The following is a 68,792-nucleotide window of genomic DNA, read 5'->3' as shown; positions in this document are numbered from 1 at the left end:
GAGTTGACCTCTGGCTGTTTATCCATTTCCCCTGCACCCCTGATTTCCACGGACAGTCCTTAGCCCTTTGCACATTATTTTCCTTAAACCATCACCCAGTGGTCTTATCTCCACGGCCAACGTCACGGGGTTCATGAAGCCACTTGCTCAGGGCCCGGCAACAGGGAGCGCCGGAGGCGGGTTCAGAACCAGCAGTCGCTGAGCCTCGCCTGCAGCCCCGCCCAGGACCGCCGCCCGCTGGCCACAAGGGGCGCTGTTCCCAACGCGCCCGAGTGCGCGCAAGCGCACAAAGAAAAGACCGCCAGGCCGCCGGAGCCCGAGGCGCAGGCGCACGAGGGGCGGATGCAGGCTGCCCAAGCGCTCTGCCTTCCTCGGCCATCGATGCCTCGGGGCTCGTGGCGTCGGGCCTGGCGGGCTCCCCGTTGGGCGGGGGCGGCGGTCCGAGCGGCTGCGGCGGTGGAAGCGGGTCCGGGTCGCGCAGGGCGGGGGCGCCGCAGCGGGCGGAGGCGGCCGTGGTGAGTGCGCCTGCGGCCCTCGGGGGTCCCGCCTCGTCGGCCCCGCCCGCCTTGGGCGAGTGCAGGAGCCCCGAGGCCGCCCGTGCGCGCGTCCCCGCCGTCCGTCCCGAGCCCGCCCGGCAGGGCTTCTCTAGGGCCGCAGGGCGGAGGCCACTGCCTGGTCGCCCCGAGCTTCCCCTCGGCGGAAGCTCGTCCTCGGACGGCGCCTGGTGTCCCCGTGCCTCGCGTGCGGCGGTCCGGGCCCCGGCGGGCTGAGGGGCGCCCGCTGCCGGCCGCAAGAGGCCGGGGGATGACGCGGCGGAGCGGGGCCGGCCCGGCCTGTCCGGAGCTGTCGGGTGGTTGGTTGGGCGGCGGTGCCCGGGCGTCCCCTGCAGACACCCAGCCCCGTGGAACTCCCGGCGGGACGGTTGGGGCTGGAGGAACAGGGCGCCCGCTCTCGGCCTCCCTTCCCGGGCCTAGGCTGAGGGCAGCCGTTGGTGGGTTTCAGGGCCGCCTGGGCAGAATGTCACGATGGACGAGGGCGGCACGCCCCTGCTCCCCGACAGCCTGGTCTTCCAGATCTTCCTGAGCCTGGGCCCGGCCGACGTGCTGGCCGCCGGGCTGGTGTGTCGCCAATGGCAGGCCGTGTCGCGGGACGAGTTCCTGTGGAGGGAGCAGTTCTACCGCTACTACCAGGTGGCCCGCGACGTGCCCCGACACCCAGGTCAGTGGCGTGTGGGGCCCCTACCCACGTTCTGCAGCCAGGGCCCCGGGCCCCTGCGCTTGGGGGTCACCCTGGCTGAGGGCCTGCCCCGCGGCCCCGAGTGTCCATCCTCACACCCTCACCCTGATGGAGGCCTGTCCGGACACAGCACAGGCCCCCCTCAGAGCATGGAGGCCAGAGGGTTCATTGGGTCACTTGGGGGGTGGGGGGTACAGGAGTCTCTGTGAGCTACAGGGTTGTATCCCCCAGCCGAGGGGTGTGCCATGACTAGTGGGTTCCAGGGGCACCACGGGGCCTGCCAGGACTGCTGGGGCCACACTCAGCTCATGGCCTTGACTGCGAGGAGGAAGGCCCGGGCCCAGGACTGACACTGCCCACCCGCAGCGGCCACGTCCTGGTACGAGGAGTTCCAGCGGCTGTATGACACAGTGCCCTGCGTGGAGGTGCAGACGCTACGGGAACACACAGATCAGGTCCTGCACCTCAGCTTCTCCCATTCGGGGTACCAGTTCGCGTCCTGCTCCAAGGACTGCACTGTGAAGGTGAGGATGGTCAGGTATCTTGCATACCCCACCCTGCTCTGTGGCAGCATGGAGGTCCCAGCACCCAGGCGTTCCAACCAGGTGGGAAGGGAGGGTCAGGCCAGAGGTGACACAGCAGCCTCCCTGCATCCAGCGGAGGGACCACAGAGGATCAGGAGCGGTGCAGGGTGGCCCTGAGTGCTGAGGAGAGGGTCCCACACAAAGCCGCCTGTTCCAGGGGCAGGCTCCTCCCCTCTATACCAGTGCCCCCAGAGTGGATGACAGTGGCTGGAAGGGGTCCCTGCCCCCTGGTCGCCTCTGAGCAGGGCTGGCAGAGCTGGGGCCTCATGGCCCTGTGGTAGCAGGCCCCTGCCCCGTGACCTGGCCAGGCGATCACCACAGCCACCCCTGCCCTGCAGATCTGGAGCAACGACCTGACCATCTCGCTGCTGCACAGCGCGGACATGCGGCCCTACAACTGGAGCTACACCCAGTTCTCCCAGTTCAACAAGGATGACTCGCTGCTGCTGGCCTCGGGGGTGTTCCTGGGGCCGCACAACTCTTCATCCGGCGAGATTGCTGTCATCAGCCTAGGTGAGCACGGGCGCCGGGTGGACCCTGCCCCTGCCCCACGCCGACAGCCTGTCCAGCCCCAGCCTCCCCACAGACTCCTTCGTGCTGCTGTCCCGCGTGCGGAACAAGCCCTACGACGTGTTTGGCTGTTGGCTCACCGAGACCAGCCTCATCTCGGGGAATCTGCACCGCATCGGAGACATCACCTCCTGCTCGGTGCTGTGGCTCAACAACGCCTTCCAGGTGCGTGCGGGGCTGGGGGCGGGGCGGGGCGGGGCGGGGCTGCCCTCCCCAGGGCCTGGCGCCCACCTGGCATGTACCCCCGCCCCCAGGATGTGGAGTCAGAGAACGTCAATGTGGTGAAGCGGCTGTTCAAGATCCAGAACCTCAACGCCAGCACCATCCGCACGGTGATGGTGGCCGACTGCAGCCGCTTTGACAGCCCTGACCTCCTGCTGGAAGCCGGCGACCCTGCCACGTCCCCCTGCCGCATCTTTGACTTGGGCAGCGACAATGAGGAGGAGGTGGCTGGCCCGGCCCCTACCCACGCCAAGGAGGGCTTGCGGCACTTTCTGGACCGCGTGCTGGAGGGGCGGGCGCAGCCACAGCTGTCGGAGCGCGTGCTAGAGACCAAGGTGGCCGAGCTGCTGGCCCAGGGCCACACCAAGCCCCCCGAGCGCAGTGCCACAGGCGCCAGGAGCAAGTACCTCATCTTCACCACTGGCTGCCTCACCTACTCCCCACACCAGATCGGTACACCCCTGCTGCCATGCTGCCCCCCTCAGTCCTAGGAGCTTGGGGGAGGCCGGGCAGGGGTCCTGGGGGGCAGACGGCAAGCAAGTCCACAGGCAAAGCTGGGATCATTCACTCGCCCCTGGGGTCACAAGCCCAGACCTGGGGCCTGTGGGATGAGCAGTGAAAACAAACACAGGCAAGGCCGCTGGCCAGCAAGCAGCCGATGGGCCTGATTCAGGTCTGGGGCCCCCGGAGCAGGCAGTGCCCACTGACCTCTGTGGTGCTTACAGCCGCAGAGACACCACTGGGGTAGGGAGCTGCCCTGGAGTGACGTCCCCGGGGCATTGGACAGGGAGCCTCACCGCAGCCCTCCCTGCAGGTATCAAGCAGATCTTGCCACACCAGATGACCACGGCGGGGCCCGTGCTGGGTGAGGGCCGGGGCTCCGACGCCTTCTTCGATGCGCTGGACCACGTCATAGACGTACATGGGCACATCATTGGCATGGGCCTGTCGCCCGACAACAGGTGGGCCTCTTGCCAGTGTCCCAGGCGGGGTGCCCGCAGGCGGCCCATACCTAGCACAGTGCCCCTCGCCCAGGTACCTGTACGTGAACAGCCGCGCCTGGCCCAGCGGTGCGGTGGTGGCCGACCCCATGCAGCCGCCACCCATCGCGGAGGAGATTGACCTGCTGGTGTTCGACCTCAAGACCATGCGGGAGGTGAGGCGGGCTCTGCGTGCGCACCGCGCCTACACGCCCAACGACGAGTGCTTCTTCATCTTCCTGGACGTCAGCAGGGACTTCGTGGCCAGGTGCAGGGCGCGGCGTGGTGCAGGGCGGGCGTGGGCAGCAGCAGGCGGGCGGCCAGCTCATCCAGGCACTGTTCTGCAGCGGGGCCGAGGACCGGCATGGCTACATCTGGGACCGCCACTACAACATCTGCCTGGCCAAGCTGCGGCACGAGGACGTGGTCAACTCAGTGGTCTTCAGTCCCCAGGAGCAGGAGCTGCTGCTCACGGCCAGCGACGACGCCACCATCAAAGCCTGGCGCTCCCCACGCACCGTGCGCATCCTCCAGGCACCTCGCCCACGGCCTCGCGCCTTCTTCTCCTGGCTTGCCAGCCAGAGGCGCTGAGGGGTGCTGGGTGCACTGGAGCTACCGGGACCCCTTGAGGACATCGCCAGGCTCTGTGGCTTTTTCATGAGCGGGAGAGGTGGAGATGCTTGTAGCAGTTACGCCTTAGGAAGGGGACAACCAGGCCCCGCCACGCACTCACACGCAAACCTGCTCACGCAGCTGTGATGCTCGGCACAGGGTGGCCAGTGCAGATGGAGCCCAAGGCCCCCTTGGCCTCCTGGCCAGCTTGGGGTACACAGGATACTGGGGGTGCCGCTCCTCGCTCATCCCCAGGGTAGGGGTTCACGCGCCCCAGCTGGCCTTGGCCCGGGGCACCTTCGGCTGGTCCTGTGGGGCCCTGGACGGCGGCCCAGTGGTGGCAGGGGCTGCTCCTGGCTGTGGTTGTGCGCCCGGGGCTTGGGAGCGGCCGGTCACGCTGCTGTGGGCCCGAGTGTGTTGCATGTCCACGCACCGCCCATTCAGGGCCCTGAATAAACAGTTGGCAACAGCACATTGTTGTCCAGTCTCTGTCTGCAGGGAGGGAGACTGAGCACCACTGGCACAGTAGAGCGGACCTCGTGGTCACTGCTGACGGGTGACGTTGTTACCGCTGGCACAGTGGTCCTACTGGAGTGAATGTTGTGGTCACTGCTGACAGGTGACGTGCGTCTGAGGTCATGTGCTGGTGCCAGACTTTGTCACACTGCCCTGTCCTCCCTCTGTGACCTCCAGGGAGATGCCTGGCACATCTGCTGGGGCTGGCAACATGCAGGGCCTGCCATCTGGGTCCAGGGTCAGGCCACGTCACTCCCAGTGCCAGGGCGGCCCCCACAGTCAGTCCTGTCCTTAAGGGGGTTCCTCTCCAGGGTCGGCAGGCCGCGTCGCTCCCAGTGCCAGGGCGGTCTCCACAGTCAGTCCCATCCTTAAGGAAGTGCCTCGACTGCTGGAGGCAGGGAGGGTGTTGGGCAGAGCTCCTCGGAGTTCAGGCCGGTGAGGATGGGACCAGGGGCCCAGAAGTGGGAGCAGAGGTGCAGCTCCAGCTGGATCCCGCAGGCTTTGTCGGAACTGCAACGGGAGATCAAGGGACCCAGGGCAATGGTGGTGACAAGGAAGAAGGCAGGAGTAGAGCCTGGCACTCTGGTCAGCTGCTCATTATACGAAGCACATGGAGCTTGTGGCTCCAAACATGGCAGCAAGCAACCCCGTACAGAGAAAGGACGCAGAGGAGACGCGTGAGTGTAGAGGTGATGGTTCCCTTGAGCCACGTGGGCCGCAGGTAGAGACCCTGGGGCCAAGCTCGAGCACCCACGGGGTCAGGGACAGCACCACCAACAGAGGCTGCGCCACCCAGAGGGATGGAGCCTGGGGACTGCTGCAGTGGGTCCCCCAACTGGGCGAGAACAAGGAAAGGAAGGAAGACACACCAAAGACCCCCAGACAAGATGAGCTGCCCTGAGACTGAGACCCTCAGAAAGGAGCTGACAGATTCTGTAAACGCAAACATACCATGGGCAGGCTCCAAAGAATTGAGCAATTTCCTGAAAAGGATTTAGCTACGTTCACATTCAAGGAGACTAACAAAAACACCCCTATGCACCATAAAACAAAAGCGGGGACAGAAATCAAGAGGGCATGGACATTTCAAAATAAAAAGGGAGCCAATTAGACACTGTGGAAAATGACAGGGTGAGTGACTGCATCAAAAGCTTGATATGTAGGCCGGGCGCAGTGGCTCACGCCTGTAATCCCAGCACTTTGGGAGGCCGAGGCGGGTGGACCACGAGGTTAGGAGGAGATCGAGACCATCCTGGCTAACACGGTGAAACCCCATCTCTAGTAAAAATACAAAAAATTAGCCGGGCACGGTGGCGGACGCCTGTAGTCTCAGCTACTCGAGAGGCTGAGGCAGGAGAATGGCGTGAACCCGGCAGGCGGAGCTTGCAGTGAGCCGAGAGCGCCATTACAGTCCGGCCAGGGCGAAAGAGCGAGACTCCGTCTCAAAAAAAACAAAACAACAAAAAAAGCTTGATTCGTGAGGCCGGGTGAGGTGGCTCACGCCTGTAATCCCAGCACTTTGGGAGGCCAAGGCGGGTGGATCACGAGGTCAGGAGATCGAGACCATCCTGGCTAACACGGTGAAACCCCATCTCTACTAAAAATACAAAAAATTAGCCGGGCGTGGTGGCGGGCGCCTGTAGTCCCAGCTGAGGCAGGAGAATGGCGTGAACCTGGGAGGCGGAGCTTGCAGTGAGCCGAGGTTGCACTACTGCACTACAGCCTGGGCAACAGAGTGAGACTGTCTCAAAAAAGAAAAAAGAAAAAAAAAAAACGCTTGATATGTGGAAAGCACTGGACCAGACAGACTCGACGAGAGGACCAGGCAGCAGAAGATGGCACAGAGGAGATGAAAGAAACAGAGCCCTGGGAGGGGAACGGAGCGGCATGCATGCCCCCACCCCATCTACGGGGCGGGGGTGGAGACCCAGTGTTTAAAGAGAAAGTGACTGAATTACCAAAAGAACAGAAGTCCCCAGAAAACACATGCTGAGGTCAGGCCGGGCGCGGTGGTAATCCCAGCACTTTGGGAGGCCGAGGCGGGCAGATCACTTGAGGTCAGGAGATCAAGACCAGCCTGGCCAACATGGTGAAACCCCTTTTGTACTAAAAAAAAAAAAAAAAAAAAAAAAAGGAAAAATTAGCCAAGCATGGTGGCACACGCCTCTAATCCCAGCTACTCAGGGGACTGAGGCAGGAGAATTGATTGAACCCGAGAATGAGCTGAGATTACACCACTGCACTCCAGCCTGGGCGACAGGGTGAACTCTGTGAAACTGCAGCTATGAAACTTGTGCACGTGGCCCAGAGCAGCTGCCGGAGAGCTGGGTCAGGGAGCAGCAGCAAGATCCAAAGTTTTGCAGAACTGATACTTGACCTTACCTCCATGACCTGAACTCCACGCAGCTGGAACACTGGAGGTGAGTGCTGGGGCCAGGCAGAAAGCCCAGAGCAGCCCTAAGGGCCAGGGAAAGGAACTGACGCTGATGCGCAGGGTCAGTGAGGCAATGCCCTGGGTTTTCTCTTCTCCATTCTTTTGTGACCCTGAAGGCAGTGGGAGTGGTGGCTACAGGAACCCATCAGAGCCAAACTTGGAGGCCAGAAAGTCCCTCACAGATCGGTGCGGCTGTATTGAGGGTGAGATCAGCCCCGTTAGCTTTCCTCCCCGGCCCTCCTGCCACATAGACTCCAACACGGCCCAGTCAAGGGCACGTCACTGTCTGAATGGACAGTGAGTGAGCCCAGCAACCAAACCCAGTGTGGGGAGCTTGGCAAGCACCCACATGGGTCTAATGATCACACCACGGACTTGGGGAACTGTGGACCAGCCTCGGGTCCTAGACCAAAGACCAGCAGCTCTGAAGACAGGAGTCCGCGCAGGCGGGAACAATGTGGGTCCGACCCTCCTAGGACCAAGTGCCTGCTAACCAAAGACACCCACGCAGGCGGGAGCAGTGTGGGTCCAAACCTCACAGGACCAAGTGCCTGCTAACCAAAGACACCCACGCGGGAGCAGTGTGGGTCCAAACCTCACAGGACCAAGTGCCTGCTAACCAAAGACACCCACGCGGGAGCAGTGTGGGCCCAAACCTCACAGGACCAAGTGCCTGCTAACCAAAGACACCCACGCAGGCGGGAGCAGTGTGGGCCCAACCCTCACAGGACCAAGTGCCTGCTAACCAGACTTCGACATTTCCCACAGGATTCAAACATGACCCAGATCTCATAAAGTCATATTCAAAATGTCTAGAATATAGCCCCAAATTACTTGACACATGAAGAACCACAACATTTCAACTTGCAGCTGGGCACAGCAGCTCACACCTGTAACCCTAGTCCCCTGGGAGGCCACGGCTGCACAGTGCAATGACTGGGCCGCTGCACTCCAGCCTGGGTGACGGAGACCCTGTTTCTAAAAAAAATAAAAGATTCAATGTGCAAAGGTAAAGAACCATACATTCTATTTCCCAAAAACAATCAGTAGCTTTTTTAAAAAACCACACAATAAATTTTTATTATTTTTTAATTTTTGTAGAAATGAGGTCTCACTATGTTGCCCAGGCTGCTCTCAAACTCCTGGGCTCAAGTGATCTTCCAGCCTTAGCCTCCCGAAGTGCTGGGATTACAGGCATGAGCCACTGCGCCGGCCAACACAATTCTTAAAAGGTACTGGGATTCCTCTGCTTCGAGATCATTGCTAGGCTAGAAAAATAAAGCTTGTTCTACCAGAAATCACAAGTAAGAACTGAGTGTTCTCCAAGGCAGAAATCGTAGAGTCTAAGCTCTGAACCCCAACATCCACAGCTGCCTATCAGAACAGTTAAACCAGCTCGGAACAGAGCAGCAAAATTCGGCTTCATCATACGAGGCCATTGTGCTCTTCTAAGATGCTAATAACCCCAAACAGGAGGTGCTGAAACCAAAATGAAAGACAGTCTTTGAGGCTGTCACACCAATTGTTAGTTCCTTGTTATGTCCCCCTTCTATAACATTAATAAAGGAAATATTTTACTGCAAGGAGTATTTTATATGCCACCAGCCATGAATTTTTGTCATTAGTTACTACATAAATGCCGCCTAGTGCCTGCCATTATCCACATGGCACAACCATTTTATGTCTACAATTCACTTCTGTATTACAAACAATCTTTGTGATTTCCATAAGTACATTAGCAAAGGTTTAACATCGAGATGCAATCTAACATCCGTAAACTCCAGTGTTTTGCAGACAGCAATGTAGGAGAGATAGATTTTTTTTTTTTTTTTTTGAGACAGAGTCTCGCTCTGTTGCCCAGGCTGGAGTGCAGTGGCGCGATCTCGGCTCACTGCAAGCTCCACCTTGTGGGTTTGCACCATTCTCCTGCCTCAGCCTCCTGAGTAGCTGGGACTACAGGCGCCCACCACCACGCCCGGCTAATTTTTTGTATTTTTAGTAGAGACAGGGTTTCACCATGGTCTCGATCTCCTGACCTCGTGATCTGCCCGCCTCGGCCTCCCAAAGTGCTGGGATTACAAGCGTGAGCCACCGCGCCCAGCCACGCCTGACTAATTTTTTTGTATTTTTTAGTAAAGACGGAGTTTCACCATGTTATCCAGGATGGTCTCAATCTCCTGACCTAGTGATCCACCCGCCTCGGCCTCCCAAAGTGCTGGGATTACAGGCGTGAGCCACTGCACCCGGCTGAGAGATATTTTTAATCGCCTGTCATTTAACTGACCTTATGTAATACATACACCAATAATTTAGCAGTTCTAAGTCTCCAAATGGCTCTGGTGAGATCTGTAAGAAGCATCTTCCACGTACGCATCCTGCTGATGCTGCTGTTTCCTCCTCCCGACGCTTTCCTTTGCCCGCGAGAGGGGCTCGAATAAGATGGATGCTTTGCTTGACTTCTTTGATGTCCTGAAGTTTCGGTAGCGCTTTTTCTTGTATCGGTTCATTATAAATTTGACTTGACATTTCTGTTTGATCTTCAACGCTCTTCGTTGCATCAGTGATTTTATTCCATGGCTCTCGCTGGCATTTGACAGGTTCGTTTCTACATTTTTCAAACTCAAATGATCCGCTGTGAGCACTTTACCAGCTGCTTTCAGGAATGCTTTAGTCCACCTGACCTTTGAGGATTGTGTGTTTGTTTGTTTGTTTGTTTTTAAGACAGAGTTTCGCTCTGTCACCCAGGCTGGAAGGCAGTGGCACCATCTCGGCTCACTGCAAGCTTCGCCTCCCGGGTTCACGCCATTCTCCTGCCTCAGCCTCCCAAGTAGCCAGGAATATAGGCACCCGCCACCACGCCCAGCTACTTTTTTTTTTTTTTGTATTTTTAGTAGAGACAGGGTTTTGTTTTTTTTTTTCTTTTTTAAGATGGAGTCTCGCTCTGTCACCCAGGCTGGAGTGCAGTGGCGCAATCTCGGCTCACTGCAAGCTCCGCCTACCAGGTTCATGCCATTCTCCTGCCTCAGTCTCCCGAGTAGCTGGGACTAAAGGCAGCTGCCACCACGCCCAGCTAATTTTTTTGTATTATTTTAGTAGAGATGGGGTTTCACTGTGTTAGCCAGGATGGTCTCGATCTCCTGACCTCATGATCTGCCCACCTTGGCCTCCTAAAGTGCTGGGATTCCAGGCGTGAGCCACCACGTCCGGCTGAGGATTGTGCTCTTTAAAACAGTTTTATGACATTTGGATTTACAAAATCTGAACACTTTACAATCATTGCAGATGAACCTTATGCCATGGCCCCGGGTAGACGGACCCTGAACAAAAACTAACACTTCTCGATATGCAAGTGGAACCTGCATGGTACTCACCAACCAGACACCAGGCTTCGGAAGAAGTGACACAGACACAGATGTTGAAATTATCTGACAAGGACTTTAAAGCAGCTACTATAAATATGCCAGAGCAAGCAATCACAAACATTTTGCAATGGATGTAAAAACATGAAAGTCTCAGCAAAAAAACGGAAGATGTAAAAAGGACCATTCAAACCAAGATTAGGTATCTATAAAAAGAGAAGGAAAAAGGCTGGGCATGGTGGCTCACGCCTGTAACCCTAACATTTTGGGAGGCCGAGGTTGGTGGATCACCCGAGGTCAGGAGTTCAAGACCAGCCTGGCCAACATGGTAAAATCCGGTCTCTACTAAAAATAAAAAAAAAAATTAGCCGGGCAGGGCCGGGCGTGGTGGCTCACGCCTGTAATTCCAGCACTTTGGGAGGCCGAGGTGGGCGGATCACAATGTCAGGAGATCGAGACCATCCTGGCTAACACGGTGAAACCCCGTCTCTACTAAAAATACAAAAATTAGACGGGCGTGATGGTGGGCGCCTGTAGTCCCAGCTACTCGGGAGGCTGAGGCAGGAGAACGGCGTGAACCCAGGAGGCGGAGCTTGCAGTGAGCTGAGATTGCGCCACTGCACTCCAGCCTGGGCGACAGAGCAAGACTCCATCTCAAAAAATAAAAAATAAAAAATAAAGACAGTTTCTCACTCCGTTGCCCAGGCTTGAGTCACTGGTACAGTCATGACTTACTGCAGCCTCGACCTTCAGGCTCAAGTGATCCTCCCACCTCAGCCTCTCAAGTAGCTGGGACAACACGCATGTGCCACCACACCCAGCTAATTTTTATATTTTTTGTAGAGAGGGGGTTTTGCCATGTTGTCCAAGCTGGTTTTGAATTCCTAGGCTGAAGTGATCTGCCTGCCTCGGCCTCTGTAAGTGCTGGGCTTACAGGCATGAGCCACCTTACCGGGCTGGAGCCTCTTTTTAAGGGTACTAATCCCATCCACAAGTGTTGCACCCTCATGATCTGATCAACTCCCAAAGTCCCGCCTCCAAGTACCATCACATTGGGGATTATGTTTCAATACAGGAAATTGGGTGGGGGGGAGCACAAACATTGTCTTCTCTTAGTCTGTTTTTGCTGCTATAACAGAATACCTGAGACCAGATAATTTATAAGGAATAGAAATTTATTGGCTCACAGTTCTGGGGGCTGGGAAGTACCCGAGTAAGGTGCCAGTGTCCGGTGTGATCCTTCTTGTTGTGTCACTGTGGAAGGTGGAAGGGCAAGAGAGGGCCAAGCTCACCTTATTATACCAGCAGCAATTCCAGCCTATCCTCCCTCTGACCTCATCACCCTTTAAGGATCCCACCTCTTAACACTGTTACAATGACAATTAAATATTAACATGAGTTTGGGAGATACAAACATTCAAACCATAGCATTCCATCCCTGCCCCTACACCAATTCATGTTCTTTTCACATACAAAATATACTAATTCCATCCCAATGGCCCTATTCAAAAGTCCAAAGCCCAGAGTCTCATCTAAATCAAACCTGGGTGAGACTCAAGGCACGATTCATCCTGAGCCAACTTTCCCTCCACTGTGAGCCTGTGACATTAAACAAGTTACATGCTTCCAAAATACAATGGCAGGGCAGGAATAGAACAGACATTCCATTCCAAAGGGATACACTGTAAAGAGGAAAGGAATAACAGGCCCCGAGCATGTCCAAAGTCCAACAGGGAGAGAACACTACTAAATCCTAAGGCTTGAGAATCATCTTTGACTCCAAATCCTGCCTTCTGCACGCCGTGGGGTGCGTCTGGGTCCTCAGGCTCTTGGGAACCTCACCCTTATAGCTTTGCTGGGCTCAGCCCTCACACAGCTCTTAGGTTGGAGTCTCATGCCTTCAGCTCTCCCAGGCTGGCAATGAACACGAGGCTCTCCAGTTCTGGGGTCTCAGAGGTGGCCCTATCCCCAAGGCTCTACCACATAGTGTCCTAGTGTGGGCTCTGCCATGGCTCTGGCCTGGAGACTTGTGACATCCTGTGACACCCAGCAAGGCTGCAGAATCAGCACCACATGGACACCACCAAGGCTTATGACTTGTACCTTCCCTGGGTCCACTTGAGACAGGCTGGAGTGGCTTAGGGGGTCTGCACTGGAATGTAGACAGCAGACTTGGGGTGGCCCTGGCCAGCAGGCTCTAAGGTCCACAACCTACACCTCTCTTTTGACATATTTCCTTCCCAAACCTTGGCACTCTGGGCCTGTGGTGGGAGGGGCAGCACCAGGAATCTGAAATGCCTCTGGGGCCATTTTCCCACTGTCCTGATGAGCAGCCTCTGGCTTCATTCTGTCCATACTAAGTTGCTTGGCCACACACTTGGTCTGTTCTCCTAAAGACACCTTATTACTCCCTAAATGGCCAGGCTGAAAATCCTTACGATCCCAATCTTTCCTTGTTAATTATAAATTCCATCTTTAATTCACTTTTTTTTTTTTTTTTTTTTTTTGAGACGGAGTCTCGCTCTGTCGCCCAGGCTGGAGTGCAGTGGCGCAATCTCGGCTCACTGCAAGCTCCGCCTCCCGGGTTCACGCCATTCTCCTGCCTCAGCCTCCCAAGTAGCTGGGACTACAGGCGCCCGCCACCACGCCCGGCTAATTTTTTGTATTTTTAGTAGAGATGGGGTTTCACTGTGTTAGCCAGGATGGTCTCGATCTCCTGACCTCGTGATCCTCCCGCCTCTGCCTCCCAAAGTGCTGGGATTACAGGCGTGAACCACCGCGCCCGGCAATTCACTTCTCTTCTCACATCTTACTCTCTGCAGTGAGAAGAAGACATGCCACACCCTGAGTATTTCTCCAGCCAGACATCCCAGTTCCTTCCACAAAGGAAGGACTGGGCATGGACACCCTTCAGCCGCGTTCTCTGCCACCTTATAACTAGGATGGTCACTCCTCCAGTTTCTGACACCTTGTTCTTTATTTCTGTCTGAGATCTTATCAGAATGGGCTTCACTGTCCAGATTTCTACCAACATTCTGACCATGACCACTTAAGTATTCTCAAAGAAGCTTCAGACTTTCCCTACAGTTCTCTTCTGAGCCCTCAACAAAATCACCCTTTACACTCCACGAATGGCATCTAGGCTTTTTCTCGCTCCTCCAAACTCTTCTGGCCTCTGCCTACTACCTAGTTCCAAAGCTGCTTCCACATTTTTCGAGCATTTGTGATGACAACAAACCCACTGCTGGTCTTGATTTTCTGCCCACAGCACCCTGATACCAAAACCAGACAAAGACAATACAAAAGACAATTATAGACAAATGTCCCTCATGAACAGAGATGCAAAATCCTCAAAAAAATTTAAACCAAATCCAGCAATATATAAAAGTGATAGTGCACCATAACCAGGTAGGGTTTATTCCAGGAATGCAAGGTTGGCCCATATTTGAAGAACCACGTAAGTCACCATATTAACTGTACAGGGGAAAAGCCATATGAATATATCACTTGGTATAGAAAAAGCATCTTTTTTTTTCTTTTTTTGAAGACAAAGTTTCCTTGTTGCCCAGGCTGGAGTGCAATGGCACGATCTCAGCTCACTGTCACCTCCATCTCCCAGGTTCAAGCGATTCTCCTGCCTCAGCCTCCCAAGTAGCTGGGATTACAGGAGCGCACCACCACGCCCAGCTAATTTTTGTTTTTAATAGAGATGGGTTTTCACCATATTGGCCAAGCTGGTCTCAAATTCCTGACCTAAGGTGATCCGCCTGCCTCGGCCTCCCAAAGTGCTGGGATTACAGGCATGAGCCACCAAACCCAGCCATTGAAAAAGCATCTTGATAAAATGTCTAGTCATGTTAAAAAAAAAACAAAACCCTCGAAGCAAACTAGAAGAAGGGAACTTGCTCAACCTGATAAAACAGCATCACCAAAAATCCCCGTGGGTAACATGATACATAATTGTGAAAGCAAGAAGGCCTTCCCCAAGAGTGGGAATGAGAAAAGGCTATAGACTCTTACCATTACTATTCAACCTTATAAACAGGAAGTCAGCCAATGGAACAAGGCAAGCAAAAGAAATAAAAGGCATAGAGATTGAATAAAAATAAATAACTGTCCTTATTCATGGATGACATGTTGTTTATGCATAAAAGCCCCCCAAATCTAGAAAACAAAGTCCCAATCTCCTACAACCAGTAAGTGAATTCATCAAGGTTACGAGGCATAAGAACACATAAAAATCAATTTTGTTTTTAAACACTGGAAATATACCGTCAGAATCCAAAATTCAAAAAACAACCTCTTACAACAGCTCAAGAAACAAAGTAAGCTGTGGGATAGGAAGCAATAAATAAATAAAAGAAACACTGAAGCATAAACCTACTAAAACATGTACAAGATATGTATACTGGCTGGGCATGGTGGCTTTTATGCCTATAATCCCAGCACTTTGGAAGGCAGAGGTGGGCGGATCACTTGAGTCCAGGACACCAGCCCAGGCAACATGGCAAAACCCCATCTCTACAAAGAATACAAAAATTAGCCGGGCATGGTGGCACACACTTGTAGTCCCAGCTACTTAGGAGGCTGAGGTGGGGAGATCCATTGAGCCCAGGAGGTCAAAGCCACAGTGAGCTGTGATCGTGCCACTGCATTCCAGCTAGTTCAACATACATATGAAATACTACAAAACGCTGATAAAGAATAGAGACAGACTTATGTTCATGGACTGTCTGACTGAACATAGATGTCAATTCTCCCCAAACTGATGTGTAGATTTAACGCAATTCCAATCAAAATCCTAGAATTTTTTTTTTTTTGTAGTTGACTGTAAAATATATATGTACTGTCAAACGAACAAAAATAGGGAAAACAATTCTGAAAAACAAGAATGGGCTAGGCGTGGTGGCTCATGCCTGTAATCCCAGCACTTTGGGAAGCTGAGGCAGGCGGATCACTTGAGCCCAGGAGTTTCAGGCCAGCCTGGACAACATAGAGAGACCCTGTCTCCAGCTGGGTGCAGTGGCTCATGCCTGTAATCCCAGCACTCAGGGAGGCCGAGGTAGGCAGATCACGAGGTCAGAAGATCGAGACCATACTGGCCAACATGGTGAAACCCCGACTCTACTAAAAATACAAAAAAATTACCTGGGTGTGGTGGCACGCACCTGTAATCCCAAATACTTGGAGGGCTGGGGCAGGAGAATCACTTGAACCAGGGAGTCAGAGGTTGCAGTGAGCCAAGATGGGTCACTGTACTCCAGTCTGGTGACAGAGCGAGACTCTGTCTCAAAAAAAAAAAAAACAAAAAACAAAGAGACTCTGTCTCTACTAAAACTTAAAAAATTAACCGAGTGTGGTGGTCTGCCTGTGGTCCCAGCTACTTGGGAGGCTTGAGGTGGGAAGACGTGCTTGAGCCTGAGGTCTCGAGGGTGCAGTGAGGTAGGATTTGTACCATTGCACTCCAGCCTAGGCAACAGAACAAGACTGTGACTGTCTTAAAAAAAAAAAAAGAGAGGGCAGGGCAGGGCAAAAGAAAAAGGAAAACAAAGAAAAAAAAAAGAAAAAAGTAAGGAGGGATGGAGGAAAAAGGAAAAAAAGAAAAAGAAAAGAATAAAGTTTGGCCAGGTACAGTGACACATGCCTATAATCCCAGCACTTTGGGAGTCCAAGACAGGACAGTGTGAGACCAGGAGTCTGAGACCACCCTGGGCAACACAGTGAGATTCCGTCTCTCCAAAAATTAAAGAAAATAAGCTGAGCACGATGGTGTGAACCTGTAGTCCCAGCCACTTGGGAGGCCCAGGTGGGAGGATCACTGGAGCCCAGGGGTTTGAGGCTGCAGTGAGGTAGGGCTGCACCATTGCGCTCCAGCCTGGGTGACAGAGCAAGACCCTGTATCTTAAAAAGAAATAAAAAAAGAATGCTGACAACACAAAGTGCCCAAGAGGATGTGGAGCAGCGGGAACTGTGGCTCATGCTGGCGTTCCACAACAGGCTACAGCTATTCTGGAAAGTGCTTGGCAGCTTCTTTTGAATTTAAAAATACACTTACTGTGTGATCCAGCAGCCCCATTGCTAACTACCTTAATGAAATAAAACTTGCTCAACAACCTGTACACAAATGTTTATAGCAGCTCTATTCAGACCTGCAAAACATTAGAAACAACCCAAATACCCTTCAACAGGTGACGAGACAAACTGATCCAACCATAAGGCACTACTCCAAAAAAAAAAAAAGAGAAAACAAATGCTGATGCACGCATCCTGATCAATCTCAGTGGCGTTCTGCAGATCCCGCTGCTCCCAGCCACGCACTGTAGGACTCCATTATGGGACCTTCTTGGAAAGACATAACTATAGTGGTGGAGGACAGGTGCGTGGCTGCCATGGGTGAGGGTAGTGACTATGGGGAAAGTGGAACAGCCTTCCGAGACCGCGGGGCTCGCCTGTCTCCCAGGCCCATGGTGCGTACCCAAATCTGCACAGGTGTGAACATCCATGGAATTGAATGTTCCATGAATAAAACAAAAGAACAAATCAATTTTACTATGTGAAATTTAAAAATGTTATTAGAGGCCAGGTGCAATGCCTGCAATCCCAGCACTTTGGGAGGCCGAGGTGGGTGGATCACCTGAGGTCAGGAGTTCGAGACCAGCCTGGTCAACATGGTAAAACCCTGTCTCTACTAAAAATACAAAAATTAGCCAGGCGTGGTGGCTCACACCTGTAATCCCAGCTACTCAGGAAGCTGAGGCAGGAGAATTGCTTGAACCTGGGAGGCAGAGGTTGCAGTGAGCCGAGATTGTGCCATTGTACTCCAGCCAGGAAAACAGAACGAGATTTCATCTCAGAAAAAAAAAAAAAAAAAAAAAAAAGCCACTTCCAGAGGGAGATGTAAGGTGACACAAAAGTTCAGCAATTCCTCCAAGAGCTGAACAAGTGGCCCAGCAGCTCTACTCCTCAGTATAAATATTCAAGAGAAATGAAAACAAATACGCATCCCCACAAAAACTTGTTCACAAATGTTCACAACAGCATTTTCAGAGTAGCCAAAATTTTGTAAAAACCGCCCAAATGTCCAGCAACGGGTGAATGGATAAATAAACTGTGGTGCATCCACACAAGAGATTATTCAGCCATTAGAAGGAATGAAACTCCGATGCATGCTGCAACACACAGGAACCTTGAAAATATCTTGCTGAGTAAAAGCAAAGGCCACATTCATACGAATGTCCTGAGTAGGCAAATCTGTAGAGACAGAAGGTAGGTTTGTGGCTGGCTGTCAGGGGCTGAGGGGAGGGAGAACAGAGTGACTGCTAAGGGAAGGTTTCTCTGTAGGGTGATGAAATGTCCCAAAATTAGGTAGTGACGATGGTACCTCTGTGGGTTTGCACAGAGCCTGTCACTGCCCCAGAAGGCCATGTGGCGGCTGGGCCAGACCTGCCCACGGGGCTGCTCCAGAGCTTTTTGTCCCTCCAGGCCTTGGGCTGCTTCATGGGAGCCTCTTCGTGTGGCAGCCAGTACCTAGGTAATTGTTCTGAGTGCAGACCTCTGCTCCTTCTTCAGCCTGGAGCCCGACACTGCTCTCACTGCGTTGCGGGGGTGCGGTCCTCAGCTCTTCCCCCGGGTTCTCCAGACCTCCACCTCCACTGCAGGGAGGTGAGGGCCAGGAGGACCATCAGGCTGCTCTGGCTGGCAAAGGACTTGGAAGGTAGCTCCTCTGCCCGGTCTTTCAGCTGATCCACTTTTAGACTCTGCTCCATGCCAGGGTCTCCCGGTGTGGCCAGCTTCCCCCTCAGCCCTCTTCTGCTCAGCAGCCACCCACCAACCCACTTCCCACCTTCCAAAATGGGTTCAAATCCTTTGTGGGATGTTGGCTTCTTCCCCATCTTTGTCCCTGTGGGAGGATTTTTTTTTGGTCCATTCCTCTCATTTCACAGTTCCATTTCGTTTTAAGTGAGAAGAGATGACCTCAATCGATCTGTTTTAACAAACTGCAGTGACCCAGCAAAACCTGTCACATACAAATAAATCCCCAAATATAGAAGCCCAGTATGTTAAAGACGAAACTTCAGAATCATTAGACGAAAACATAACAGTGGTTTTCAGCCTCAGGGAAGGTCAGGATGTTCTGAGTCGGTCGGAAATAGCACCATTCATAAAGGATAAGATCAGCTGATCATGTGTAAGGTTTAAGATTCTGCACATCAGGAACAACAGAAACACAGTTCAAAGACACAACCGAGAATCTGTCATCAGGAATATCAGGAACTCCTACCAACCAGGAGAATAAGACCCAGACCAACAACCAAAAGAAAAATGAGAAAAAGACATCAACAGGCAATTCGCACAGGAGACAATCCAAGGGAGAGGTAAGCATGGTAAAGACGCCCAACTCCGCCGAGTCATCAGAGAAACGCATGTGACAGCAATGCCACTTCACACACAGGAGGCTGCAGTGTCTCCTCAATTCCAACAACACGAAGCACAGGCAGGGATGGGAGTGATGGGAACCCTCCCCTGATGCTGGTGGAAGGACTGGATGCAGCCCCTCTGCAAAGCAAGCTGGCAACTGCTAAAAAGGGGAGGCCTAGAAACCACCAACCCTCCTTCCAGGTTGACAGGAAACCCACGAGAGCAGGTCTGGCTGTCTCCAGTCACCAAACCCTGAAGACACGGGAAGAGACTGGAAGGTGCTCTCTAGGGAACTACACACGGCAGTCAGAATCCACCACGCAGAGTGCCCAGCACTAGAGGCATTAAAAGTAGCCAGGCTGAGTAAAAAGCCCAGCTACCTGCAGCTGATCCAGTGGATGGTTTCTGCATTTTCAATGCAATACTCTTATCTGTGAATATAGAAACATACAGATGCAAAACTCTAAAGCCCAAGGAGAACCGAACGCCACAATTCCCGCCACGTGGCCTGGGGAGCTGAGGTGAGGCCGGGAAAGGGAACAGCAGGGCTCTGCAATGCTTGCTCTTTAGGCCTACTACACACTCACGAACACAGACAATGCCCGTCAGTCAGTTCCGTGCCTGAGTTATTTTCTGTACTTTTCCATGGTCTTAACTTCTCAAACTACAGCAGTGCGTGAAGATGTCGAGAGGGGACAACACTTTATCCTGGACCTCGATACAGATGCCCAGTAGGTCCCAGCACGGCTGCCCTGACAGCGAGCGCGAAGCCGTGCCTACGCCTGCCTGCACTGTCCCAAAAACACACCACAGGGGCAGTGCAGCCAGGACCCTCGGTGCAGCCAAGACACTCGGTGCAGCCACGACGCTCGGTGCAACCAGGACACTCAGTGCAGCCAGGATGCTTGGTGGAGCCTGTGCACAGAAAGGCAGGACCAGGGCTGGCTCATCCTCATCCTGCTCTCACAGGAGTCCCTGGGGAGGCCCAGGAGAGGAGATGGACAGGGAAGAACATTCCAAAAGAGGGAACACTGGGCTTCACCAAGGCTTGAGAAGAGACAGCTTACAGCAGGTAAGGAACAGAACAGCCTGGCTAGCTAGAGAAGCAGGCAGGGGCCAGGCACCCTGTGGGGAGGGGTCTGTGAGAGGAGAGCAGGCCAGGAGGACCCGCAGAGGGTCACCACTGCCAAGACTGGAAGCCACAGGCAACCTGGAACCAAATGGATGCCACTGACCACAAAGATTTGAATGGTTTAATAGCTGTCTCGTGAGCTGGATGGCAAGCTCTCACACCTCACCCGCAGGCTGTGCTGTGCACCCCCCACACAGTGGTCTGAGCAGAGGCAGCACGGGATCAGACCCTCTCCCACAGCCAGCCTGGCCAAGGTGGCACAGACCAGAGCTCTGTGCAGACAGGCACCCAGAGGTCTAGGAATGCTCCCTTCTCTCCAGGGGCCAGAGGGGAGAACCAAGCTACTCAGCCTTCCTTGCTCTGGCCAGCAGGAGGCCCTTCTCCTGGAGCAGCCCTCCTTCCTGCCTGTCATGCCCGAGGGACATCCACTGGGCTCCTGCTATGTGGGCACTGCTGGGATATGCTCCCACTCCGAGTGTCCCCACCCACGGCCTCTCCCTTCACTGCACAGGACAGCAAGGGCAGCTTGTGCTGGGAAGCACCTGAAGACCCTCGGCCAATCCCACCACAGCCCTGGGCTAAGCCCGTCTCCTAGGCCCCTCCACACAGTCTCTGAAATCTGAGGACTGGCTGGTGGCTCCTTCCCCCGTGACAGTGAACTTGGCTGCAGGCCGACACCCTCCCAAGCGCCCAAGCGCGGCCCCTGCCCACTTGTACAGTGAGGCCCTGGCCCAGTGTGGTGGCCCCTCAGTGAGCCGGCTGTGCCTGGCTGCCCCTAATCCCCAGACACCAGTAGGGGGCAGTTAGAGCCCTGTCAGGTCCACAATGGCCTTGATGAAGATGGCATCGTCCCGCACGTAGGAATTCTTGGCCTCCATCTTGGAGACGGGGCAGAAGAGGGGGCAGCCGCTTGCGATGTTCATGTCGTTGACTGGCCTCTGAAAAGAGGACGAGGTCACGTCGGGCCTGAAGGCGTCAATCACGTGCTCCCGGTTATTCTGGTCGAGCAGCATTAAGGTCACCTGGAGGAGAGAGCCCCAGGGAGGGGACACAGGTCTGTGGGCCGTCTCGCTCTGGCTCCCGAGGGTCTGGACACCAGCAGGACCACTAGCAGGAGGCCACAGGCGGCCATCCCAGGACCCAGGCCAGAGGCTGAGGCCCAGCCGGGACCACGTGGTGGGCGGCCTTGCTCCTGCCGCAGTGCCCGGGCTTCCCAGCCCTCCCCAGCCACCGGCATTCTGCTTCTCTCTGGGGAACCTGTGTCCATTCTGGCCTTTCCTGTCCACTGACATCTGGAGTCCTAGACTAAAGCTTACCACTCCTGAACTTGAATTATTATTATTATTATTATTATTATTATTTTTTTTTAAGACGGAGTCTCACTGTCACCCAGGTTGGAGTGCAGTGGCGCGATCTCAGCTCACTGCAGGTTCCGCCCCCCAGGGTTCACGTCATTCTCCTGCCTCAGCCTCCCGAGTAGCTGGGACTACAGGCGCCCGCCACCTCGCCCAGCTAATTTTTTGTATTTTTAGTAGAGACGGGGTTTCACCATGTTAGCCAGGATGGCCTCGATCTCCTGACCTCGTGATCCGCCCGCCTCGGCCTCCCAAAGTGCTGGGATTACAGGCGTGAGCCACCGCGCCCGGCTTGGATTATTATTAGGAAAATGCAAAAAATAACACACCTGACAAAGACATTTTCTTGCCAAAGAGATCATGAAGCACCCACTGCCCGCCCATGAAGAGCACTTTTCAGGGAGAACCTGAGTCTGCCTCTGTCGGGCCTGTGAACCTGGACACCCCAGGACAGACAAGGGCCTGTGGGCCCTCCACACCCCCTCACCCCGCCCAACTCTGCTCTGCCTACTCCACTAGCTAGCTATAGGGGGTGGGGGAAGTAGCAAGCCTGGGCCAACTGTGGCAGAAGGAAGGGACCTTCTCATTCCAGCCTAGTCTCTGGATCTTCAATTCCACAAAATAATAGATTCTGATTTTCAAAATAGGCCAGGCGCAGTGGCTCATGCCTACAATCCCAGCACTTTGGGAGGCTAAGGTGGGCGGATCATGAGGTCAGGAGTTCGAGACCAGCCTGACCAACGTGGTGAAACCCCATCTCTACTAAAAATACAAAAATTAGCTGGGTATGGTGGTGCGTGCCTGTAGTCCCAGCTACTTAGGAGGCTGAGGCAGGAGAATTGCTTGAACCCGGGAGGTGGAGGTTGCAGTGAGCCGAGATCATGACACTGCACTCCAGCCTGGGCGTCAGAGCAAGACTCTGTCTTAAAAATAAGTAAATAAATAAATGACACCTCCGACGAAGAGGGCTCCGAAGCCGTGTTCCTTCCTTTGCACACTCTCTCCAGGGCGGGGTTTTCAAACTACTGGTCCAGACACCCATCAACAGCTGGAGTCCTGGGCTAAAGCTGGGCACCCCGAACCTGCATTATTTTGTGCTTTGTCCTTTTGTTCATTTAATTTTTAGAGCCCAGTCTTGCTCTGTTGCCCAGGCTGCAGTGCAGTAGCATGATCTCGGCTCACTGCAGCCTCAACCTACTGGGCTCAAGCAATCCTCCTGCCTCAGCCTCCCGAATAGCTGGGAATACAGGCATGCACCAACATGCCTGGCTAATTCTTCTATTTTTTTTTTAGACATGGGGTCTCACTATGTTGCCCAGGCTGACCTCAAACTCCTGGGCTCAAGCAATCCTCCCACCTCAGCCTCCCAAAGTGCTGGGATCACAGGGATACATACTCCCCCACACTCGGCCTTGTCCTTTTTCTTAGTCATATTTATATTTATCTGACAGGTCAGGAAGCCAGTTGCTTGTGTCACAGACCAGTGCTCAGAAATCATGGAAACGACAGAAACTGCCAGAGCTCTCCATGACGTGACACAGCATCACAGGGTGACGTGCCTGCTGCAGACACCTGGTCCAGCGAGCCCAAGCCACCCTGTCCCACACAACCCTGCACCACAGAAGCCGCACTGCCCAGAGGGACTCCCAGGTGCGGCCCTAGCGAAGCCTGCGGGGACGGCCTCACACCTTCTGGTTGAAGGGCCACCGCAGCAGGGCGTCATTCGGGCCCTTCATCACCACAAAGAAGAGGGACAGGTGTGTTCCTCGCCCGGTGCCGTCGCCGTTCAGGTAGATACGCAGACACATCTTGTAGCCGTACCTGCTGGTGTAGAAGGCTGGGGAGGCAGGAGGGGTGCCTGGTGAGCTGACACTCAGCAAGGGTGGGGCAAGGCTCTTCCTGCCTGGCTGCCCTCCCCCAGGGACAAAAACACCCACAAAGAAACATTCAGGTTCTGGGGTGCAAAGAAAGCAGTTTTTTTCCTCAAACTATGTAGTTTCCAACAAAAACAAATTTCATTTAAAAAAAAAAAAAAAGTAGTAATTAGAAAAATTAGAAAAAGGTAGAGTCTTGCTCTTGTTGCCCAGGCTGAGTGCAGTGGTACAATCTTGGCTCACTGCAACCTCCACCTCCTGGGATCAAGCGATTCTCCAGCCTCAGCCTCCTGAGTAGCTGAGATTACAGGCGCCCGCCACCACACCCAGCTAATTTTTATATTTTTAGTAGAGATGAGGTTTCACTATGTTGGCCAGGATGGTCTCAAACTCCTGACCTCAGGTGATCCACACGTGTTGGCCTCCCAAAGTGCTGGGATTACAGGTGTGAGCACCACACCCGGCCAGAAAAAGCATTTCTAAGAATCCCAAATGTAACCCCCAAAACTTAAGAAAATGAGCAGAGCAACATGGAGAGATCCACCAAATGCAGTGGTTGGGGCCTTGGCAGAGCCGCAGAGGGGACCCTGACCCGCCCAGGGCTTAGGATGGGCCCCAAGCCTGCCTCAGAAGAGGTGCTGGCTAGAGTGAACGCTGAAACAAGCAGAGTCAACTTCCTTCCCACCCAACAAGACACAGACATGAATGACAGCCAGAACACGGCAGAGGCTGCTTTCCAAGTCACACGACAGAACACCGTGTGCAAAGGTCTGCACGCAGGGACCCCACTGTGGCGGCACCAGGACCACCCTCCCGTCCTCGTCCTCCACTGTGTGCCCAGGCCCATCCTGCCTGTCCTCGGCCTCCACGCATGCCACACACAAGCTGTGTTCACCAGCATTACTTAAGGCAGATGTTCCACACGAACAGGTCCTCCTGCTCGAGTGCAGCTTCCAAGAAGACCACTTCTGTGGCAGGGCCTCCACAATGCTGACCCTTCACCCCACGCTTAGTACAGAGCTCTCAGCATATACAATCGGCTGAGCCAGCAGCTGCAGAGGGAAGGTCGCCACCAGAAAGCAGTGCTAACTTTCCCAGCCCTGGAGGAACAGGGCCATGCCGTGCAGGCTGCCCAGACTGTTCCCTCGAGTTTCCCCCAAAACAATCTTTCATTTTTCCAGTGTCAACTCAGAGAAGAAAGAGTGTGTGAGTTCTGGTCCCTGCTGAAGGCCTTTTCAGGATGCACCACACAGAACATGGCGGCCCCTCCAGATGACGCTTGGGTCTCTTTCTGCCTTGAGGGCACTGGAGCACAGGACTGCCATGGCCCCCGGTGCTCAGGGAGTTTCACCAGCAGTGCCAGGCTAAATTCAAACAGGAAAGGTGCCTACAGTGTCTCAGCCTGGATCCTAGAACCTAAGATTCTATCAGCACGTTCACCAAGTCAGTGTAAAAATAAAGTCCGCATGAGGGTGTGTTCTGAGCCATGGCAACAAAGGCCATGAGGGGAGTGCCTGAGTCAGGGCCAAGATGATGGCTGGGGCTGCCACGAGGTCAGCCAGGGCCTTGACAGGGTGGGGGCCGAGATGATGGCTGGGGCTGCCACAAGGTCAGGCAGGGCTGAGATGATGGCTGGAGCCGCCATGAGGTCAGCCAGGGCCTCCAGGGACAGCAGGGGGGCCGCCTCTGGACTGCAGTGCCCAGAAGCACAGTCCTGGTGGCTGGGCAGCCACCACCCCACCCTGTCACCAGCAGTGCCCTCCAGGAGAGACCCCACGAGCACCCTCTCAAGAGACCCCGTAGTTGGGGTTAAAAAAAAAAAAAAAAAAAAAAAGGCGGGGGAGCGGGGTATGAGAAACACCCTCCCTGAGCTCTGTGTGGAAAATGAACCTGGGAGGGGTCGGACTAGCTCAGCCCCAAGGCCGTGGGAGCCATGTCCCATCCCCCCGGCCACTCCCACCCGCCCTGTCTTCCTGGGAGCTGTGATCAGGCAGGAGAGCCTGTTGATGTAATGTCTGCTTTAGGGCTGTATGCCAGAGGACCAGGCTGTGGGTAACGAGGGGTACCCCTCAAGGGCGGCACAGCAGAAGGGCAGCCAGCCCAACCTCCCCACCCTGACCCCTGCCCAAGGGCACCCACCGGCCAGCCCATATTCAGTTGCCCCACTTGCCACTCAGGGAGGGGCAGCCGCTCCCGGTATCACTGGGGGTCGTATACCAGCCCCACCCTTGGGAGGCATCCCATGTGGTCACAGGAGTGAGGGGACCCAGGTGCCAAGTAAACAGCAGCCGCAGTGAGGTGGGGGTCCTAGAACCACACCTGGGGAGAAGATGGCGGGTGTGCGGCCGGCCACAGCTTCCTGGCGCTTCCTGGCGAAGTCTGAGATCTTCCAGATGAAGACTCCATCGTAGGTGGATGCCTCCATCTCCAAGACCTTCTGCTCCAGGTCGGCCATCGCCAGGTCCTTGAGGCCAATGCTCCTCTCCAGCTGCTGCACCTGCCGGGTGCCAAGACCACCTTCCCTCTTACAGGAGGGGTGTGGGCACGAGCCCCTGCCTCCCACACCCACCGATCTCCAGCAGGACAGTGCTCTTGGGCACCCCTGGGCTCCATGTTTCTCATGTCTGCTCCCTGCACACAAGAACCCAACCCCGCCCTCGCCAAGAGGTGGTGGCTCCAAGTCCACACAGAAGCTCCCAGCCAGCAAGTGTGCTCAGAAGCCACACCAGGCCATGCACATCCCCATGGCTGACTTCACCCTCCCATCAGAAAGAAGAGGCTCCCGCCCACGGCCTGGCCTCTATGACCTTCCAGGGTTTGGGTCCCTCAGAGAACAGGACTCAGAAATGGAGGGAGCCAGAGCCTCCCCTAGAAACCACGCTGGACTGGGGTTTGTGGATGGAGTTCTACACTGTCCCAGCTCTAACGCTCCAGGACCTGCTAGAATCTGCTGGGGCAGGGACACTATCCCCCTTTACACTGTCCTCCTCATGGCTGGCTGCCCAGCAGGCACAAACCTTGTTACTCAGGGCTTCAATCTTGTCTTGGTCCAGCCGGTGCTGCCGGCTGCAGGCCTCGGCAGTCATGGCCACCCTCTCCACCTCCCGGTTCAGGACACAGACAATGTTCTCAAAAGTGGCCGTCTTCTTCTCCAGGCTTTCGCACCTCTGCAGGAGCTCTGACCCCACGTGGCTCTGGTCTCCCGAGAGGGGCTTTGCCTCCAGCACTGAGCTCAGCAGCATGGCCAGGTGCTCCCGCAGCCACTGCGCCTCGTGCTCCTGCTGTTTCTCACCCTCTACCTGCAGGCAAAGGGCAGGGAGGCTGCTGGCTCCACCTACCATTCGGCTCCCACCCGGGGACTGCCACCAAGATGTGGGCCTCAGCTGAGCTGAGGAGACAGGCCAGAGTCAGAGATAGGGATGCCTGGGTGGCCTGGCCATGGCTGATCCTTTTTGTGTATGACAGACTGAAAGTCAGGTATGTTTAAAGAATATGAAGCTTGCTATAGAACTTAGTTGTAGCCAGGCACAGTAGCTAGCAACTGTGATTCCAGCACTTCAGAAGGCTGAAGCGGGAGGATCATTTGGGCCCAGGAGTTGGAGATTAGCTAGGGCAACATGGTGAAACCCCATGTCTACAAAAAATTTTAAAACATTAGCCAGGCATGGTGGTGTATGCCAGCGGTTCCAGCTACTCAGGAGGCTGAGGTGGGAGGATCACTTGAGCCCAGGAGCTTGAGGCTGCAGTGAGCCAAGATCATACCACTGCATCCCTGCCTGTCTGACACAGCGAAACCCTGTTTTGAAGAAAAGAAAAAGGGGACAGGACAGGACAGGACGGGACGAAGGGAAGAAGGGGAGGGGGAAAGGGAGGGGAAGGGACAGAAAGGAAAAGAGAAGAAAAATAAAAGCAACACACCATTTTAAAAAAGCTACTCACGACTGGGCACGGTGGCTCACGCCTGTAATCCCAGCACTTTGGGAGGCCGAGGTGGGAGGACCACCTGAGGTCGGGAGTTGGAGACTAGCCTGACCAACATGGAGAAACTCTGTTTCTACTAAAAATACAAAATTAGCCGTGCGTGGTGGTGCATGCCTGTAATCCCAGCTACTCGGGAGGTTGAGGCAGGAGAATTGCTTGAACCCGGGAGGTGGAGGTTGTGGTGAGCCGAGATCGTGCCATTGTACTCTAGCCTGGGCAACAAGAGCGAAACTCTGTCTCAAAAAGAAAAAAAAAAAAAGCTACCCACAAGTTCCAGACAAGCCTGGGCAACATGGTGAAACCCTGTCTCTACTAAAGATACAAAAATTAGCGAGGCGTGGTGGCACATGTCTGTAATTCCAGCTACTCAGGCGGCTGAGGCATGAGAATCGTTTGAACCCAGGACGGGGAGGCTGCAGTGAGCTGAGATGGTCCCACTGCACTTCTAGCCTGGCCGACAGAGCGAAACTCTGTTTCAAAAATAAATAAATATAAAAATAGGCCAGGTGCAGTGGCTCACACCTGTAATCCCAGTACTTTGGGAGTCTAAGGTGGGTGGATCACCTGAGGTCAGGAGTTTGAGACCAGCCTGGCCAACATGGCAAAACCCCATCTCTACTAAAAATACAAAAATTAGCTGGGCCTGGTGGTGTGTGCTTGTAATCCCAGCTTTCTGGGAGGCTGAGGCAGGAGAATACTTGAACCCAGGAGGTGGAGGTTGCAGTGAGCCGAGATGGCGCCACTGCACTCCAGCCTGGGTGACAGAGCGAGACTCTATCTCAAAAATAAAATAAAATAAAATAAAAAATAAAAAGGTACCCACAGGGGGAAGGTGAAAACACAGGGGTGGAAGCTAGGCCTCCTTAAACATACTCATTTTATAGACCTGACTTTGCAATTAAATTATTTTCAAATTTCCACAACAAAATTTAAAAATGAGGCCAGGCACAGTCATGCCTGTAATCCCAGAACTTTAGGAGGCTGAGGCAGGAGGATCACTTGAGGTCAGAAGTTCGAGACTAGCCTGGGCAACAGGGTGAAACCACATCTCTACTAAAAATACAAAAATTAGCCGGGCGTGGTGGCACACAGCTGTGATCACAGCTACTTGGGCCTTTCATCACCTACTTGGGAGGCTGAGGCACAAGAGTTGTTTGAACCCGGGAGGCAGAGGTTGCAGTGAGCTGAGATCATGCCACTGCACTCCAGCCTGGGTGACAAAGCAAGACTCAGCCTCAAAAATAAATAAATAAAATAAATAAATAAATAAGACACTCTAAAAAAATTACAGTAAAAGAAACAAATGGACCTACATGTGTACCCAGCTAGAGGCACGACCACCCAGAGAGCAGAAGGGCACTCAAGAGGCACAAACAGCTACACGAGAGCTCGTCCTGCATCTTCTCAGAGAGTGGTGCTGCTGGGACTGTGCTGTGTGCGGCATGGAAAAAGCACGCCCTGGCTGAGCCTGGGGTGGGTATGCCAGCACGGGGAGATCCCTTGTGCAAACGGGAAGCGAGCGTCGCCACAGACTCATGCTGTGTTCTCTCTTATTTCTCAACACCAAAAGGCCCAGAAACAAGGAACACAGTGGCGGCAACGAGCGCCACTGAGGCCCGGGTGGTCTCTACACAACCTCCCGCACAGGAAGCCCGGGCTTCCTAGAGATGGCAGATGCCAGGTCGGAGTGGGAAACAGACAAGAACACGGACAGCAGAAGACTATCCAACGCAGACAAAGAAAATGGAGGCAGCCATGGTCCTTTTCACCGTTATTAGGAAAAAAATGCAGTATCTAAGGACACATAGAATCAAGTCAGCAACTGACTCTACCACAAATGCCGTCAAGGCATCCCTGTCTTCAAGCAAGGAAGATGCCTGCCCAGCGAGCTGGCCAGGGGAGGGTCTGCACCCACGGCCTGCCCCTCTCCATCCATCAGGTACACACCTCAGCTGGGGGCCACCTCTGGGCCCAGTACTCCTCGAGGGTCCTGACCTCAAGGGGCTCCTGTGGTACAGGGCAAGACGGACAAGAGACAAAGACATGAGGTGCTGGCGACAGAGGGGTAGAGTCTGCAGGGGTGGAGCAGGGGGCTCCACCTGGAGAGACCCAGGCGCCTGGCCATTGTGCCAGCTTCCAAGTGCCTGGGGTGGGCACAAGTGGGCGTGCCCAAGGAAGCTCAGGCCAGCAAGCAGAGCAGAGGAGATAGCTGAGGGGAGGGAAAGATCACAGGAGCAGGCCACTCTGAATGAGAAGCCATGAGGGAGAGCTGTGATCGATTTCCATTTGTGAACAGGCCAGAGCGGAAAAGAACGGGGGTCCGTAAGCGCCTGAGCCTGCGTCCCAGTGAGAGATGAGGACGACGTGGACAGGGCAGTGACAGCTGGGGGGATGGGGGGTCCAGGTGTCCAGGAACCATTTGAGGGCAGACGAGACCTCTGTCAGCCCGAACGTGGAGCGTTGAGGCGAGAGGAGGGGCCCGAGTGCCTGCTGGTGGCGGAGGGCTCGGCAACAGCCGCTGTGTTAAGAGTGCTGCCCTTTTCTGTGTGAGATGGGGGCAGGGAGACAGCGGCCAAGGAATGGTCATGGCGAGCCGGCCGGGTACGTCTGAGATATGCACTCAACACCCAGGGAGGCTCAAGGCGACAGGTGGGCACACGCCTTAGGCATCTTCAGAGACAAGTGGCAGTCAAAGCCGGGCACTACAACGCCACCAGGAAGATGGGAGTGGACAGGGCTACCAGCCCAGAGACCAAGCTGGGGACACTCAGACAGCTGGGGCAGGAGGAGGCAGCGCTGCAGAGTAGGCTGAGAAGCAGCCAGAAGGAAACCAGGAAGCGCTGGGCTGGAGGCAGTGAAGACCACACCCAGGATGAGGGGTGGCCCCCAACCTCAGACCCCCAGACTCACCGTCTCAAGGCAGCCGATGGCGTGGAATCTGCAAGGGACTCGACACTTGCCACAAGTCTTGATGTGGTCCTGGAACTACAAGGGAATGACGTCACAGAGTCATCTTTCTCTGTTCTGATGCATTTCAGCACTTCCACATGGACCACAGTGACTTAGACAGACGGTTACATGACCTGCCCCGCTGGCCTCTTCACTCTCAGCTGAATGAAACCCAATAGCCCATTTCTAAAGTGACACGCGCACACACCCGTGCACAAGCACGTGCAAACATGCACACTGTGCCAGTAACTGAAATGGGCAGGCGTTGTGGGACACCTGTGGAGACCCCAGCTTGTGTGTCACATGGCACGCCTGTCCCTCTATCACTGTCCCTTTATCACAAGACATGCGGTGCTGAGGCCCCAGGGCCTGGGTTCAAAACCCAGAGTCAAACGCCCACTGCTCACCTGGTGCACGGTGGTGCAGGATGACATAGACAAAACATGAAGCAAAACATAAAATCCAGAAAGGGGCCAAGTGCACACAGACACTCACATACGACAGGAGCATCGAACCGGGGAAGAAACAGCCCAACACTGTGATATCTGACGTGGGTCTAAGGATGCGGGAACAGCCCAAGGAAAAACATGAAACCCAAGTCCCTCCTCCACTTCTCAGGTGTCATGGCGGGTGTGTTGCGGCTCTGAGTGTGAAAAAATCAAACCCACAAACACCAGACGCAGCACAGGACTTCATACCCGGGAGGAGGGAAATGGCCCTAACTGTGAATCAGTTTCCAGAAACAGTAACATAAGAACCTTGCACAATTCCCCCCAAAACAAACAAAAAACCAAAAACACCATGAAGTGGGCAGGAGTCATAAACAGCAAGAGAAGCACAGATGAGCTCGGTCACACCACAGCTTGGGAAACGCCTGTCAGAACCTCCCGGAGACTGCTGTTCCTTGCCACCCATAGGAGGTTGGTCTCAGGGTCCCTGAAACCCAAGGATGCTCGAGTCCCTGATGGAAGATGGCAGTGTTTGCACAGAGCCTAAGCACACCCCGCCATACCTTAAATCAGCTCTCGGTGACTCATGACCAACACAACATGAACGCTGTGTCAATAAAAAACGTCTACGCATGTTCAGTGCATTTTTCCCTGAACATTTCCAATCTATGGTTGGCTGGATCCACGACGTGGACCCATGATATAGAGGACCGATGTGCTTCTCACACGTCACAGTGGCAACGTCTAACCTTCACACCACACTCTGCTGGCAAGTCTGGGGAGACGGTGCTCCCACAATGTTTATGGGAATGCAAATTTCTGAACTACCACACAGCGCTGTGGACGGGGAGCCTGACACATTTCCCTCTGACGTCTCAGAATGCACTTTTTGTAGTTTTTGCTTTGGTGCCATGTAACCATTTTACAAAATTACAAAACTTTTTTTTTTTTTTTTGAGATGGAGTTTCTCTTGTTGCCCAGACTGGAGTACAATGGCACGATTTCAGCTCACCACAACCTCCGCCTCCCAGGTTCAAGCGATTCTCCTGCCTCAGCCTCCCGAGTAGCTGGGATTACAGGCATGCACCACCACACCTGGCTAATTTTGTATTTTTAGTAGAGACGGGGTTTCTGCATTTTGGTCAGGGTGGTCTCAAACTCCTGAGCTCAAGTGATCCGCTTGCCTCCGCCTTTCAAAGTGCTGGGATAACAGGTATGAGCCACCGCTCTCGGCCTTTTTTTTTTTTTTTTTTAAGAGCAATCTTTAAAACTCAAAAGCAAAATGAAACAAATGTGCCTCCGTGGCATACTGAGACAGCCGCCTGCCCAGAGACGCTGCTTCGAATGACTTATGACACAGCAACTCAATACAGACTCTAAAAGCAAAGAGAACTAGAAAGAGAACTTTGTCATCACATAATTTGCCATGGATCAGAGTCAGTGCTACTGACACTGTTGTTATGTATAGCAATGTCAACAGGAACCACAACTTTCTGTAGAAAGGAGACAGCAACATGCAAGTTGGGTAAGAATCTGAAATGCAAACATCAGTGTGAACCCACAATGTATTTTCTCTTAAAATAAAGCAAGGATCCCTCTGCTGTCACTGGTATTTTCGGATGAAACACTGGGCTGTGGGAAGAAGTGGAGGCAGGAATGAAACAGAACTGTCACTGGGCACTCCCCATCTTGAGCCGCAGTAGGGCCCCAAGTTCTAACGCGCTCTCTCTCCTCTGTCCAGGCTCAGAAATTTCCACCACAGGAAGGCGAAGGAGAAGAGGCCAGAAACCTGGCGTGTGCGCAGCACGCTGGGAATGGGGGTGCAATCGCCCAGGGAGGGTAGGTGTGGGAGACCGCGCTGCTGGAAACGAGGAGAGACAAGTGCCCCCAGGCTGCCCACGGCAGGGCCGACCATGGAGCTGGAAGCCAGCTGGGCACCTGGCCTCTGTAAGCCTCAATTTCCTCATCTGATAAAGCGTGCCCTAGGGTTCCTGTGAGGGCTGGAGGGCAACCCCCAGGCCCCCAGGAAACACTAAACACCGCCCGTCTGTGGTTCCTGCCAGCAGCATCATGAAGGGGCAAACACCTTATCAAACACGAGGTGTCCGTGACCGCCGAGGCTTCTGGGCTGTTCGGCCATGAGGCCCAGGCCCACTGCTCCTGTCCAGCGAGCCCCACAGGACAGTCTCCAAAGGACCAGGTCCCAACATACGCCGCCCCATGCTTGGCTCAGCCCTGCACATGTCCCAGGCAGCGGTGAGGAACCCGACCAAGCCCCTGGGAGCGTGGTCAACGAGAAAGACTCCAGCAAAACCAGCAAAGATGGAGAGGAGGGGCTGGGAGGATGAGACGGGGCCTGAAGGGAGGCAGCTCCAGTGCCTCTGCACAGCTCTGACTGATAGACAGCAGGCCAACAGTTTACATCGTCAAAGAACAAAAGTAAACCTTTAAAAAACCTCACATTTTAAAAGAACCCGAAGCAAATGAACTATATACCACATCTGACATAAACTCAAAGAAAAAATGTATTCCAATTGACCTCAGAACATGGTATGTAGCTGGGCACAGTGGCTCATGCCTGTAATCCCAGCACTTTGGGAGGCCGAGGGGGGTGGATCACGAGGTCAGGAGTTTGAGACCAGCCTGGCCAACATGGTGGAACCCCGTCTCTACTAAAAATAGAAAAATTAGCCGGGTGTGGTGGCAGGAGCCTGTAATCCCAGCTACTCGGGAGGCTGAGGCAGGAGAATCACTTGAATCCGGGAGGCAGAGGTTGCAGTGAGCCGATATTGCGCCACTGCACTCCAGCCTGGGCGGCAGAGTGAGACTCCATCTCAAAAAAAAAAAAAAAAAAAAAAAATCATTTATAACAAGAACATGGTATGTGGACCCTACATCTTCGTAAGATGTACTTCCAAAAACAAAAAGAGCTTTGAAGAAACAGGTGACCTCATCATCAGAAGCCATGTTGCTGGTTTTTGCTTATTGTTTTTTTTTTTTTTGAGATGGAGTCTCACTCTGTGGCCCAGGCTGGAGTGCACTGGCGCGATCTTGGCTCACTGCAACCTGTGCCTCCCGGGTTCAAGTGATTCTCCTGTCTCAGCTTCCCAAGTAGCTGGGGTTACAGGAGTGCCTGTGCCACCACAACTGGCTAATTTTTGTATTTTTAGTAGAGAAGGGGTTTTGCCATGTTGGCCAGGCTGGTTTTGATCTCCTGACCTCAGGTGATCCACCTGCCTTGGCCTCCCAAAGTGCTGGGATTGCAGGCATGAGCCACCACACCCGCCTTGACTTTTTTTTTTTTTTTTTAGACAGGCTCTCACTCTGTCACCCAGGCTGGAGTGCAGTGGTGCGATCTCAGCTCACTGCAACCTCCACCTCCTGGGTTCAAGCAATTTTTGCACCTCAGCCTCTCAAGGAGCTGGGACTACAGGTGTGCACCACCATGCCCAGCTAATTTTTGTATATTCAGTAGAGACGGAGTTTCACCACATTGGCCAGGCTGGTCTCGAACTGGCCTCAAGTGATCCTCCCGCCTCAGCCTCCCAAAATGCTGGGATTACAGGCGTGAGCCACCACGCTCAGCAGGTATTTTTAATTTTAAACCTACTTTATATATAACATAAAGCAAATATGTTACCAGTGTTAGGAACCAAGATTTGCAACATTAAAAAAAGATAAGGGAGGCCAGGCACAGTGGCTCACGCCTGTAATCCCAGCACTTTGGGAAGCCGAGATGGGTGGATCACGAGGTCAGGAGTTCAAGACCAGCCTGGCCAAGATGGTGAAACCCTGTCTCTACTAAAAATACAAAAATTAGCTAGGCGTAGTGGCAGGTGCTGGTAATCCCAGATACTCAGGAGGCTGAGGCAGAGAATTGTTTGGACCCAGGAGAAGGAGGTTGCAATGAGCTGAGATTGCGCCACTGCACTTCCAGCCTGGCGACAGAGCAAGACTCTGTCTCAAAAAAAAAAAAAAAAAAAAAAAAGGGGCCAGACACAGTGGCTCATGCCTGTAATCCCAGCACTTTGGGAGCTGAGGCAGGCGGATCACGAGGTCAGGAGATCGAGACCATCCTGGCCAACACAGTGAAACCCCGTCTCTACTAAAAATACAAAAACAAAATTACCCGGGTGTGATGGCGGGCGCCTGTAGTCCCAGCTACTCGGGAGGCTGAGGTAGGAGAATGGCGTGAACCCGGGAGGTGGCACTTGCAGTGAACCGAGATCACGCCATTGCACTCCAGCCTGGGCAACAAGAGCGAAACTCCATCTCAAAAAAAAAAAAAAAAAAAAAAAAGGGATGGATGAAAATGCACCATGCACAGATGCACAGAGAAAGCCCCGTGTTCACAGTGATGGGTGGGGACAAACCCCACCAGATACCACTGCACTGCCTGGGTGCCCGTCTTCGTCTTTCACTCTGGAAACCAAGTCTCAAGGAAAGAATCACCTCCGAACTCCTCTGTACAACCCCCTCAGGACAGACAAGGGCTGACGCAGACTGGGGCACACGCAGAGGGCACCTCTCGGGGGCACCTCCAGGCCCCACCAGCAGGGGACACAGCCTCGCAGACATGGGCCCCAGGCAGGCGTCCTGGCCTCTGAAGGGGGCGTGGCAGCGGCCACAACCTCTATGGCGCTCCAACAAGACGAACCCCCCATCAAGCTTCTAGTGTGAGCTTCAGTCTCCAGGTGAAGGGAAAGGACGCTTTCCAACAGCACTCAGCCAAGCTCACAGCGCGGGACATTTAACAGACAAGTGGAAAGAGGTGAGGAGACAGCCCTGTCCCGTCCCCTAGCCCCACCCATTTCAGGACTTGGGCTGTGACCCGTATTTAAACAGAAGCAAACCGGAAAGACAGGCACACACCTGTCAGGCTGAGCTTGTGGGCAGGCACGGCCAGCCTGACCCCTTCTGTAGCTGCCCAGATGGGGACTGCCACCTGCAAGGCCTCCACATCTGACCTCTGACACACGGAGCAGGTGCCACCTCCCATTCCAGAGCTTCGGCCTCTCTGGACGAGCTACCCTCACCTCCAACAAGGGAGACAGTTTGGGAAAATGTCTCCATGCATATTATTTCCTAGCTTCCTTTCCTAAAGGTGTCATCTGCAGCAGTTAACTCTCAACTGGGCGAGAAGCCATTTTCCTGAAAGAAGTTAAGGACGCCAGGGACGAAGTTCTGCCAGGCAAGGCACCAACGTTTCACGGCTGTGGCGGCAGACCAGACTAGGGTGCCCAGTCTCCACCCTGGCCGCTTGCTGCAAACACTCAGCTTCAAAGTCAGTACCAACATTTCTCATAAGCAGCACATGGAGGGCGATGAGAACTTTAATGTTTCATTTTCAGGATAACTGGGAAGTGACTTGCTGAAAAGTGAGCAGCTGTGTACATTAGACAATGGGGAAGAGGGCTTGGGACTCAGCCACCTGGCCCCCGGCCCACTCAGGAGAGCGGCCGCCACCCTGAACGCATCCATGACCCGACGTTACGGGGGCTTTGCACTGCTGTTCCTTTGGGCACAAGGGTCATAACCTGCCAGCACCCCCACCCCTGGGACCCTCACGTCCAACACATGGGCCCCGCCCTGCGGTCCTCCAAGGAAGTGAAGGACACTCACCTTCTCCCGGGGGATCTTCTTCTTGCCGCAGCCGTCACAAGTCAAGGGGAACTTGGGGCAGACCTCGTGGTGCGCCTTCAAAAGAAGCGATCAGGAGCATGAGGGTGGACGCCAATGCCAGGCACGGGTGGCAAGAAGGGGTGGAGGGCGGCACAGAGTGCTCGGGCTGGGCAGCGCCAAGGGGACGCAGGAGCATGTGGTCACCCTCGAGCCTCACAGGACGGTGTTCCTCCCAGGCAGGATCCTGCCAGTACCACCCAGGAGCCTCGGAGATCTTAACGCTTTGTTTGTTCTGCCAGCTCCAGGGCAATGCGAGGGAGACCCAAGCCACCAGAGGAGATCTGGAAGCCACGTGAAACAACAGCCCCGGTGAAGATGGGGAAATGCTGCTCCCGCCAGGAGGGGAGGCCGGTGGGAGGGTCTGGCGGATGGGCAGGGCTGGCCGTGTGCGAGACATCTCCAAGACAGACCCTGATATGCTGCTGTGGAGGGTTTGGCGCCCCAGATGTGCTCTGGTCAGGCCCGTCCATCTGACAGTTTACAGGGAAGTGGGGACGGGTCAGCGAAGTGGCGCTCCTGACGGACAAGAGCCCAGGAAAAAAGATGCCATGGGCCCCAGAGGCAGAGAGAGACCCAGAGACGTTTCCACCAAAGGCAGGAACCCTGTGTGGATCGTGATTCAGATACACCAAGGCAAAGACAGACAACAGGGACGCAGACACAGGCTGCAGGCTGTGTGAACAGTCACAGCTACATCTCAGACATGGCGCTAGCGACTGTAGCTCTGTGCACCGCAGAAGTGTGTTCTCACCAACGCTTCGGGTAAAATAAAGTCAGACTTGAGCAACTGTCTTGGGGGCAAAGCCCAGGCCTGGCAAGGACAGATGCAAACCTACCACTGCACTCTCTACCTGATGCGTTTAGACTTTTCTAAGACAAAAATGCTTTTTTTTTTTTTTTTGAGACGGAGTCTTGTTCTGCTGCCCAGACTAGTGTGCAGTGGCACAGTCTTGGCTCACTGCAACCTCTGCCTCCTGGGTTCAAGCAATTCTCCTGCCTCAGCCTCCCGAGTAGCTGGAATTACAGGCACGTGCCACCATGCCTGGCTAATTTTTTTTTTTTTTTTTGAGACAGAGTCTCACTCTGTTGCCCAGGCTGGAGTGCAGTGGTGCAATCTCAGCTCACTGCAAGCTCCGCCTCCTGGGTTCATGCCATTCTCCCACCTCAGCCTCCTGAGTAGCTGAGACTACAGCCGCCTGCCACCACACCCAGTAAATTTTGTTTTTGTATTTTTAGTAGAGACGGGGTTTCGCCGTGTTAGCCAGGCTGGTCTCAAACTCCTGATCTCGTGATCTGCCCGCCTCAGCCTCCCAAAGCGCTGGGATTACAGGCATGAGCCACCGTGCCCGGCTTACAAAAATGCTTTTGAAAGGCCTTGGCATTAACTTTATGCCCATTCCCAGTTCTGCCAAGAAACATCCACCCACGTGTCTCCAGGGAAAGGGACAAGGCGGTGGAATGAGTGCAAAGGGGCCAACAAGGCCCCAGTGGCCAGCACGGAGCTCCCCGGCTCAGCCCCACAGTGCTGCAGCCACACAGGCTGCTGCTCCACCCGACGCACCTTCACATCCGCTCCGCAGCAGGGCGCCCGGCAATGCCGGCAGCTCAGGCTTCTCTCCGGGCACTCATGCTCCAGGTGGCGCTCCTTTTCACCAAGGCGGACCAGGCCTTTGCATGCAGGACATTCGGTCAGCATGAGTGGGCAGCGGCCTTCGTGGCAGCTCTGGCAACAAAAGGAGGAAGCGTCAGTAGAACTTGCATGGGACATTCGGGCAGCCACAGCTTCACCTGGGGACACCAGGCGATGTAGCACTGGCTTGGTGTCCGCATGCTGGTCCTGGGTGCCATCCTCCCCGCCTGTCCGCGGGGCCGCCCTCTGCAGGTAGCTCTCAGGGCTCCCACAGGTGGGAGGGCAGGAGGAGATCGGTGTGTCCTCGTCTCCACTCTCTTCACCGCACACTGAGCTGAGGGGATGCTCTGCCATGGGGGTCTCTGTGTGGGTGCCTTGCCACCACCAGGCTCCCCGATCTGCCCCCTGAAACACCCAAGTGCACAGTCCCTGCTCTGCACCAGCGGGTCCCTGCCACACACACCAGCTCCTAACCGAGAAAGCAGGCCATGCTCTTGCTCTGATGACCAAGCACAACGTGGTCCAGGCTGAGTCTTGCCAGTCCCGGCCCCATCCTCATTGCAGGTGGGAGTCATGAAGAGGCAGGGAACACGCACAGGAGATAGCATGAGGGCGGCTGGCCTCTGCCTCCAGCACCAGGAAGCCAGCAAAGGCCTGAGGCACAAGCCCACCAGGCCAAGGTGCGAGGAGCTGGGCCTGGGGCAGGCTGGTTCTAGCTGCACAGCACATGCATTGGAAAGGGCCTAAGCTGCGAGGAAGACAGGCGAGGGCCAGTGACACACAGGAAGGTCACTCAGGAGCCCACATGTTCCCACACACTGAGCCACCCATGAGCTGGGCAGAGGCCCTGCTGACAACCTGGTAGAGTGACCACCGGTGCCAGAACACCAGGGAAGGCAGGCAGTGGAGGCAGGGCCAGGGAAGGTGCCAAGAGATGCAGTCTAGGGAGGAGCCGGTGCTGCAGGCTAAGCCTCAGGCGAGGCAGAGGACTGGACGTCCACAGATGGTCAGGGTGGCAAGGGAAAAGGACACAGAGGGAAAGAAGGCGGTGCTAGCTCCTCGCCACACCCAGGCCAGGAAGAATCAAGAATGTAGGATGCAGAACCCAGCCACCTCTCCCGCCCACTGCTGCTCCAGGCAGGGCTTCCCGGACCGTCTTGAGCGCTCTGCCCGAATGTGAGGGGTCGGGACAGCAAGGTGACGGGATGTGGCTGAACCCTTCCAGGACTTCCTGGCAGCTGTGCTTCTCACAGCCTCTAAGGTTGGGAAGCCGCAGCAGCCACAGGAGGAAGAACAGGGTGGCAGACACTACAAAGGTGCTAGTGGAACGGGAGAGAGGGCCGGATTCAGGATGTGTCTGGGGAGCCACGTGGACCTGCTGGCAGACTGAATGTGCTGCTTACAGGGACACAGAGAAGTCAAGGACTCTCAGGCCTCTGGCCCAAGCCACAGGAGGTCCCACCTGCCTCCATAAGGGGCCAGTGAGGTGCAGAAATAAAACTAAACAAGGCTTTTTTTTTGAAACAGGGTCTCACTTTGTCACTGATATGGTTTGACTGTGTCCCCACCCAAATCTCATCTTGAATTGCAGCTCTCATAATCCCCATGTGTTGTGGGAGGGGCCCGATGAGAGGTCACTGAATCATGGGGTGGGTTTTTCCCGTGCTGTTCTCATAATAGTGAGTAAGTCTCATGGGATCTGATGGTTTGATAAAGGGCAGCTCCCCTGCACACGCTCTCTTGCCTGCCGCCATGTGAGACGTGCCTTTCTCCTCCTTTGCCTTCTTCCATGACTGTGAGGCCTCCCCAGGCATGTGGAACTATGAGTCCATTCAACCTCTTTTTCTTTATAAACTACCCAGTCTCGGGTACTCTTCATAGTAGTATGAAAATGGACTGATACAGTTACCTAGACTGGAGTGCAGGGGTGAGAATATAGGTCACTGCAGCCTTGACCTCAGCGACCACATAGCTGGGACTACAGGCATATAGGCACGCACCACCACACCCAGCTAAATTTCTTTGTATTTTTGGTGGAGCCATCTTGTGTGTGTGTTTTTTTTTTTTTTTTTTTGATCTGTCGCCCAGGCTGGAGTGCAATGGCGCGATCTCGGCTCACTACAACCTCCACCTCCTGGACTACAACCTCCACCTCCTGGGTTCATGCCGTTCTCCTGCCTCAGCCTCCCAAGTAGCTGGGACTACAGGCGCCCGCCACCACACCTGGCTGATTTTTTTGTATTTTTAGTAGACACAGGGTTTCACCGTGTTAGCCAGGATGGTCTTGATCTCCTGACCTCCTGATCCACCTGCATTGGCCTCCCAAAGTGCTGGGATTACAGGTGTGTGCCACTGTGCCCAGCAGTAGAACCATCTTGCCCAGGCTGGTCTTGAACTCCTGAGCTCAAGCAATCTGCCCACCTAAGCCTCCCAAAGTACTGGGATTACAGGCATGAGTCCCTGTGCCTGGCCAGAGTTAAACACATCTTTTGAGAGAAGTCTGCTGTGACTGGCAACAGACAAAGGGAATGGAAGTCAAAGGAACACGGAGTTGAAAATACGCTAAGTTTCTTGAATCATAATAAACATAAAATGTATCATCTTAGCCATTTTTAAGTGCACAGTCTGTGGTATTAAGTACATTTCACTGATGTTATGTAACTATCACCACCATCTACCTCCACCTGTAGTCCCAGCTACTCAGGAGGCTGAGGCAGGTTTCCATTGCAGAAACTTGAAACCCGAAACCCTGTCCCTGTTAAACCCTAACTCCCCATTCCCCTCCTCCAGCCCCCAGCACCATCCACCGGCTCTCAATTTGACCACTCCGGGGACTCCTGTCAGTGAATTCATGCAGTATTTATCTTCTTGGGCCTGGCTTAGCTCACTGAGCACAACACTAAGTTTTGAGACAGGAGAGACTAGAGCATATTCTGTACCGATGAGCACAACCCGGAGAGAGGAGGACAACGTGCTGAGAGGAAGGTTCCTGAGAGGCCAGGGCAGCAGAGGACCTGGCTGCAGGGCCCTTCATGGGGTGGAGAGTGGGGGGTCAGCAGCTCCATGGAAAGCTGGCTACAGCTCAGGAGCCCCAAGTGACTCAGGAAAGGTTAATGCTACTTCCCCCGAGAGGGGAGACCCTGCTCTGGACAGCACAGGCACTTGGGCTGGCTTCCATTCAACCTCCCCGGGGAGTGTTCCTCCCAAACCTTCACATAGGCACAGTAACTACTCCTTAGAGGTGCCCCGGGGCACATGGGCCCAGCCCTCCAAGACCTCCAGCGGCACTGGCCCAAGCTGAGCCTGCTAAAGGAACCAACTCCCTGAACCCAACAGCGACTTGCACTCTGCTACCCACTGACGGGACCCAGCCCTCGGCCACACTAGTGTGTAACAAGCCACCATCAAGCTGAATCTAAGAGGAGCCTCAGCAACTATTATGGCTTTTATGAAGCAACTATTCTAGCTTATGAAACATAAAAACGAAAGCACAAATAGTCAATGTTCTTAGATTTAATTAAAAGACTGTTCTTTAGGCCGGGCGCGGTGGCTCACACCTTGTAATCCAAGCACTCTGGGAGGCTGAGGCGGGCAGATCATGAGGTCAGGAGATCGAGACCATCCTGGCTAACACAGTGAAACCCCGTCTCTACTAAAAATACAAAAAAAAATTAGCCGGGTGTGGTGGCGGGCGCCTGTAGTCCCAGCTACTCGGGAGGCTGAGGCAGAAGAATGGCATGAACCTGGGAGGTGGAGCTTGCAGTCAGCCGAGATCGCGCCACTGCACTCCAGCCTGGGCCACAGAGCGAGACTCAGTCTCAAAAAAATTAATAAAAAATAAAAACAAAAAAACTGTTCTTTAAAACATAATAAAATGGACGGGCACAGTGGGTTCCCACCTGTAATCCCAGCACTTTAGGAGGCCAAGGTGGGAGGATCACTTGAGCCCAGGAGTTTGAGGCTGCAGTGAGCTATGATCCCACCACTACACGCCAGCCTGGGCAACAGAGCAAGGCTTTATTTCTAAAAATAATAATAATAATAATGATAATAATATGCTCATAGGTGAAATGATATGGTATCTTCATTTGCTTTAAAATAAGCCAGAAAAGAAAAAAAAATGTGTGGGGGGTTGAAGGGCTGAAAGCAGGCTGGCGAAGGCTGGCTGATGCTGTGGGGCAGCGTGCAGGTGCTGCGGGGCAGCATGTAGGTCTGTGGGGCAGATGCACTGCATGCTCGAAATGTCAAAAATAAAACCTTTCTTGGCCAGGCGCGGTGGCTGACGCCTGTAATCCCAGCACTTTGGGAGGCCGAGGCGGGCAGATCACAAGGTCAGGAGATTGAGACCATCTTGGCTAACATGGTGAAACCCTGTCTCTACTAAAAATACAAAAAAATTAGCCGGGCATGGTGGAGGGCGCCTGTAGTCCCAGCTACTCAGGAGGCTGAGGCAGGAAAATGGCGTGAACCCGGGAGGCGGAGCTTGCAGTGAGCCGAGATCGCACCACTGCACTCCAGCCTGGGTGACAGAGCGAGACTCCGTCTCAAAAACAAACAAAAAAAAACAAAACAAACAAACAAACAAAAAAAACCTTTCTCTTGGCACTCGGTACTTGACATCCCCAGTGGGACCAGGGTTGTCCTGCAGCAGATACATCTACACCAGCACCATCTGTCTCAGTCTTCTCCCCACCCACAGCGGACACAGTTCAAAAAAATCAATATTTATTCAGCCAGAATTCAAACTAAACATTTGACGCAAACACAGTCGTCATCCCTCTGAATGTCACTAGAATGTCCATGAGCCCGAGCATACTTGGCTTTTCCTGGCCTTTCCGCTGCTTGTGCAGCCAGCCTGTGTCCTCTCTGGAAAGTCTCCCCGCACCCTCGCACCCAGCTGCCAGAATGAGTAGCTCCAGGGGCCCGCTGGGGAATTCAGCTCTGCTATTAGCACTCGGCAAGCACTCCATCAACATTTACCTAAAGTTTTAAAATCATTCGATTTGGCCAGGTGCAGTGGCTTATGCCAGGAATCTCAGCACTCTGGGAGGCCAAGGTGGATGAATCACTTGAGGTCAGGAGTTCAAGACCAGCCTGGCCAACATGGTAAAACCCCATCTCTACTAGAAATACAAAAACTTAGCTGGGTGTGGTGGCAGGCGCCTGTAGGCTGAGGCAGAAAAATCGCTTGAACCTGGGAGGTGGAGGTTGCAGTGAGCCGAGGTTGCGCCACTGCACTCTAGCCTGGACAAGAGAGTGAGACCCTGCCTCAAAAAAAATAAAAATAAACACATAAAATCATTCAGTTCCTAGAAAGGCATCATTGCAAAGGACAAACATATTCAAAAGCTAAGCAGGATTTTCCCCTTTTCCAATAAAGTTCCGACCATCAAGGAGGAAAAGCAGCCTTAGCCTCAGTACTGTGTTCACAGTAAGACCCCAACTAGAAGCACACTCCGAGCAACCGGAGAGCAAAGGGAGGTGGCTCCGAGGGGCAGAGCTGCGCCTGCAGAGCTGGCTCCCAACTGTACAGAGAGGGGTTGATTTCCATCCCCATGTGTGACATTTACAGCCAGTGAGAGGTTTTATCGATAAAATCAAAGGCCACAGCCAAGCTATTCCAGAGCAGTGCCCGCCCCTCCCACATGACCAAACCCGGCTCCTCTCAGGGACTTTCCAGAGCCCTCAAAGGTGCAGCCAGGGACTTTCCACCCTGCGTGCCTGCAGGACCGCGTGGCGCCCCAGCCCAGGGGCTGGCTATAGTCCCTGGCCCTCGGCCGGAGGCCCTCATAATTGTCAATGTTGCATCCCATGAGCCTGGAGGTGGCAGAGACCCCAGAGGACTCAGGCTCCAGTGCAGAGCTGGGAACTATTATTCCACCTGTCCCCCAGGAACCTCTCAGTCCTCTCAAAGGGTGGCGTGGCGCATAGCACCCCTACTCCCTGCAGCCAGCTGGTACCCTGACCCTCCCAGGGAGACCCTGACCCTGGGCCACCTCCCCAGGGAACCATCTCCCTTGCAGACAGCACTGGGCAATGACCAAGCTGCGTCTCTTTAGAGGAGCAGGGAGTGGGGTGTATGATGCCATATACCACAGCCGTTTGTGCAGAAGAGCCACACAGGATCCTAGAAGGCTTTGCATCGCACGTCGTGGCTGGGGGCGGTCTGGCATCTCTACCCACAGAGGTAGGAGTCTCACTCCAGGGCAGTGCCCTGGAGCTACCACTCCATGTTCAGGACACAATCTCCGTCCTAGGGAGGAAAGCACATCTTGTTCACCCCAGATACAGCTGGGGCGGTTCTTCTGAAAAAACGAAACTTGGAGCCCAAAGACCACAAAGCCGAGTCTGTCAAAAGATGGAGGGAGGCGTGGCCAGGCTCACAGGGCGGGGAGTGGGAGAGGCTCGAGGGAGGCGTGGCCAGGCTCACAGGGCGGGGGGGGAGGGGGGGGGGGGGTAGGGGGGGGGGAGGGACCGAGGGAGGCGTGGCCAGGCTCACAGGGCGGGGAGTGGGAGAGGATCGAGGGAGGCGTGGCCAGGCTCACAGGGCGGGGAGTGGGAGAGGATCGAGGGAGGCGTGGCCAGGCTCACAGGGCGGGGAGTGGGAGAGGATCGAGGGAGGCGTGGCCAGGCTCACAGGGTGGGGAGTGGGAGAGGAGAAACCCACAGTAATGCGGGTCCAATTCCAACCCAGCCGGCAACACCCCAGGGTCCGGCTGAGCAGGAGATCCCAGCCCCAGCCTGGGCAGGAAGCTCCCCTGAGTGCAGAAAGCCAGGGTTCTGAGCAAACAGCCCTCACAGCCTCACCAACCTGGGGCTGGACTGGATGGCATCAAGGTACTGCCTCATTTTGAGATTCCAATCTATGACTCAGTACTCACCGAACAATGACCCCTCTCCCCTCCATTCTACTTCCTGTGCCTATGGATTTGATGACTCTAGGGTGTCCCCTAAGTGGAATCACAGAGGATCTGTCCTTTGGTAACTGGCTCAGGTCACTCAGCACACTGTCCTCAGAGTTCATCCCTGGGGAGTGTGTGTCCGAATCTCTTTCCTTTTTAAGGCTGAATCATATCCCACTGTGTGCACAGATCACACTTCCTGTGTTTATCCATTCATCCGTGGACACTGGGCTGCCTCTACCTTTCGGCTCTGTGGACAGTGTTACTCCAGGAATCCTGTATAAGGATCCCAGAGAGAAACCTCTTAAAGGGCATTCATTACGACAAGAAGAAGACTGCATAACTTGGCAAGCCGTAGTGGCCTCGACTAGCTCTCTCAGCACCTCCTGGCCTCTACACTACAGGTGGTTTCCAAATGCCTAAAAGGTGACGTGAGAATCACACTAAAATCCCCAATGCGCCAGTGCAGGAAGGCAAGCCCGCCTCACCCAGCATACAGCTCGCCCAGCACACAGGGACAAACCACGGCCAAGTGAAGTGCGGGCCACTGCCTATGTTGCTGTGACCACAGGACAAGGGTGTCCATTATTTCTGCAATTTCCAGTGTCAACACAATTCAAAATAAGAAATCCTTTGTGGATACAAGAGACACAACAAAACCCCCCACCAAACTTGAAAGCTGCAGGTCCTGCGGTGATCTTCCCTTCATTCCCAGGAAATGCTACTGCTTAGATAACCATGGCATTCCCAGGGCTCACACAGGCACCTCCAACCCTCACAGCCACCCCACGATGGTGGGATCCTGCACCCCCATGGACAGACAAGAAACCTGAGGCACAGAGAGGGTAAGTACCTCACCCGAGGTCACACAGCCCAAGCTCCATGGTGTAGGTCTGTGCTCTGCACTACTTGTGTTTCTAAATGGACATACTCTAACGAGCAGCTCCGTCTCTTCCTCCACAGACACCAGACAGGCTTCAGCCCCAGTGAGAGGAACGTGCAGGACAAGGTCATAACTGCTTGGGGAGCGTGGGCTTCTGTCACCATGCCACACGCAGGCATCTTTACCTCGTATTCTTTCAGGGTCCCCTTCCAGGTGCACCCATCACTGGGACAGACGGCCGGCAGGCTCTCCACCTCCCTGCGGGCAGCATTATCTGGGAAGGCCTGGGGAGAGGAACATCCCTTGGGTTAAACCTCCTCCCAGCCTCCCTGCTGCAACCGAGCAACACAGACCACGCGTCCAAACCAACCAGCACTGCATCACATCGCCTTTCCAGGCCACTCCAGGAGCAGAGGATGACTCTCTGATTCCTTTTTATTTTTGGACTCACCTTGATGCCAAAGTTTCCAGACCCCAAACTGCTGGAGTCTGCTAAGGGACAACTTCTGGCTGCCCTTTTTTTTTTTTTTCAAAGGAGGGGGTCTCACTTTGTAACCCAGGTTGGAGTGCAGTGGCATGATCTTGGCTCACTGCAACCTCTGCCTCCCAGGCTCAAGCAATCCTCCCACTTCAGCCTCCCAAGTGGCTGGGACACCCAGCTAATTTTTTGTATTTCTGGTAGAGATGGGGTTTCACCATGTGGGCCAGGCTGGTCTCAAACTCCTGACCTCAGGTGATCCACCCACTTTGGCCAGGCAAAGTGCTGGAATTACAGGTGTGAGACACTGAGCCTGGCCCCTGCTAAGTTTTTTGCTTTTTGTAGAGACAGGGTCTCACTATGTTGCCCAGGCTGGTCTCAAACTCCTGGACTCAAGCAATCCCCCGGCCTGGGCCTCCCAAAGTGCTGGGATTACAGGTGTGAGCCACTGTGCCCAGCCCCACCCATGTTGTTAAAGGAAATTAAGACATTTTCTGTTCAACATTTTTAGCTTCAAGACATTTTACTTACCGAACTGCTTTCTAAAATAGAAATGCCTTCTTCATATATGCCCTCGTGAACACAGGCAGCACAGTTCTGAGGCCCAGAGCTAGTGGGGGAAAAAAGGCAAAAAACAAACAAACAAACAAAAAAACCCCACTGTGAAACTTAATGCAAAAAATAAATGAACACCATTTGCTTCAGTTCAAAAACCTACCTCCACACCACAGTTTCTTTAAACTTTCTCATCTTTAGCGAAACCAACAGCAGGCTAATGTTAACAGGACATGTTTTAAACCCCAGTATTCACAGTACAATGTTTTTATCACTCCCTGTTTGTGAGGAAGGCGCGCCTGAACCGCCAAGGACACCTGCTGCAGTAACTCAGGTTACTGTTGTTAAAGGAAATTAAGACATTAATTTCCGACAGACTGAGCTGCTGCCGATGTGCAGAGGCCGCACCTCTCAGACCACTTGCTGCAAGGAAGGCGGCTGTCTTAGCTGCCTAGAGCAGCCAAAAAGTGAGCAGTAGGCGGCACTTTAAACTTTCCAGTACTCACATTAAAAATAATAAAAAGGTGAAATTAACTGTAATGATGTACTATATTTAACCCCATGTATCCAAAATAGTATTTCAAATTGCTATTTTAAAATTATTAATTTTACATTCTTTGTGGTAAACCTCCGAAATCCAGGGAGTATCGATAACGGGAGCACATGTAAGCTGGACCTGGCTCTGCCAGGAGCTACCAGGCTGGGCAGCGTGGCTCTAAAAACAGCCTAGCCTGCCCCCCCCCTCCTCCCAGCCTGCGGGCCCCATGCACCTGAGGATGCTGGCCAGGCAGAAGGAGCAGTACCGGTGGCCACACTGCGCCTGGAAGGGCCTGCGGAGGACGTTTCTGCAGGCGGAGCACAGGTACTTGGCTTCCAGCTTGGTCCCCAGGAGGGTCTTAGAGAAGCCGGGCTGTAGCAACTCCAGGGAGCCAGGGGGGGTCACGCTAGCTGCAGCCATGAGAGCTGTGACCCCCGCGAACGACAAAGCCCTAAGGAAGAACACACAGCACGTTACACCTCAATTCCAGAACAGTCCTCAAGAGAAAACCAAACCCATGGTGATAAGCAGCAGGTGATGGTGAGGGGCCAGGTCCCCACTGACCTGCGGTCAAGACTCAGAGAAGCAGAATCGCAGAGCTTCGGGGAGCCTTGGAGACCCTCTAGTCCCATCTCCCGCCACTAGTATGGAAACTCAGGCTCAGTGAGGGTGGGGACCACACGGCTGACGTCCACAGACCCAACCCACAGCTCCAAAGAGGCACAGACGCATGGGCTTCCTGCCACGCACACCCCCCTCCCCAGCTAGGGGAACAGGCTGCCTTCCTCTTAACACTAACAGTCAGAGGTTCTCAAGGCTCTAGGCCCTTCGGTCTCCCCCATGGTTCCTGCAATAAGCATGTTTTAGAGTGGCAAATGCCTTCTGAAATACATCTTACCAAACCCACTGGGCAGGAGACGCCTGCCTGCCGGCACTCAGGCCCTAAAGGCACTCAGGAGAGAGCCATGCCGCCAGACCAGCCCCCAGAGCAGGAATGTGGCACACCTGGGGCTGGCTAGTGCATTCCCTTTAGCTATCACGGGTTTCCCCTCACTTCAGACGACGCACATGGCCTTCAGAGCCCTCCATGTGCCAGCCCTGCCCTGGCACCTTGCTGTCCACTAGAACTCACTAAGCCCCACCAAGGCAGCCACAGACGGCCTCAGCACCCTGCACCATGCCCTCTCCTTCTGCCTCTCTAAGCACCAAGGCCACCACCGATGGCCTCAGCCACTCAGTGCCGTGCCCACTCTTCCTGCCTGAGCATCATCCAGCCAATCCCTGCATCCCACCCTTCCTTTTGGATTAACTGCAGCTCTTCCTCCCTCAGCATCCCGGGCAGAGACTCCACTGGGCTCTGCTCTCCTTACAGAGCATCCCCAGGTGGGTTTCTCTCTCCCCACCCATCATAGAGCCCCTATTGTGTGGGAATCTCAGAAAGGGGCCTGGTCAGGGTTGGGCTGATGCTGAGAACAGAGGAAGGGAACAATGAGGATGCCTAGACCAATTCACTGGGCAGAGTGAGCAGACAAGGAGAACAAGCAGTCACCCGGCACACCAAGCGTTTCCTCGAGGTCTGTCTCTCTCTTGACGGACTACAAATCTCACGCCTGTAATCCCAGCACTTTGGGAGGCCGAAGTGGGCGGATCACAAGGTCAGGAGTTCAGGACCATCCTGGCTAACACGGTGAAACCCCATCTCTATTAAAAATACAAAAAATGAGCCGGGCGTGGTGGCGGGCAGCCTGTAGTCCCAGCTACTCAGGAGGCTGAGGTTGCAGTGAGCCAAGATCGCACCACTGCACTCCAGCCTGGGCGACAGAGCAAGACTCCATCACACACACACACAAAAAAGTAGGGGAGACAGGCACTTGGTTCCCCCCAACCCTGTAAGCGGTTTGGGTAAAGCTTGAGTCCAAAAACTTCAAAGCTTCTGGCTGAAGTGAAGTTTGTTCACGCGTGCTGACCCCATCAAGTACAGGGAACTTCCATGTCACAGATGCCCAAGACAACAGACTCGAAACACAACCAGACAGCAACCATGGAGCTCCCCAAGGAGCAACAGGAAGCTGCGGATTAAAGAGGCAGACCCACGTGTCTCCACAGCCTCACACCCGGAACCAGGGCCGGGCATGAGGACCCGAAACCTACTGCTCCTTTCCAACAGCTTCCAGGGCCTTCTTGCGGTCCCCATGGGGGCCCGTGTCACCTGATGCTCGCCTGCCATGCTCCCCCTTCCAAAAGCAGCCTGAGGGCCAGGGCTAGCTCTAAGTATGCTCTGTCCCCAGTCCCGGCTCCTGAGAGCCCAGTGAGAGGTGGTGGGAATTGGGGTCATCTCTCTAGTAGGAAAGCAGTCTTGATTCAGGGAACTGGGGACACCTAGAGAGGGATTTCCAGTGGGGGTGGGGGGGCTCGCTCCTAGAAGGTGGACTCCAGGCAGAGCAACCTGGGAAAGAGGTGGAGGAAGGACAGGGGCATGGTGTCGGCTGAGATCCCCAGGAGGCAGCCCAGGGAGGCAGCGATTGACAAGCAGGCCCTGGCCTAAGGGTGGAGGGCGGCCTCCAGAGTCCTCTCCCAAGAGGGCAATCTGGGGTGGCATTTTATTTACTTAAGGAATGACTTCTCAGAACCATTCCTTTTTTTTTTCTTAAACAGAGTCTTGCGCTCTGTCACCTAGGCTGGAGTGCCGTGGAGCAATCTGTCACTGCAACCTCCACCTCCTGGGTTCAAGCAATTCTCATGCCTCAGCCTCCCAAGTAACTGGGACCACAGGTACACGCCACCACAGCTGGCTAACTTTTTGTATTTTTCAGATGGGGTTTCACCATGTTGGCCAGGATGGTCTTGAACTCCTCGCCTCATGTGATCCACCAACCTTGCCCTCCCAATGTGCTGGGATTCCAGGTAGAAGCCACCGTGACTGGCCCATTCCAACATTTAAATGACAAATGCATTTTCCCTTTTTTCTCCAGGAAGGACAGTAGATGCTGACTGCTCTGTGCCTGGACAACAGCCCCAAGATGGGGGCCTTGCTGTCCTACTTGAGCCGGACTGATGCCTCCAGGCAGGCTGTTAGGTCAGCTCAGCCACAGGTCCTAACACTGCACACCTGCTCTGCTGTCTTTCCAAGGCCCAAGTTGCCAAAAGAGTGTCCCAGAAGCCTTGGGTCACTTGCCTTCTCAAAGCAGCATGGACCCACCCACCAGGCAGAATGGCAGCAGGAAGGCTGCGGCCCCAGCAGTGAGGAAAACGAAGTGCCACTGTGTGCCCCTGACACAGCGGCGTGGGTCACCCGGTCCCAGGACTGCTCGCCTGAAAGGGGCTGAACCTCTCCCAGCAGGCCCAGGACCGGCAAGTCTTGGATGGACCCAAAAGGCCAGAACACTGCTGAGGCCCTTCGGTCCTCCTCACCTCTGCCCGGGTTGCTGTCCCAGAAGGAGGTCTTCCCAGCTCTCAGGACCGCTCCACCATTCACCAGGGACTCAGCCAAACCCAAGAGGCTTTCATTTTTCTTTAGAAACAGGGGTCTCACTATGTTGCCCTAGCTGGAGTACGCTGTCTATTCACAGGTGTGATCATTGCACACTACAGGTTGGAAGTCTTGGGCTCAAGCGATCCTCCCGCCAGTTTCTCCAGTGGCTGGGACTACAGGTGAGCGCACCTCCATGCCCAGCTATCCAGGATGCTTTCTGAGCCCATTCCTTGTCCAATCACAGGCCAATCCCACCGGCTCTGCCTCCATGCTGCCAGCACTAGCCCCTTCTCTGGCCCCGACCCTGCCCTCTGCTCCTCCTTCATAGCCACAATAGGGCACCCCTCACTGAGGGCCCCCCAGGAACATCCTGGGCTCTCAGAAGGAAACCCAGCCGCTGGGTTTAGCCCCATCTGGCCTTGTCCCCCACCATCCTCATGATGCCCCCAATCCCCCTGCTCTCCTCTGTTCCCTTAACACCTTTGCCCTGCTTGGAAGAACCCCGGTGCTGTCCCTATGGGTCTGCACACCTGCCCCTTGGCAACCCTGAGGTGGGCCTAAGAAGCCTGCGCCCAGGATAAGTCCCAGCAGCCTTCCGAGACTTGCCTCCAACTCCCATGTAATGTCCCCAGATCTCAAAAAGTGGAAGGAAAGTTTACCTGTAAACCCCTGAAAAAGGGCCACTACCAGCCGGGCGCGGTGGCTCACACCTGTAATCCTAGCACTTTGGGAGGCCGAAGCAGGTGGATCACGAGGTCAAGAGATCGAGACCATCCTGGCCAACATGGTGAAACCCCGTCTCTACTAAAAATACAAAAATTAGCCGGGCATCGTGGTGTGTGCCTGTAATCCCAGCTACTGTGGAGGCTGAAGCAGGAGAATTGCTTGAACCCAGGAAGCAGAGGTTGCAGTGAGCTGAGATCACACCGCTTCACTCCAGCCTGGGAGATGCAGCGAGACTCCATTTCAAAAAAAAAAAAAAGGCCGGGCGCGGTGGCTCACACCTGTAATCCCAGCACTTTGGGAGGCCAAGGCAGGAGGATCATGAGGTCAGGAGTTTGAGACCAGCCCGACCAACATGGTGAAACTCCATCTCCACTAAAAATACAAAAATTAGCCAGGCATGGTGGCACACGCCTATAATCCCAGCTACTCAGGAGGCTGAGGTAGGAGAACCGCTTGAACCCAGGAAGGAGAGGTTGCAGTGAGCCGATATTGCACCACTGTACTCCAGCCTGGGCATTGCAGCGAGACTCCATCTCAAAAAAAGAAAAAGTGAAGAAGAAAAAGGGTCACTACCACACAGACCCAGAATAGGAGGTGCTTTTTAAGTCAGAAAAACTTAGGCCCCAAGACAACCACCCTCAGCTCCTTCTGCAAACATTCCCCAAAGTTTCCTTGACCTGGCTCACGAACGGAAGCACATTCCAAGTGTCTTCCCCAGATGGCGCGCCAACCCTGCAGACCCATGGGGCCGGCCCCTCCGATCCTCTACAGGAGAGACACGTGGACTGCCAAAACTGACGCCGTGTACAGGACTGGGGAACGCAGAGGGCAGCGACTTCATCCCTGACCTGCGCTCACTGGCCTGAATAGGGCTGACTCTTGAGAAACTGTGACGAGACTGTCAGTCACCTCTCTGCCCCCCAAAGCCAGCAGTGGTGTGCTTTCAATCCCAGCTTCTGAATCTGTAATTTAGTGAGACCTTGCATTCGTGTGGCACTTCAGAGTTCAGAAAACAGGCTTATAACCTAAACTTACTCCTCCAACCACCCAACAGAAAGGACGCTGGGGCTCTGCCTGCCCAGTGCTCAGGGTCCCTCAGTGGGGAGGCCACACCTGTTTCTCCCTCTTTCTTGAAGGTGGGTGCACCTGCTCCTGGGGGCAGCAGAGCTATGTGGATTTCTGGAGCTCATAGATGCACACCAGCCGTGGCAAACTGAGATGGGAGCCTGCTCACCAGGATTGCACCCTCAGTGCACATTTATCATGACATGTGGAGACGTGCTACATACACGTACATCACTAAAAGGTTCACGGAACTACACTTATTCTTCATGAGAGGCATTCTGAGTGTTCTATTTTCTTTCTTGTGTTCTGGTCAGAAGCTATTACATTGATTTCATGAGCCACTAATTTATTTATTTGAGACAGAGTCTCGCTCTGTCGCTCAGGCCGGAGTGCAATGGCGTGATCTAAGGTGCAACCTCCGCCTCCCAGGTTCAAGCGATTCTCCTGCCTCAGCCTCCCGAGTAGCTGGGACTACAGATGCCTGTCACCACGGCTGGCTAATTTTTGCATTTTTAGTAGAGACAGGGTTTCACCATGTTGGCCAGGCTGGTCTCGAACTCCTGACCTCAGATAATCCGTCCACCTCAACATCCCAAAGTGCTGAGATTATAGGCATGAGCCACTGCGCCTGGCTGAGCCACTAATGGTTTAAAAAGGTTTAATGGTTTTAGAACAAAGTGGCTTCTAACCCACTTTGGACAAAGAAATTTTCTATTTTTAAATATCATTGGTTTTTAAGCCACATTCTTATTTATTTATTTATTTATTTATTTATTTTTGAGACGGAGTCTCGCTCTGTCGCCTAGGCTGGAGTGCAGTGGCGCGATCTTGGCTCACTGCAACCTCCGCCTCCCAGGTTCACGCCATTCTCTTGCCTCAGCCTCCGGAGTAGCTGGGACTACAGGCACCGGCTGCCACCTCTGGCTAATTTTTTGTATTTTTTAGTAGAGATGGGGTTTCAGCGTGTTAGCCAGGATGATCTTGATCTCCTGACCTCATGATCTGCCCGCCTCGGCCTCCCAAAGTGCTGGGATTACAGGTGTGAGCCACCACGCCCGGCCTTAAACCACATTCTTTAGGACAAAATCCTATTTTATACTTGTTATAAAATGTTAAATAGGATATAAAATGTGAAGAACCCTATGAGTGCAGTCATGCCAGTGTATGAATGGGGCAAGAAGTTAAAATAAAGGATCGTTTTGCTAGGGTTAGACAGATTCAGAATGGGCCGGGCATGGTGGCTCATGCCTGTAATCCCAGCACTTTGGGAGGCTGAGGCGGGTGTATCACCTGAGGTCAAGAGTTCAAGACCAGCCTGACCAACATGGAGAAACCCGTCTCTACTAAATATACAAAATTAGCTGGACACAGTGGCACGTGCCTGTAATCCCAGCTACTTGGGAGGCTGAGGCAGGAGAATCGTTTGAACTTGGGAGGCGGAGGTTGCGGTGAGCCAAGATTGCACCACTGCTCTCCAGCTTGGGCAAAAAGAGCGAAACTTCATCTCAAAAAAAAAAAAAAAGATTCAGGGTGAGCCTTCTTTTTTCCCAATGTCACTGAAGAGTGTCCTGGTGCATCTTTCAGACAAGGCTTTATTCTTTTCATATCGACATTCCTCCTAAATGCGCTCTTGAAGGTGGAGAGACAGAGGTGTGCCCTCCCTGCCCTAGGCATGCCTGTCAGACATAAAAGAACCACAAAAATGGGCCGGGCATGGTGGCTCACACCTGTAATCCCAGCACTTTGACCAGCCTGGGGAACATGATGAAACCCGGTCTCTACCAAAAACACAAAAAATTGGCTGGGCGCAGTGGCTCACACTTGTAATCCCAGCACTTTAGGAGTGCCGAGGTGGGTGGATCACCTGAGGTCAGGAGTTCAGGACCAGGCTGGCCAACATGGTGAGACCCCGTCTCCACTAAAAATACAAAAAATTAGCCAGGCGTGGTGGTGCAAGCCTGTAAGCCCAGCTACTCCAGAGGCTGAGGCAGAAGAATAGCTTGAACCTGAGAGGCGGAGGTTGCAGTGAGCTGAGATCGTGCCACTGCACTCCAGCCTGAGCAAGAGTGACCCTCTGTCTCAAAAACAAAACACACAAAAACAAAACAAATCTAAAAAATACAAAAAATGAGCCAGGTGTGATGGCATGCATCTGTGGTCCCAGCTACTCAGGAGGCTAAGGTGGGAGGATCACCTGAGTCCGGGAGGAGCAGGCTGCAGTAAGCCGAGATTCACAACAAAGAGCATGGCCTCCACCACTGGCAGATGCTCCTCACAGACACGGCCTCACGTGGCCATCGTGACGCCCTGACACAGCTGGAAGGTCGGGGATCATTATTCCTGTTTCCAAATGAAAACACAACCCCAGACGGCCAGGACATGACAGGCAGCCCGGTCGAGGGACCCTGAGGTCCCACTGATGCCCACACTACACTCTGGGGTTCTTTGTGCTTAGAGATTCCTTAAACATTTTATTTGAATCTCATTCATAAATATATTTTAAGAACAAATGAAAACCACCATGAAGGCTCAAAAGTGCTACACCAAGACTTTAGCACACTTCTGACAGTGCCCCAATTTGCTCACACGTTGGAATCCAACTTCCACTGTGCCTAGCACTTACCAGAACTTCCTCCGGCTTAGACTTGGGAGATCTCAGTGGCCTACACAGGAGGCAGGAGGGACTGAGCTGAACACCATGGTCACCTGAACCAGACACACAGACTGAGACCTGGTGCATGGCCGGACGGCATGGGCTGCTCTTGCTTTCTGTACATATCATCAGAGATGTGAGGGGTCAGCTAGGAGCGATTCAATCTGGAAACGAACAATGTGCTGCTGGTTTTTTCAGGCTTCCAGATCAGTTTTACTTTAAAACTCCCAATTCTATCAGGTAAGTCGGCTAAAACCAAAAGTGCCACCCCCGTGGTGACCGACTGAACGAGCGTGCGTGGGGGGGGACTCTCACACAGTGACCGACTGAACGAGCGTGGAGGGGGTCCACTGGAGACGAGCGTGCAGGGGGGACTCTCACACACATGGTGACCCACTGAACGAGCGTGCGGGGGGGGACTCTCACACGAGGGGTGACCGACTGAACAAGTGTGCGGGGGGGACTCTCACACACGTGGTGACCGACTGAATAAGTGTGCGGGGGGGACTCTCACACGAGGGGTGACCGACTGAACGAGCGTGCAGGGGGACTCTCACATGAGGGGTGACCGACTGAACGAGCGTGCAGGGGGGACTCTCACACGAGGGGTGACCGACTGAACGAGCGTGCGGGGGGACTCTCACACACGCGGTGACCGACTGAACGAGCGTGCGGGGGGGACTCTCACACAAGGGGTGACCGACTGAACGAGCGTGCGGGGGGAACTCTCACACGAGGGGTGACCGACTGAACGAGCGTGCGGGGGGGACTCTCACACGAGGGGTGACCCACTGAACGAGCGTGCGGGGGGGACTCTCATACGAGGGGTGACTGACTGAATGAGTGTGCGGGGAGGACTCTCATACGAGGGGTGACCGACTGAACGAGCGTGCAGGGAGGACTCTCACACATGCGGTGACCAACTGAATAAGTGTCCGGGGTGGGGGGAACTCTCACACATGCGGTGACCAACTGACACAGTGGCTTGCACCTGTAATCCCAGCTACTTGGGAGGCTGAGGTTGGAGGATCACTTGAGGCCAGGAGTTCGAGACCAGCCTGGGAAACATAACAAGACCTCAGGTATAAAAATGAAATAACAAAAAAGTTAAAATGGTAAAGAAATGTCAAGAACAGGTTTTAAGGCCGGGCGTGGTGGCTCATACCTGTAATCCCAGCACTTTCGGAGTGCCAAGGCGGGTGGATCACCTGAGGTCAGGAGTTTGAGACCAGCCTGACCAAAGTGGAGAAACCCTGTCTCTACTAAAAACACAAAAATTAGCCGGGCATGGTGGTGGGTGCCTGTAATCCCACCTACTCTGGAGTCTGAGGCAGGAGAATCGCTTGAACCTGGGAGGCAGAGGTTGCAGCGAGCCGAGATTGCACCATTGCACTCCAGCCTGGGCAACAAGAGCGAAACTCTGTCTCAAAAAAGAAAAAAAAAAGGCTGGGCGTGGTGGCTCACACCGGGCGACAGAGAGAGACTCCGTCCCAAAAAAAAAAAAAAAAACAAACAAACGAAAAAAGAAAAAGAAAGTTTTCATGTAAAAAAGCCCCTCCACGGTGGCTCACACCTGTAATCCCAGCACTCTTGGGAGGCCGAGGTGGGCGGATCACGAGATCAGGAGATCGAGACCATCCTGGCTAACACGGTGAAACCCCATCTCCATTAAAAATACAAAAAATTAGCTGGGCGTGGTGGCGGGCGCCTGCAGTCCCAGCTACTCGGGAGGCTGAGGCAGGAGAATAGTGTGAATCCAGGAGGCAGAGGTTGCAGTGAGCCGAGATTGTGCCACTGCACTCCAGCCGGCTGAGAGCAAGACTCCCCTCCACAGGACAGTGGGGGGCATCTGGCACCCTTGTTGCTGGTAGGGCTGAGCTGTATGTTCCCTTCACAACGGGACACCCCCACAAGAAATCAGAGGCCTTCACTTAGCTGGAGTCATCAGGCAGCTGAGACCTGACATCCTGACTCTGGTGTGTGAACATGGTTTGGTGGCATGGGTGACTCTCAAAACGACAAGCTGTATTGTTACACAAGTCAAACACTGCCCAAACCATGACATCAAATCAGATATGGGTGCAACCTGGCCACTGCAGGGGTCACCTAGTCGCCGCAAACGCTTGGGTTCAACCTAGGCCTCCAAGCCCTTCTCACAAGCAGACTCCAAGATGCCCCAAATGCTGGAGATTTAAACTTCCTCAATTCATGTCTCCACCAACAGCGCACAACTGCTTCATACAATACTGGACTCCACCTAAGAGTTCACTGGGTGGCACCCGATTCTTTTTGAGACGGAGTCCTGCTCTGTCGCCGAGGCTGGAGTGCAGTGGCGCGATCTCGGCTCACTGCAAGCTCTGCCTCCCAGGTTCACGCCATTCTCCTGCCTCAGCCTCCCGAGTAGCTGGGACTACAGGCGTCGGTGGCACCCGATTCTAACCCACTTCTATAAAAGCCCATCTGAGTAATATTCAGGAACACTGATCTGCATGCAGCCATGAATATGAGACCCTCCAAATACTAGAAGTTAACTTTAAAATTGTAATTTCATGGCCGGGCGCGGTGGCTCATGCCTGTAATCCTGGCACTTTGGGAGGCCGAGGTGGGTGGATTACGTGAGGTCAAGAGTTTGAAACCAGCCTGGCCAACATGATGAAACCCCACCTCTACTAAAAATACAAAATTAGCCAGACGTGGTGGTGCATGCCTGTAACCCCAGCTGCTCGGGAGGCTGAGGCAGGAAAATCGCTTGAACCCAGGAGGTGGAGGCTGCAGTGAGCCGAGATCGAGCCACTGCACTCCAGCCTGGGCGACACGACCAAAACTATCTCAAAAAAAAAATAAATAAAATTATAATTTTATATGTAACCCCATCTTTTTCAGGCTCAAAAGAATACCAAAGAGAAGCTTGGTAACAACCTAAACTCCTAACAATTGTTTATACAAAAGTATCAGAAGCAAGCGTTGTAGGAGGGGAGCTCTTGAACCTTACAAGTGTCCACGCATTAATACATTTAGTTCCTCTTATTAAAAACTAGGGCTGTTAACGGGGAGGGAGATTGAGTTACAGGACAGTAATTCCGTCCCTTCAAGATCATGTGGCCACAGAGCAGGGTCCGTTCTCAGTCCTAGCTTCCCTTGACTTGACCCAGACAAGACTCCCTCCTCCTCTGACCCCCGTCTTCACTGGCTGCCAGACACCCTACCCCCTGTCTACCCTACACCGAGTGGGGGCTTGGTGCTCTTCTGCACTGACCCTCAGCCCTCAGGGCCTCAAAATGACAACTCCAAAATACCCAGCTCTGGCCCTGACCGTTCCCCTGACCCCAGACTGCACATCTGGCCGCCTCCCGAGAGGCCATGGGCGCTGTGACTCCTTCATCTTGGCCTAGGAGGCACCAGCCTTCTGCAGACATTCCAACTCTTCTTTTTCTCGGCTCTACCTTCCACAAACACCCCCTGCTACTGCCAGGCCCAGGCCCCGGCCCCGTCCGCCGCAGCCCATCGCGGCACTGGCTCCTTGCTGCCCCCGACCCTCCCAGCAGCCAGAGGGACTTTTCGCCCAGGCTCATCCTGGGTCTCCCCAGCCACTCCGCAGGAAGGCAGCAGAGTCGGCTCCGCCCCCAGCCTCACTAGTCTTCCCCGACCCCTGGCTGGGGGGCGCTGGCAGCCTCAGGGGTCGGAGGCGCCCCTGACCCGCCCGGGCACGCAGCCGGGTGAGGGTGCGGGGCTTCAGGGACACAAGGGGCCCACAGCTGAGCGTGGAGGGGCGACAGGACGCCGGGGAGCGGCGGACCCGGGGCGGGGCGGGGCCGGGTGGGCGGCCCACGGGCCTCAGGCGGTACTGGGAGCCGCGACCCCGCGCGAGACCCCAGACCGTGCCCCGGCGCTGCTCCGAGCACGGCCGCGCGCGTTCCCGAACTTTCCCGCGCCAGCCACGCTGGGACTTGGTTTCCGGCCCAGCAGCTCAGAGAAATCCCCTCGGGCTGGCCCCGCCCCCGCCCCGCGGCCTCTCCCGCCCACGCTCCCGCTCCGGCCCAGAATCTCCGAGAGGTGCCCGCGCCTGAGCCCAACCCCGCACCGGACCCCTCGCCCGCGCCCGCGCCCGACCCCGCACCCGACCCCGCGCTCGCCTCACCCAACGGTCGCAGCGCGCCCGGAACTAAGGGCCCGCCCAGCCACCGCCCCCAACGCCGCCGCCGCCGCCGCTCCGCCGAGGGCGCCTGACGGACGGACACGGGAGCCAACCAGCGAGCCCTCAGGAAGCCGTAGCGAGCGCCATTGGCCAGATACGCCCCGCTCCGAGCGCGCCTGACAGACTGACGCGGGAGCCAACCAGCGAGCCCGCAGGAGCCGCAGCGGGCGCCGATTGGTCGGCGCTGAGACGGTGTGGGTACCTAAGTCGCCCTCCGCTTTTTCCTCAAAGAGCGCGCCAGGGCGCTGGTGCGGAGAGCTGGTGCGGCGCAGCGCTGTGGGGTCCGCGCCAATTGGGTCCCTTCCCCAGGTGCGGCGAGACAGCGAGGCCCTTGCTTCCCCTCCCGTGGCCCCGGTGCGGAGACCCCTGCCGCACACCCGAGAGGTGAGCCGGGAGCCCAGGCCGGGCGACACCCGTTCCCACGAGGCGCGCGTGGCGCGCGGGACGTGGGGCCCTGGCGGGGCGGCCGCACCTGCCCGACACCTGCGGGTCCCTCCGCCTCCCCTGGTGCCGGGCGCAGAGCGGGGCCTCAATTTGGGTTACGTTTATGAGAAACAGGACTAAAAGAATACTGCACACTTAAGTAAGGTATTAAGGCTATGGGGTCTCCTCTTGGGGTGAGGTAATGCTCTGCAACCAGACAGTGGTGCCGGCCGCCCGACATGGCCAGTGTGCTAATCTACTGGGTTGTGCACTTTATTATTCTTATTTTTTTTGAGACGGAGGCTCACTCTGTCGCCCAGGCTGGAGTGCAGTGGCGCGATCTCGGCTCACTGCAACCTCCGCCTCCCGGGTTCAAGCGATTCTCCTGCCTCAGCCTCCCGAGTAGCTGGGATTACAGGCGCTCGCCACCACGCCGGGCTAATATTTGTATTTTTGGTAGAGATGAGGTTTCACCATGTTGGCCAGGCTGGTCTCGAACTCCCGACCTCAAGTGAAAACACAACCTATGGCCTCCAGACACTCAAACGAAAACAGTGGCCTTGATGGCCAAAATAGGGGCTGCCCTAGGAGTCCCGTGGGCTGCATGGGGGAGGCGGCACTGTCATCTGCCCAGGAGAACGGGAGCTGCAGCAGGTTCTCTCTGGCGGTGCACGGGCTAGCACGGGACACGACACCTCCTCTCCAGCCAGCGTTTGGTGAAATGGAGACCTTTCCCCCCCGCTTTGCAGAGAAGGAAACGTTCACGGCGGTAAGTCTCCTCCAAGCATTCAGACCCTGAGACCACGGGACTCCTCAAGGATGGAATACACTGCAAAACAGGGCAGGCTTTGAAGTTACAAAATTTACACAGGCCACGCTGTGTCCTCAGGCGCCAGTGCCACATTTCATATATGTTACTTGGTTTGCGGTTGGATTTCCCCTCCGCCCAAAACCCACATTCGTGGGACAGCAAGGCCTTGAGATGGAACTCAGGAAGCCATCGGATTCCATCAACGTCATCACCCCTGAGTTTGCTGCAAGCAGCCATGGAAACGTTCCAAGTCCGCACCTGCAGGCTCAGTAAGGTTGCATTCAAACCCAGTAACTGAGCTCTCACATGTAAGGAAGTGTCTCCTCCTGGCTGCACCTGGGAGGCTCAAAGCTGTCCTGAGTCTGCAGCAGCCAGCTCGGGATGAAAAAGGGTTCATGTGGCGGCGGTTCATGCCTATAATCCCAGCACGTTGGGAGACTGAGGCAGGAGGACCGCTTGAGCCCATGAGTTCGAAACCAGCATGGGCAGCATGGTGGAACCCCATCTCTACCAAAAAAAGGAAAAAAAATTAGCTGGGTGTGGTGCTGCACACCTGTAGTCCCAACTACTTGGAAGGCTGAGACAGGAAGATGACTGAAGCCCAGGAGGTGGAGGTTGCAGTGAGCTGTGGTTGCACCACTGCACTCCAGCCTGTGCGATAGACTGAGACCCTGTCTCTTTCTTTTTTTTTTTTTGAGACGGTGTCTTGCTCTGTCACCCAGGCTGGAGTGCAGTGGTGCGATCTCGGCTCACTGCGACCTCTGCCTCCCGGGTTCAAGCAATTCTCCTGCCTAAGCCTCTAGAGTAGCTGGGACTACAGGCGCACACCGCCACGCCCGGCTAATTTTTTTTGTATTTTAGTAGAGACAGGGTTTCACCTTGTTGCCCAGGCTGGTCTCGAACTCCTGAGCTCAGGCAATTGCCTGCCTCAGCCTCCCAAAGTGCTAGGATTACAGGCATGAGCCGCCGCGCCTGGCTGACCCTGTCTCTTTTAAAAAAAACAGCCAGGCACAGCGGCTCATGCCTGTAATCCCAGCACTTTGGGAGACCGAGGCGAGCAGATAACCTGAGGTCAGGAGTTTGAGACCAGCCTGGCCAACATGGTGATACCTCGTCTCTACTAAAAAAATACAAAAGGCCGGGCGCAGTGGCTCACCCCAGCACTTTGGGAGGCCAAGGTGGTCAGATCATGAGGTCAAGAGATTGAGACCATTCTGGGCAACATGTTGAAACCCCGTCTCTACTAAAAGTACAAAAATTAGCTGGGCATGGTGGTGCACACCTGTACTCCCAGCTACTCAGGAGGCTGAGGCAGGAGAATTGCTTGAACCCGGGAGGCGGAGGTTGCAGTGAGCTGAGATTGCGCCACTGCACTCCAGCCTGGCGACAGAGCGAGACTCCATCTCAAAAAAATAAATAAATAATACAAAAAAGTCCCGGCACAGTGGCTCATGTTTGTAATCCCAGCGCTTTGGGAGGCTGAGGTGGGTGGATCACCTGAGGTCAGGGGTTCAAGACCAGCCTGGCCAACATGGTGAAACCCCATCTCTAGGCCGGGCGCGGTGGCTCACGCTTGTAATCCCAGCACTTTGGGAGGCCGAGGCAGGTGGATCACGAGGTCAGGAGATCAAGACCACGGTGAAACCCCGTCTCTACTAAAAATACAAAAAAAAAGTTAGCCGGGCGTGGTGGCGGGCGCCTGTAGTCCCAGCTACTCGGAGAGGCTGAGGCAGGAGAATGGCGTGAACCCGAGAGGCAGAGCTTACAGTGAGCCGAGATTGTGCCACTGCACTCCAGCCTGGGCGACAGAGCGAGACTCCGTCTCAAAAAAAAAAAAAAAAAAAAAAAGAAAACCCCGTCTCTACTAAAAGTACAAAAATTAGCCGGGCATGGTGGTGGGTGCCTGTAATTCCAACTACTCGGGAGGCTGAGGCAGGAAAATCGCTTGAACCTGGGAGGCAGAGGTTGCAGTGAGCCGAGATTGTGCCATTGCACTCCAGCCTGGGCGACAGAGCGAGAGTCTATCTCAAAGAAAAAAGGGGTTCACCTGTTTTTTTGGGAGGGTTTCACCTGTTTTAGGACACTCTACTTCCTTCAGGGTAACAGGAAAGTCATTCTAACAGCTTTCAGACAGTGGCCTCCAACTTGGGGTGACACACCTCACTGGTCCTGGATGATGACAGTGTTGAAGGGCTGAGTCTGAGACCACCTCAGCCCCACCCCAAGTCCAGAAAAGGTTTCCCAAGCTTGGTAAATGTCCACAGCCCTCGATAGCAGGCAGTGACCAGGATGACTGCCCCGTGCCACCCAGTCTCAGAGGACTTGCCCCAGTGCTGCTCTCATGAAAATGCCTTTGTTTAATTTATACTGCTCTGTTTCCAGAAGATTGGCACACACACTGAAAAAAAAACAAAAAACTGGCTGGGCGTGGTGGCTCACGCCTGTAATCCCAGCACTTTGGGAGGCTGAGGTGGGCAGATCATCTGAGGTCAGGAGTTCAAGACCAGCCTGGCCAACGTGGTGAAACCCCGGCTCTACTAAAATACAAAAATTATCTGGACATAGTGGCACGCCTGTAATCCCAGCTACTCGGGAGGCTGAGGCAGGAGAATTGCTTGAACCTGGGAGGCGGAGGTTGCAGTGAGCCAGGATTATGCCACTGCACTCCATCCTGGGCGACAGAGCAAGACTCTGTCTAAAAATAAATAAATTAATTAATTAAAAAGAAAAATAAATAATAATAATAATAATATTGATTGTGATGACAGGCCCACAAGGCATAGCAAGTTGATACCAGCCTGACTGAGAGGCAGAGGCACATACTGATTGGGAAGCGGCCTCCCCACCCCGCCCACCAGCTTGGAAGCTGTGACACCTTGGCCTGAGGACTCGCCTTGTTTGCTGGCTGGAAAGGGGTGACTCACTCTGGCCATGGTGCAGCTCAGGGGATTCCCACATGGGCTCCTTCCTGCCGAAAAGAAAGCAAAAGTCAGCCGCCCAGGCCTCCAGCAGGGGCAGGGGGAGGGGATGTGCCCGGGCAGTCTCAGGAGAAGCCCCAGTGCCCTCCCACTGCCTGAGGATGGGGGTTGCAGGAGCAGGAAGGAGGGCAGCAGTTGGAACCTGGAGATGGACACATGTAGCTGCTGTTCTGGACTCCGTGTCCTGACTGGAGGGTGCCAGTGTCCCTAGAGGGGTGGCGCGACGAGGGTGCCAGTGTCCCTGGAGGGGCGGCGTGACCATGGACCAGAGCAGATGCTGCCGTGGATGCCAGCCACTCACTGACCTGGCCAGGGAGGACCCCACAGCTACCCACTGGGCCTGCAGAGCATGGGGGATGAGGGGCTGCCATGCCACTGGCATCTGCCCTGTGCCCAGCAGGGCTCTGTGGATGCATCTGAAATCCAGTGGCTGCATCTGCCCTCTGTGCCCAGCAGGGCTCTGTGCATGCCTGGCTTCCCTTGGGCGTGGTTGGCACCCTCAGTGGCTCACAGCTCCTGTCCTTTCACTCAGGTCTTGTGATGACAGAGCCCAGCTTGCAGATGGAGCCAGGAGGCAGAATGTCCGAGCTGGGCCCCCCACGGGACCGTGAACAACGGACACCCTTGTGTGCCTGGTGCTGTCCCCAGGGGAAGTGCCCACCTTAAATAGCCGCAGTCCACTTGCGCACACCAAGAGCTTGCCTCTTTTTTTCAGATGTTTGCATGTCAACCCTGTGCTGCAGCCTCCGAGGGAAGGTGGTTTCACTCTCACTCTGCAGTCATCTGACAGGAGTGTTTCCAGGAAGGCAGCTGCAGCTCCGAGCCAGAGTCCCCTGCACCAGCCCCAGCCCTGGCCTCACCCCCTCAGACCAGTGCACAGGGCACAGAGGCTCCCTCCTCATCAGCTCCCCAGGGGGCCTCCCCCAGGGCAACCCCTGATAAAAGGAGAAAGGCCTGGGGAGGGGTGGGACCTAGAGGCAGGTTTGCCTCGACGCCAGACGGTGGGGAAGCTCTTGTCCTCCAACTCAATGGCATAGAACCTTGGGGGGAATCTGAAGCCCGCCTGTCCAGGGCAGGCCCGGGGCTGGCTGCAGCCAGGAGACCCTTGAGCACGTGAGCTTGTGCTGTCACAGAGCAGTGTCGTGCCAGCAACCGTGGGAAAGAATGGATTTCTGTCAGCTTGTGTTTTCTGTGAACTTGGGAAGGACACACAAGAAAGTAATAAAAAGATTCACGCCTGTAATCCCAGCACTTTGGGAAGCCAAGGCTGGATCACTTGAGCTCAGGAGTTCAAGACCAGCCTGGGCAATGTAGTGAAACCTCCGACTCTACAAAAAATGCAAAAATTAGGCCGGGTGTGGTGGCTCACGCCTGTAATCTCAGCACTTTGGGAGGCCGAGGCAGGCGGATCACCTGAGGTTGGGAATTTGAGACCAACCTGACCAACATGGAGAAACCCCCGTCTCTACTAAAAATAGAAAAATTAGCCCGGCGTGATGGTGCACACCTGTAATCCCAGCTACTTGGGAGGCTGAGGCAGGAGAATCACTTGACCGCGGGAGGCAGAGGTTGTGGCTAAGATTGCACCATTGCACTCCAGCCTGGGCAATAAGAGCCAAACTCTTGTCTCAAAAGAAAAAAAAAATAGCTGGGCGTGATGGTGCATGCCTGTAGCCCCAACTACCTGGGTGGCTGAGGTGGGAGAATTGCTTGAGCCTAGGAGGTTGAGGCTGGAGTGAGCCATGACTCTGCCCCCACCTCCTGAGCACCGGCCAGGACCAGGCACCACGGTTGCACTTCACACCCACAAACTCTAGAGAGCTGTGCTCACACTTGGTCCCAGCAAATGTGACCATCTAGCCAAGGCCACCCAACCCTTCACCCAGGATGCTCCAGGTGGCTGGAAGTTCCCCGCCCACCCTGCCACAGCCACGTTCTCCCAGCCCTACTGCCACCTCCCCAGTGGGGCCTCCCACTTTTTTAGCTCTCGCCTCTTGGTCCCGGGACCAGGGCAACTGGGACCATCTGCAACCTCTGCCCCTGGGCTGCCATGTTTCCACCATCCTTCCCTGCTTCCCTGCCCACCTCTCCACCTGGCACGTCCCTACGCTGTGCTCACCTGCCCGGGCCCTGCGCTTAGGTCCTTCTAGGTTCCCTCCAACTACCCCCATTCTGCAGCTAGCTGGGCCTGAGGGAAGTTGCTCCCCAGGGTGGGGCGTCACTGCTGGCGGAGAAATCTGGGGATGACCTGGGCCACTGGTTCACCCTCCTGAACCACATCTGCACAACATGCCAGTTAAAAAAAAAAAAAGCTGGTGCCATCCCAGCAATTTGGGAGGCCAAGGCGGGCGGATCATGAGGTCAGGAGTTCGAGACCAGCCTGACCAACATGGTGAAATCCTGTCTCTACTAAAAATACAAAATTTAGCCGGGCGTGGTGACATGCAACTGTCATCCCAGCTACTCAGCTGAGGTAGGAGGATCACTTGAGCCCAGGAGTCTGAGACCAGCCTGGGCAACAGGGCAAAACCCCATCTCTACAAACAATATAAAAATTAGCCCAGAGTGGTGGTATGCGCCTGTAGCCCAAGCTGCTGGGGTGGCTGAGGTGAGAGGATCACCTAAGCCTGGGGAGGTCGAGGCTGCAGTGAGCTCTGGTTGCAGTGTGTGCACCACTGCACTCCAGCCTGGGCAACAGAGCAAGACCCTGTCTCAAAAATAGTTTGCAGTAGAGATGGAGTCTTACTGTGTTGCCCAGGCTGGTCTTGAACTCCTGAGCTCAAGCAGTCCTCCTGCCTTGGCCTCCCAAAGTCCTGGGTTACAGGTGTGAGCCACTGCCTGGCCAACCTATTGGGGTTTTTTTGTTGTTTTTTTGTTTGTTTGAGACGGAGTTTTGTTCTTTTTGCCCAGGCTAGAGTGCAATGGTGAGATCTCAGCTCACTGCAACCTCCGCCTTCTGGGTTCAAGCGATTCTCCTGTCTCAACCTCCCAAGTAGCTGGGATTACAGGCGCCTGCCACCACACCCAGTGATTTTGTATTTTTAGTAGAGATGGGGTTTCACCATGTTGGTCAGGCTGGTCTCGAACTCCTGACCTCAGGTGATCCACCTGCCTCAGCCTCCCAAAGTGCCGGGATTATAGGTGTGAGCCAAACCTATTTTTTTTTTGTATTAATTAATGATAACATTATAGTCCAGTTTCTGGCTTTGAGGTTTTTTGTGTGTTTTGTTTTTTTTTTTGAGACGGAGTCTCGCTCTGTCGCCCAGGTTGGAGTGCAGTGGTGCGATCTAGGCTCACTGCAAGCTCTGCCTCCCGGGTTCACGCAATTTTCCTGCCTCAGCCTCCTGAGTAGCTGGGACTACAGTGGCCTGCTACCATGCCCGGCTAATTTTTTTTTTTTTTTTTTTTGTATATTTTAGTAGAGACGGGGTTTTACCGTGTTGGCCAGGATGATCTCGATCTCCTGACCTCGCGATCCGCCCGCCTCGGCCTCTCAAAGTGCTGGGATTACAGACGCGAGCCACCGCACACGGCATGGCTTTGAGTTTTAACAATCTGCAAGTTTGACAACTTTGTCAAAATTGATCTTTTTCTTGTTGTCATGATACTCCAGCTATGTTTATCCACCTATTTTTCCTCATGGTCAATCAGAAAACACTTTTTATTCACTTGAATTTTGAAAATTGTCTTTCACTTAATGCCATAGATAACACAAAGTTAGGAAGAACCTTGACCACAGGACATAATGTTTGGTTTATATAACTTCCACTTCACAGGACATTCTAGACATTGTGGTTCTGTGTGTGTCTTTGTTTTTTTTTAAGGTGATCCTAGTGACATTCAGATCTCTCTGCAGTCAAAATAATTGTAAATTCAAATGAAAACTCCCAAGTGGCCCCACACGGTGATGATTATACAACTAATGTTCTGTTTTGCTGTCAAAGACAGGAGCCAGGCCGGGCACGTTGGCTCACACCTATTATCCCAGCACTTTGGGAGGCCAAGGCGTGTGGATCACCTGCAGTCAGGAGTTCAAGACCAGCCTGGCCAACGTGGTGAAACCCCATCTCTGCTAAAAATACAAAAATTACCCAGGTGTGTTGGCGGGCACCTGTAATCCCAGCTACGTGGGAGGCTGAGGCAGGAGAATTGCTTGAACCCAGGAGGCGGGGGTTGCAGTGAGCCGAGATCGTACCATTGCACTCCAGCCTGGGTAACAGAGGGAGCTACTGGGAAAGCAGAGGCACAAGAATCACTTGAACCCAGGAGGCGGAGGAGGTTGCAGTGAGCTGAGATGGCACCACTGCACTCCAGCCTGGGAGACAGAGCGAGACTCCACCTTGAAAAAAAAAAAAGAGGGTAAGTTGTGCCGACAGTAGACAGAGAGGCCTTGGGAGCTGCTGCACAGCAGGGCTGCCTACCGGGGCTTAAGCCTCCAGAACTGTCTGGGACCCCCAGAACTTCCCCCCATCAGCCAGCACAGCCAGGCAACTTTCCCATCTTCACTCCCACAGCAGGCAGGAGACAGTGGATCTGGGGGCTTTCCAGCCTCAGGGACACCAGGCTCAGCTCCTCTCCCTGTGGCTCGCTGGAGGCTGGCAGCCAGGCTGGCAGTTGGGAGGCCACTTCCCCATGGGTAGGACCATGTTGCTCTCTGGAACCCCAGCAGAAATGGCTCTGTCCCACCCCATCATCCTGCAGTGGAATTAATATTGGAAAGTCCCGCCGGGCACAGAAGGCTGCTCTGCATGTGGGCTGACCTCAGCAAGGATTGCCAGACACAGGGAAAAAACAGAGCCCTGAACCAAACAAAAGAGCAGGGAGGGAGGGTACAGGCACCAGAGGAGAATGTGAGAAGAACCAAGTTAGTAATCTTAGAAGAAAAAAGAGAAGAATTTGTGAAATAGAATGCTATAAAATTCAATGCTATAAAAAGAACTTAAGAGAATATAAGAGGAGTCAGATGTGGTGGTGCATGCCTATAATCCCAGCTACCTGGGAGGCTGAGGCAGGAGGATCACTGGAGCCCAGAAGGTGGAGGCTGCAGTGAGCCAAGATCGCACCACTGCATACCAATTGGGCAACAGAGCCAGATCCTGTATTTAAAAAAAAAAAGAGAAAAGAGAGGGA

General features: G+C 54.4%; 3 protein-coding genes across 15 annotated transcripts in view; 1 reads left to right on the top strand and 2 right to left on the bottom strand.

Annotated features, from left to right (window-relative positions):
• C8G (complement C8 gamma chain) overlaps positions 1 to 202 on the bottom strand; it is a 2,128-nt gene extending 1,926 nt beyond the window's left edge. For 7 of the 8 annotated variants that reach the window (XR_004031485.1, XR_004031486.1, XR_004031483.1 and 4 more), the window contains exon 1: positions 1 to 202. This exon is cut by the window's left edge and continues 372 nt beyond it. The gene's annotated coding sequence lies outside the window, so the exon portion shown is untranslated. The other variant, XM_003279829.3, reaches the window with a different exon arrangement.
• Positions 203 to 372: 170 nt separating this feature from the next.
• FBXW5 (F-box and WD repeat domain containing 5) lies at positions 373 to 4,676 on the top strand. The gene is made up of 9 exons (XM_003279795.4): positions 373 to 515; positions 1,003 to 1,218; positions 1,603 to 1,760; positions 2,159 to 2,333; positions 2,407 to 2,555; positions 2,645 to 3,065; positions 3,427 to 3,574; positions 3,648 to 3,860; positions 3,940 to 4,676. The coding sequence occupies exons 2-9, from the start codon at positions 1,026 to 1,028 to the stop codon at positions 4,181 to 4,183; spliced, it is 1,701 nt and encodes a 566-aa protein (XP_003279843.2). The 5' UTR covers positions 373 to 515; positions 1,003 to 1,025; the 3' UTR covers positions 4,184 to 4,676.
• A 15,487-nt stretch (positions 4,677 to 20,163) lies between these two features.
• On the bottom strand, positions 20,164 to 59,486 carry TRAF2 (TNF receptor associated factor 2). 6 transcript variants are annotated; one of them, XM_030818231.1, is made up of 13 exons: positions 56,247 to 56,288; positions 55,226 to 55,419; positions 54,797 to 54,918; positions 47,572 to 47,790; positions 46,778 to 46,856; positions 45,954 to 46,052; positions 37,915 to 38,076; positions 36,294 to 36,368; positions 30,184 to 30,258; positions 26,310 to 26,591; positions 25,612 to 25,789; positions 23,107 to 23,255; positions 20,164 to 21,085 (listed from the first exon to the last, which is right to left on the bottom strand). In XM_030818231.1, the coding sequence occupies exons 3-13, from the start codon at positions 54,847 to 54,849 to the stop codon at positions 20,867 to 20,869; spliced, it is 1,590 nt and encodes a 529-aa protein (XP_030674091.1). In that variant the 5' UTR covers positions 54,850 to 54,918; positions 55,226 to 55,419; positions 56,247 to 56,288; the 3' UTR covers positions 20,164 to 20,866. The 6 variants fall into 6 exon arrangements, with proteins under 6 accessions (XP_030674091.1, XP_030674092.1, XP_030674090.1 ...); XM_030818232.1 differs by lacking the exon at positions 54,797 to 54,918 and having other exon boundaries at positions 56,247 to 56,313; XM_030818230.1 differs by lacking the exon at positions 56,247 to 56,288 and having other exon boundaries at positions 55,226 to 55,536.
• Between the last annotated feature and the right edge of the window lie 9,306 nt (positions 59,487 to 68,792).

Source organism: Nomascus leucogenys, chromosome 8, assembly GCF_006542625.1.
Source record: "Nomascus leucogenys isolate Asia chromosome 8, Asia_NLE_v1, whole genome shotgun sequence".
In the NCBI taxonomy this organism is placed as follows: domain Eukaryota; kingdom Metazoa; phylum Chordata; class Mammalia; order Primates; family Hylobatidae; genus Nomascus; species Nomascus leucogenys.
The sequence above is the reverse complement of the archived record's forward strand: the minus strand, read 5'-3'. Positions and strand labels throughout refer to the sequence as shown.

Bases quoted from the DNA above. Each gene is read 5' to 3' on its own strand.
- FBXW5 (XM_003279795.4), top strand. From the start codon at position 1,026: ATGGACGAGGGCGGCACGCCCCTGCTCCCCGACAGCCTGGTCTTCCAG. The intron at 1,219-1,602 runs GTCAGTGGCGTG...GCCCACCCGCAG, and splicing joins CGACGTGCCCCGACACCCAG to CGGCCACGTCCTGGTACGAG. The intron at 3,575-3,647 runs GTGGGCCTCTTG...CCCCTCGCCCAG, and splicing joins GGCCTGTCGCCCGACAACAG to GTACCTGTACGTGAACAGCC.
- TRAF2 (XM_030818231.1), bottom strand. From the start codon at position 54,849: ATGCTCTTTGTTGTGAATCTCGGCTTACTGCAGCCTGCTCCTCCCGGA. The intron at 47,791-54,796 runs GTGATCCTCCCA...GTTCTTCCTTAG, and splicing joins CCTGCTCCTCCCGGACTCAG to GGCTTTGTCGTTCGCGGGGG. The intron at 26,592-30,183 runs GTGAGTCTGGGG...CTTTGCCTGCAG, and splicing joins CCATCGGCTGCCTTGAGACG to GTAGAGGGTGAGAAACAGCA.